This window comes from Delphinapterus leucas, chromosome 10, assembly GCF_059928025.1.
Source record: "Delphinapterus leucas isolate spDelLeu-1000000601 "Yukka" chromosome 10, BTC_Dleu_Yukka2, whole genome shotgun sequence".
In the NCBI taxonomy this organism is placed as follows: domain Eukaryota; kingdom Metazoa; phylum Chordata; class Mammalia; order Artiodactyla; family Monodontidae; genus Delphinapterus; species Delphinapterus leucas.
The window spans coordinates 15,601,131-15,673,219 of record NC_143138.1 but is presented as its reverse complement, the minus strand read 5'-3'; positions in this window follow the sequence as shown (position 1 = coordinate 15,673,219).

Sequence of the window (72,089 nt, the reverse complement as noted above, 5' to 3'; positions counted from 1 at the left end):
GTGGGAAGGAAACTTAAGGGAGATTAAAGGAGGCAATAAGACTGACCACTTTGTTCTGATGTCCCTGGATTGGGGCACTGGGATGGAGAGATATGTTTCCTAAGTGAGGGTAACATGGAAGGCAGAAGGAAATCCTTGTCCTGGCTCCTGATTTAGTGCCCTGGGAAGAGGCCCCCTCTCAGTAAGTCCTGACCCAGCCTGGATACAACTGCACCATTGCAAAGGTGGGTACAGTCAGGCCAAGGAGGCTTGAAGTTTGTTTCCTGATCTCCGAGTTTCCATGTGGGGTGGATACTAGATGGGGCTCCAGTGGGCCTGCTTTGGAAGTTTTCCCAGGAAGGGTCAAATGACTCGGCTGCAGAGGCTAGGGTGGGCCCTCAGGCCTGCAGAATGGATGGAGACCTTGGCAGAGATCTGGGGTCTGAGGCCTGTGAAATTCAGGTGAACCCAATTCAGCCAGGAAGAAGCTCTGGTTCTGGGAAAGCTGAGAAAGACCAGCAGCCACTGAAGTTGGCTTAGGATCTGGCAGGAAAAGGGGATAGTGCCACATTCTCAAAAGACCTGCAAAGACCTGGCTCTTCCCTGTACCATAACATACAGCCCTCAGATCACACACCTAGGTACCACCTGGGGAACAGAAGTGGGCCAAGGGAGTGTTAGTAAGGATTGTCCAGAGAAGAAAACCAATAAGAGATATCTCTATATCATCTACCAACCCATCCACACATCCAAGGAATTTGCTCACATGATTATGGAGGCTGAGACATCCCAAGGCCTACAGTTGGCCAACTGAAGACCCAGGAGAGACAATGGTACAGTTCTAGTGTGAAGGCAGAAATAGACTGATGCTCTGCTCAAAGACAGCAGAAAGAGAGTGAATTTTCCCTTTTTCAGCCTTCTTTTGTTCTAGTCAGGCCTTCATTAGATTGGATGAAGCCCACCCACATTGCGGATGGCAACCTGCTTTGCTCAGTCTACTGATTAAGATGTTAATCTCATCTAGAAACACCCTCACAGACACACCCACAATAACAGTTGACCAAATATCTGGGCCCCTGTGGCCCCATCACGTTGACATATAAAATTAACTATCACAGGAAGCCATCTAGAAACAGAGTTTTCCTAAAAGAGCATTAACTGAAAGGACAGTTTATATTATCAGACTGGGTTAAATTTAACTAAGATTAGAGACTTAGTGATTTTTTTTTCATCCCACTAACTGCTAAATGGGAGATTATGAAAGAGAATAGACGAGATCCAAGGGAAAATTAAAATCACATTTTTTCTGCATATTCAGCTACAGATAAAGGTATACTATGTGGAGACAGCAGAAACAGGAAGAACTACAATCCTGCAGCCTGTGAAACAAAAACCACATCCACAGAAAGAGAGCAAGATGAAAAAGCAGAGGGCTATGTACCAGATGAAGGAACAAGGTAAAACCCCAGAAAAAAAACTAAATGAAGTGGAGATAGGCAACCTTCCAGAAAAAGAATTCAGAATAATGATAGTGAAGATGATCCAGGACCTTGGAAAAAGAATGGAGGCAAAGATTGAGAAGATGCAAGAAATATTTAACAAAGACATAGAAGATTTAAAGAACAAACAGAGATGAACAATACAATAACTGAAATGAAAACTACACTAGAAGGAATCAATAGCAGAATAACTGAGTCAGAAGAACAGATAAGTGACCTGGAAGACAGAATGGTGGAATTCATGGCTGCAGAACAGAAGAAAAAAGAATGAAAAGAAATGAGACTTAAGAGGCCTCTGGGAAAACATTAAACACAACAACATTCGCATTATAGGGGTCCCAGAGGGAGAAGAGAGAGAGAAAGGGCCCAAGAAATTATTTGAAGAGATTATAGTCAAAAACTTCCCTCACATGGGAAAGGAAAGCCACCCAAGTCCAGGAAGCGCAGAGAGTCCCATACAGGATAACCCCAAGGAGAAACACGCTGAGACACATAGTAATGAAATTGGCAAAAATTAAAGACAAAGAAAAATTATTGAAAGCAGCAAGGGAAAAACGACAAATAACATACAAGGGAATTCCCATTAGGTTAACAGCTGATTTCTCAGCAGAAACTCTACAAGCCAGAAGGGAGTGGCATGATATACTTAAAGTGATGAAAGGGAAGAACCGACAACAAAGGTTACTCTACCTGGCAAGGATCGCATTCAGATTCGATGGAGAAATCAAAAGCTTTACAGACAAGCAAAAGTTAAGAGAATTCAGCACCATCAAACCAGCTCTACAACAAATGCTAAAGGAACTTCTCTAAGTGGAAAACACAAGAGAAGAAAACGACCTACAAACACAAACCCAAAACAATTAAGAAAATGGTCATAGGAACATACATATCAATAATTACCTTAAACATGAATGGATTAAATGCTCCAACCAAAAGACACAGGCTTGCTGAATGGATACAAAAACAAGACTCATCTATATTCTGTCTACAAGAGACCCACTTCAGACCTAGGGACACATACAGACTGAAAGTGAGGGGATGGAAAAAGATATTGCATGCAAATGGAAATCAAAAGAAAACAGGAGGGCTTCCCTGGTAGTGCGGTGGTTGGGAATCTGTCTGCCAATGCAGGGGACATGGGTTCGAGCCCTGGTCTGGGAAGATCCCCCATACCATGGAGCAACTAGGCACGTGAGCCACAACTACTGAGCCAGCGCATCTGGAGCTTGTGCTCCACAACAAGAGAGGCAGCGACAGTGAGAGGCCCGCGCACCACGATGAAGAGTGGTCCCCGCTCGCCGCAACTAGAGAAAGCCCACACACAGAAACGAAGACCCAACACAGCCAAAAATAAATAAATAAAATTTTAAAACATTTAAAAAAAAGCTGGAGTAGCAAAACTCATATCAGATAAAATAGACTTTAAAATAAAGAATGCTACAACAGACAAGGAAGGATACTACATAATGATCAAGGGATCAATCCAAGAAGATATAACAATTATAAATATATATGCACCCAACATAGGAGCACCTCAATACATAAGGCAACTGCTAACAGCTATAAAAGAGGAAATCGACAGTAACACAATAATAGTGGGGAACTTTAACACATCACTTATGTCAATGGACAGATCATCCAAAATGAAAATAAATAAGGAAACAGAAGCTTTAAATGACACAATAGACCAGATAGATTTAATTGATATTTATAGGACATTCCATCCAAAAACAACAGATTACACTTTCTTCTCAACTGCGCATGGAACATTCTCCAGGATAGATCACATCTTGGGTCACAAATCAAGCCACAGTAAATTTAAGAAAATTGGCTTCATATCAAGCATCTTTTCTGACCACATGTTATGAGATTAGAAATGAATTACAGGGAAGAAAACGTAAAAAACACAAACACACGGAGGCTAAACAATACATTACTAAATAACCAAGAGATCACTGAAGAAATCAAAGAGGAAATCAAAAAATATCTAGAGACAAATGACAATGAAAACACGATGATCCCAAACCTATGGGATGCAGTAAAAGCAATTCTAAGAGGGAAGTTTATAGCTATAGAAGCCTACCTCAAGAAACAAGAAAAATCTCAAACAATCTAACCTTACATCTAAAGGAACTAGAGAAAGAAGAACAAACAAAACCCAAAGTTAGCAGAAGGAAAGAAATCATAAAGATCAGAGCAGAAATAAATGAAATAGAAACAAAGAAAACAATAGCAAAGATCAATAAAACTAAAACCTGGCTCTTTGAGAAGATAAACAAAATTGATAAACCATTAGCCAGACTCATCAAGAAAAAGAGGGAGAGGACTCAAATCAGTAAAATTAGAAATGAAAAAGAAGTTGCAACAGACACCGCAGAAATACAAAGCATCCTAAGAGAATACTACAAGCAACTCTATGCCAATAAAATGGACAACCTGGAAGAAGTGGACAAATTCTTAGAAAGGTATAACCTTCCAAGACTGAACCAGGAAGAAATAGAAAATATGAACAGACCAATCACAAGTAATGAAATTGAAACTGATTAAAAATCTTCCAACAAAAGTCCAGGACCAGATGTCTTCACAGGTGAATTCTATCAAACATTTAGAGAAGAACTAACACCCATCCTTCTCAAACTCTTCCAAAAAATTGAAGAGGAAGGAATACTCCCACACTTATTTTTTGAGGCCACCATCACCCTGATACCAAAACCAGACAAAGATACTACAAAGAAAGAAAATTACAGACCAATATCACTGACGAATATAGACACAAAAATCCTCAACAAAATACTAGCAAACAGAATCCAACAACAAATTAAAAGGATCATACACCATGATCAAGTGGGATTTATCCCAGGGATGCAAGGATTCTTCAATATACGCAGTCAATGTGATACACCATATTAACAAACTGAAGAATAAAAACCATACGATCATCTCAATAGATGCAGAAAAAGCTTTTGACAAAATTCAACACCCACTTATGATAAAAACTCTCTGGAAAGTGGTCATTGAGGGAAACTACCTCAACATAATAAAGGCCATATACGACAAACCCACAGCAAACATCATTCTCAATGGTGAAAAACTGAAAGCATTTCCTCTAAGATCAGGAACAAGACAAGGTTGCCCACTCTCACCACTATTATTCAACATAGTTTTGGAAGTCCTAGCTATGACAATCAGAGAAGGAAAAGAAATAAAAGTAATATAAATTGGAAAAGAAGTAAAACTGTCACTGTTTGCAGATGACATGATACTATACATAGAGAATCCTAAAGATGCCACCAGAAAACTACTAGAACTAATGAATTTGGTAAAGTTGCAGGATACAAAATTAATGCACATAAATCTCTTGCATTCCTATATACTAACGATGAAAAATCTGAAAGAGAAATTAAGGAAACACTCCCATTTACCACTGCAACAAAAAGAATAAAATACCTAGGAATAAACCTACCTAGGGAGACAAAAGACCTGTATGCAGAAAACTACAAGACGCTGATGAAAGAAATTAAAGATGATACCAACAGATGGAGAGATATACCATGTTCTTGGATTGGAAGAATCAATATTGTGAAAATGACTATACTACCCAAAGAAATCTACAGATTCAATGCAATCCCTATCAAATTACCAATGGCAGTTTTTATGGAACTAGAACAAAAAATCTTAAAATTTGTATGGAGACACAAAAGACCCCGAATAGCCAAAGCAGTCTTGAGGGAAAACAACAGAGCTGGAGGAATCAGACTCCCTGACTTCAGACTATACTACAAAGCTACAGTAATCAAGACAATATGGTACTGGCACAAAAACAGAAACATGTATCAATGGAACAAGATAGAAAGCCCAGAGATAAACCCACATACTTATGGTCAGCTAATCTATGACAAAGGAGGCAAGGATATACAATGGAGAAAAGACAGTCTCTTCAATAAGTGGTGCTGGGAAAACTGGACAGCTACATGTAAAAGAATGAAATTAGAACACTCCCTAACACCACACACAAAGATAAACTCAATGGATTAGAGACCTAAATGTAAGACCGGACACTAGAAAACTCTTAGAGGAAAACATAGGAAGAACACTCTTTGACATAAATCACAGCAAGATCTTTTTTGATCCACCTCCTAGAGTAATGGAAATAAAAACAAAAATAAACAAATAGGACCTAATGAAACTTCAAAGCTTTTGCACAGCAAAGGAAACCACAAACAAGACAAAAAGACAACCCTCAGAATGGGAGAAAATATTTGCAAATGAATCAACGGACAAAGGATTAATCTCCAAAATATATAAACAGCTCATGCAGCTCAATATTAAAAAAACAAACAACCCAATCCAAAAATGGGTAGAAGACCTAAATAGACATTTCTCTAAAGAAGACATACAGATGGCCAAGAGGCACATGAAAAGCTGCTCAACATCACTAATTATTAGAGAAATGCAAATCAAAACTACAATAAGGTATCACCTCACACCAGTTAGAATGGGCATCATCAGAAAATCTACAAACAACAAATGCTGGAGAGGGTGTGGAGAAAAGGGAACCCTCTTGCACTGTTGGTGGGAATGTAAATTGATACAGCCACTATGGAGAACAGTATGGAGGTTCCTTAAAAAAACTAAAAATAGAATTACCATATGATCCAGCAATCGCGGTACTGGGCATATACCCAGAGAAAACCATAACTCAAAAAGACACACATGCCCCAATGTTCATTGCAGCACTATTTACAATAGCCAGGTCATGGAAGCAACCTAAATGCCCATTGATGGACTAATGGATAAAGAGGATGTGGTACATATATACAATGGAATATTACTCAGCCATAAAAAGGAACAAAATTAAGTCATTTGTTGAGATGTGGATTGATCTAGAGACTGTCATATAGAGTGAAGTCAGGAAGAGAAAAACAAATATCCTATATTAACACATGTAGGTGGAACCTAGAAAAATGGTACAGATGCATCGGTTTGCAGGGTAGAAGTTGAGACACAGATGTAGAGGACAAACGTATGGACACCAAGGGGAGAAAGCCTCTGTGTGTGGGGGCTATGGTGGTGTGTTGAATTGGACGATTGGGATTGACATGTATACACTGATGTGTATAAAATTGATGACTAATAAGAACCTGCTGTATAAAAAAAAATTTAAAAATTAAGAACAAAGATATACTATGTGGGATCACCCTATCTATTCTGTAATCTGTTTTTCCCATACAAACATACATACTAGACAGCTTTCTGGATTAATAAATATGGATCTCCCTAAAAGTCATATTTAATATTTGCTTAGTATTTCATTGTCTAAAAAGATCATGATTGAAATACTCAGACTCCTGTTGATGGACATTTAGGTTGTTTCTAATTTTTTACTCTTATAGTAAATTAGTAAATTTACTCTTATAGTAAATGCTGTGATAAACATCAAAGAGGATTTAAATGTACACAGTTCACCCTCCCAAAGCTTTCAGACTCCCAATTGTTTTGCCATATTGAGGAGAAAAATAATTTATATTTATCCTTTTTACATGGGAGTATGGGAAGAAAAAAAGGGAGAATAGGAATTCAACAAGGAGCTCGTAAATGGCTGGGGGATGCCCAGCGATGGGGCCTGCGCACACCTGGCCACTTGTCCCTGCCCGACTGTGACCACACGTGCGGGACAGGGGAGCACAAGGTGGTGCTGGTTTGTGCCTCTCAGAGACTTCTTACTGGCCTGCCACGCACACGCTTTCCATCCCGTGCTTTCCATAGCAGACTCCTATGGGCTCTAGACCCGGGACAAACAGAGGGGAAGAGGGTAAAGCTGGGCAGGAAGCACGCTTCTGCCTTCCTGCTGAGATAATAAAGTGGAGAAGGCAGGAGAAGCGGGGCCACCTGAAGGACGGCCAGCAGCCCTATCTACACAGTCCAGAGCGGGTCTGCCGTGGGCCAGCTCTGTTTATCCGGGGCCACGTGCTCCCGATGGCAGGCTACTGCATGGCTTCAATTAGACTTTTTGACTGATGGCCAGTTTAATGAGCCTATTTACAGAGGGTCATTCAACATGGCAATTACACCTATAAATCTATTTGCAGCAGGACTTGAATAACTTTCTGTACACAGCCCTATATAAAACTGCTGTCTGATTAATTAACATTAATTTCCCCGCCGCATGGAAGCAGCTGCAGTTGGGGTAAATGCTTCCAGCTCCTCTCTGCAGGCCCTGGGAGAATGGCAGGGGTTCTCTGGGGCGGGGGAACCTAAAAAAATGGTACAGATGAACCGGTCTGCACTTCACCGGCTGAGAGGGAGGGTCCCGTTGAGGTAGTTGCTATTCCAAAGTTCTTCGTGTTTCTTCTGTCCCTCTGTTCTTTCTCTGGTCCTGTTTGATTGATGTTTCAGGGCAGTGTCATATATAGGGGGCAAAATTCAATTAATTGGATATGAAATATTTATAACCCTGCTGTATCTATCAGAGAAGAGCCCTTTAATAGATCTTCTCATTAGTATGAGCTGGTGACTCATTTCTCTGCTTTCACAGTCATTTGGAATTAAAATCCAATTAATCTAATATCCCTGTGAATGTTATTAAATTATTCGAAAAACTGCATTGAGGAGATAGAGTGAGGGGAAGAAGCCGGCCTCGTGGGTACTCATTTCCTCTCTGCAAAGCACACAGCGCCGGTGGGGGGGACAAGCTCCCCCTTACTTTGGGCTCTTCTAGCTTTTGGGTTGTGTCTACACTTGGCAAATAAAGCACAGGACTGTGAATCAGGGGTTCTCAGCTGCCAGTGCCAACACTGCCTAAGCTCATACCACTACCGCCGTCACCACCAAACCCAGAAAACCAGGTGTTGAAGCCGCCAAAGCATCTGTAGGATTGTAATGAAGTGGAAAGATGTGCTTTGCACTGTGTTAAACAGCTCTCAATGGACCCCTTTAAGGCAGAAGCAGTATTAAGAGTAAAGGCTGAATCAGAAGCTCCCAGGCTCCACGCACTTCTAGAATGCTGTGGTTTTATGAATTCTTAATCTGGGCGCCCTGTAAAAAAGTCGGCAATAACGGTCTAGGATTCCATAGGAATGAGAAGAATAAAAAGGCAAAGGCTCCTCCTTGCGTTTGGAAAGACAGGGATGGTTGCCATCATTCACAAATTTTCATACCACAGGGCATTTCATTTGTCCAGCGGCCTACGGAGGCACTTGAAATTTTTGCATTCACGGCGCAGGGGAGAGGAAAAGTATGTGGCAAGAATGGTGAACAATGATGTGAAGCTTTGCCAATTGATTGAAGTTACAAAATTTTGATGCAGTATTTGGAGATCTCCAACTCCAGACTTTAGTTATAACTAAATGACATAGTGAAAGAATAGTGACATAATGATTCTAGAAATCAGTGACAAAGGCTCTCAAATTCCTCCATCCTTGCCAAATCCAACACCACAGTTAGACAAACACTGATTTCCTACTGCATGCCAGGCGTTACACTGCTAGGTATTACTTACATATATATTTATCACCTGAAATATTCCCCAAAGGATGCAATGGTGAAAAAGACTTGGCTCCTGACTTTGAGAAGCTTCTAGATATGAAGACAGATCATTTAAAATATGATAGGTTGAAAGACTTTGCTACAGGAGCAAAGTAGGGAGACCTGGAAGTCAGGGAGAACTTCCTGGAGGAGGTAAGTGATGGAGACATGTTCCTGCATTGGCTTAGGCTGTTCTCTGAGTTCTGACATCTTTCCCCCTCTTTCTTCCCTACCTTCCATCCTTTTCAAGTCCTGTCTTTTTTAGGATGCCTTCCTTCACTAATGCAGTCCTATATTGAAACTGTCCATCACTCATTGTCTTTGTCACTCATTCTGCCACTAAATTAGAGATTGCACCTATTATTAATGGGTTTCTATGTGTGCTTGTTGCCCCTACATTATAATTGTTTGAGGGACAAGACTGTTTCTTACATTGTAGATTGCATCTCATCAGTAGTAAGCACTCTGCTAAGAACATAGCCGACACTAAAAATTTGAACAAAAGGTTACCCAACATTTAGTTTCTGTAGTAAGTACTTTGCCAAATGTAATGCAGTTTATTCGATGGTTTTCCATTTTCTCTCTTTGTTCTTAGCTGTCAAAAATGGCTGCTCTGATTGTAAACTTCTGTGGAGGACAATTTAGCGACTCTTACAACTTACAGAAGCATTTATCCTTTTGACCCAGCAACTGCATTTTTGGGACTTATTTTATAGATAAGTTTGCACATAAATGAAATTGCATATATACAAAAGTATTCATTGCATGAATGTTTGTAGTGGTAAAAGATGAGAAACAAACCAGATGTCTATCATTAAGGGATTCTGGTCCATACATATAACAAAATATTTAACAGTTTTAAAAAAAAAGAATGAGAATGGTCTCTATGCACTGATATGGAAAATCTTTGAGATAAATCATCCAGTGAAAAATGCAAGGTTCAGGACAGGATGTATTTATAGGGTACCTTTGCATTAAAAGAGGAAGAAAAATAAATTTGCTGGTTGTATAAAGAAACTCTTTTGAAAGATAAACTAGTCATAGTAGTTTCCTCTGGTCAAGTATGTGGGGTTAGGCAGAGGTTAAGGATGATAAATGTATTTTTCATTCTATCTTTTTTTTGTATTTAAAATTCTTATTTAAAAATTAGACAGCAAAGTTGATTCTTTTTGGGTATAGGATTCTATGAATTTTAATATGTGTGACCATTATGTAGCCATTACGGCAATCAGGATGCAGAACAGTTTCACCATCCCCCAAAGCTCCCTTCGCAGTCATACTCTCCTGCCCTCAGTACCTGGCAACCACTCCTGTTATCCGTCCCACTTTACAACGACGTCTTATAAATGGTATACTGTATGTCATCTTTTGATTGATGACTTAGAGATTCATTTAAGTTGTTGTATCAATAGTTTGGCCCCTTTCTATTGTTGAGTAGTATTTCATGTGTGGATGGTCCATAGTTTGCTTACCCACTCATCTGTTGGAAGAACATTTGGATTGCTTTCATTTTGAGGCAGCTGTGATAGAGCTGCTATAAACATTTATGTACATGTTTCGGTATGAACATATTTTCAGTTCTGTAAACACTCAGAAGTTGGATGGCTGGGTTACGTGGCAAGTGTATGTGTGCCTTTAGTAGAAACTGACTGTCTTCCAAAGCGGCCACACCTTCTTCCATTCCCTCCAACGTCTGAGAGTTCCAGTTGCTTCACATCCTCAACAGCACTGGTATTATATTTTAAATTTTAGCCATTTTAATAGGTTGTAGAAGTTTATCATGGTTTTAATTTGAATTTCCCCAATGGCCTATGATGTGCTTATTTGCCATTCTTATATCCTCTTTGGTGAAGTGTCTGTTTATATTATGTGTGTGTGTGTGTATGTGTGTGTTATATAGATTTTGAACAATGTGAACGTATTACTTATTTGAAAATTAAATTTCAAAAAATGGCTGCCTTATCCCCAAGGCCCCAAAGCCCTATTTCCCATTTCAGGAAGGGATTCTGGGTGTGGTAAATCACATCACAATAACCTGGCTTTCCTCATTTTGAAAATGAGAGCGATAATCCTTACGCCATTGATCCAGAGATGCCCCTCACGGGAAAGCTAAGCGACAAGGAGATTACATGACCTTCCCGTGGCCTCACGGTGGCTGAGGAGCGAACAGCAGAACTGAGATCTCAGGTTCTCAAATGCTGTCAGGGCAAAAGGCCCTGTAACTCCTCACTCACTCCTGGTTGTGGTGCCAAAACCCTTAGCAGCTGAGTGGAACTTTCGTCCAGACACAGTAGCCATCCTGAATGTGCATTTCTGGACGTTAAATTCCCAGCTGGTAAAGGTTTATGTAAACAAACAAACCTACCATTTCATGCTGTCACTAGGAATTTGGAATAGCTTCTGGAGCATCCTGAGGATCCTCTCTGGAAATATTTTTCTTCTCTTTTACTGGTGGGAGCCTGGAGTCCAGTTTGTTGTAAGTCCATTTGGCAGGAAAATCTGTCACCATCTCACACCATAAGTTGTGAGAAAAATCACAACTCCTAGCGGCTCAACATCACTTAATTAAAGTCGGCAAACATTCTGAACTCTTACTCTATGCCTGGCCTGCACTAGGAAAACCAAGACAGTCTCTGGTCTCAAGAACTCAACTGCAGTCAAATGTCATTCATTATAAGGAGCCTCACAGTGATAACCTGGGAGGTGTAGAGAAGGCATGCATCCTCATTTTACAGATGAGAAAACTGAGGCCCAGAGAGGTTAGATAATAGATGGGAGGTCTGGGGTTTAGACTTAGATCTCTCTGACTCTAAAGCCCATACTCTTTCCAATATACCAGTGATTTATTTTGTCATCAAAATTTTTTATGCTTATTCATAAATATACAATTTTATTTGCCATGTTCAGGAGAAGCTTAGGCATTAAACTTTAAGCTACTAAAACACAGGATATCTAAAAAAATATATAGAAGTGTAAGTATCCCAACCCCTTAGAATGTTAGTGAATTAAGTCTTAATATCTTTAAATGAAAAAAAACACAATCTTATCACATCAAGGCATAAGACAAACCAATGCAAAGTGGCTAAGCAGCTTCCCACAGGGCTCCTCCCAATGACCAAGAAGTGACACCTTTCCTAGTGAGCTCCACTGGGTGAGAAAGGTCAGCCTGTTACTAAATCTGCTTTATAGAAAGGATTTTGATAAACTGTTTACACCAAAAATTTAATAACCCACAATGGTCCTTATAACAAGGAGGCCGTAAGTCCTAGATGCCCTGAGAACTTGGTTAAACAGGTCTTTGGCAAAGACTACAGCACAAGCAAGAAGTCTCAGGAAGCGTCTGCAGCCAGACAGCGTCAGAAGGCTCACTTTACAGCAGCGCCGAGGTCAGTTTGCACACCTCCTGCCAGAAACAGCCAGCATTCGAGAAGCAAAGACTTTGTTCATTGCAGCCATGTCCTTCAGACTCTGACATTTTTCGCTACCATCTGAGTTAAATCTATTTTGAAGTATGCTACTGGCAGGGTTTTGTTTTGTTTTGTTGTTTTAAAGGAATTCTAGTAGCTCCAATGTAACATCGAATTAACGGTCTGCAGGTTTTGTGGTTTATCTCAAACACCCCTGCCAACAGTAGAGAGAACTTCAGAGCTATACAAAGAAAATAAAGGATTAGGCAAGAGAGAGACACTGGGATGTACCACCAGCATGCTAACTGTTCAGTGTCATCCAGATTTGAAAGTAAAGAAGTCTGGTGAAAAACCTGTCTTCCTGCTACAACCATGATCACCACTAAATGACGGCAAAGCCATTTGACAGTCGTCAGCTTCCACCATTAACCTGTTTATGGAATGAGGCAAAATGTCTCCCTCTCTAAATTATTTAACAGAATCACTCCAAGATATTAGATCAGTATCTTTTCGGCATTTCTGAAAAGTAAAAACATTTGGAAGTCTATCCACACATGGAAAAAAAAGGAACACAAAGTTCTCTTGATCTCCTGTCAATTTTGAGTGACATGATAAAAGTTAAATATGTGAGTGATGGTGTATATCTTGGAGAAAGATAACAATTGTATATATATATATAGAGAGAGAGGAAAAACAAATTTTCATTTAAGTGGTTATTAAATTCATAATGAAAATAAACCATCATTGCTAAGTATCCCTTTCTCTTAGTGATTTATCTTGTGTTGACAGTAGTTGCTTAGTCACTGAAGTTTTATGTGGTTTATGTTTTACCATATTTGTGCTTTTATGGAGGGTATCGGACCAAAAGAAGCTCTTCCATGTGGCAAAAAACCTAAAAGGAACTCCTTCATTTAAAGAGGAGGACAGTAATTTGGTGGCAAATATCAATACTTCAGACTACAGGGATCAAGGGCTTTCCCAGTACCCTGGAGAAGGCAGTATGGCATGGTCTGGGAGCGATAATAGCTCTACCACGTATTAAAATAAGCATCATTGTTACATCTAAAAAGTAGGATCCTATTTAGTGGGAAAGGATTAGGCAGGAGTTTCTAAATCTAAACACACTGAATCGGGTGCCTGGTCTTTAGGGCAAATGCCTACTGAAGTCGAGGGCTGATTCAATGTTAATTTGATAAATATGGCTTTGTTCTAAGCAGAGTAACTAGAAAGAAAATTAAGATCTTCTCCAGGTGTGTGTTTCCATGATTTCTTCAATACTTGTGTAACTAATACCTTCTTTACTTTTCCTCTCTTGTGGACATCATCACCGATAACCACACTCAAACCCCCAAAGACTTTGGGTGTCCACTGGTGAGTGGGTTTTTCAATGAAGAGACCAGGATGGGGCCTCACTTTTCTGCGTCTTTGCTCGGGCAGGTCATGGGACGGCAGTGTCCCACCCACTGTGGCAGCCTCCTCCCCACTGAGAACAGTCAGTGCCACTCTCCGTGGATTGGGAGCTTGATGATAATCTGTTACCCTGATGCCCCAAGACCAACACATCTTCATTCAGAGGCATTGCTGGGAGGAGTTTCTCAAACATCTGTAGCTAATACACTTTAAGAACCTCCTGTTTCCACCCCCATCCAAAAAAAACAAAAACTGGTATGACCTTAAAACCATTTTTATAACTCTTCAATATATGACAAAAGTGTTTTGGAGAAAAGGTGTTAATATTAGAGGAAAACTAATGTCATTTAAATTAATTCACTGATAACTGTCAAACCCAACGTGGTAGAGAAGGCAAGCAGTCTGACACAGCTTCTGAGTGACATCCAAGAGGCTGGCGTGCTGGACCACCTCCAGACCCGCCCTTGAGGTGTGTCCCCACTATATTTTACACGAGGAAATGTTCTACTTGCTGGGACTTCTGGTTGGTCTTGCTGAGGCTAGCCAGTGAGAGCTGCTTTTCTCCCACCCTCGGGAATCCTTCAGCTGGTACATTTTCCTCCTTTGCCAACTTGGCCCCTTCTCACCTTCTTTGGAAAACCTGGAGCCTTTCTGGGTGTCTGTCCTGCCCCTCAACTCCCAAAAACTGCCTTGGAAATCATCTGGCCAGCCTCTGCTCTTCTGGTTAACATCCCCCCTGCTGAGAAGGTGGCTTCCCTTCTGCTCCCCATCATAGGGCCCGCCACCCACCTGCAGCTGAGGTGCTGTGAAGGGAGGCGGCAGGGCTCCTCTGTGGTGTAACCGCACTCCAAAGAGTTAGCCTGTGATTTTAAAATGCCTCTGGTGATCTGCTTTTTACACTGTTTATGAGCCTTAACTGACATTGTCATGGAGCTTTAGACTTTAAAAATTACTTTTGTGGTTCATTTGATGTAATGATTAATAAAAGAAACTAAGTCAGACAGAGAAAGACAAATATCACACGATATCACTTACATGTGGAATCTAAAAAAACGATACAAATGAACTTATTTACAGAACAGACTCATAGACATAGAAAACAAATTTATGGTTACCAACGGGAGAAAGGAGGTGGGGGAGGGATAAACTGGGAGTTTGGGATTAGCAAATACAACCTACTATATATAAAATAAACAAGGTCCTACTGTATTGCACAGGGAACTATATTCAATATCTTAAACTATAATGAAAAAGAATCTGGAAAAGAATATATACGTAGAACTGAATCACTTTGCTGTACACCAGAAACTAACATTATAAATCAACTATACTTCAATAAAAAATTTAAAAAAGAAACACCACTATAAAAACATACCAGTCTGTAGTGTATAAAAAGTAGCATCATATTACACATATTTTCTTTATAACTTGCTCTTTCACATAGTAATGTATATATTTTTTCCACGTTATCAGATACAATAGCCATCAGTTGCCGTGTAATAAATTAGCCCCAAATTTAGCTGTTTCAAACAACAAGCATTTGCTATCTCTCAGTTTCTGAGGGACAGAAAACACACACGTTTGCTGGGGGTTCTGGCTCATGGTTTTTCGTAAGGTTGCAGTCAAGACATCAACCAGGGCTACAATCATTTGATTGATTGGGACCAAAGCATTTGCTTCCAAGCTCACTCACAAGGCCTCAGATTGTTTGCACGTGGGTATCTTCACAGGGCTGCTTTAAGGCATGGCAGCTGGCTTCCCCCAGGGGGAGTGATGTGAGAAAGCAAAGCCGCAATGTCTTTTATAACCTCATCTCAGAAGTGACAAACCATTACTTCTGGCATATTCCATTGATCACACAGACCCATTCTGGCACAATGTGAGAAGGGATTAACCCAAAGTATGAATCCTGGGGGGTGGGAACCAATGGCGGCCATCCTGAAATCTGGCTACCACTGAGTGTGTGTATTTCATCTTTAATAACTTTGATTCACAGATCTCCCCGCACCCCCAGGCTTCCTTAGTCCACACAGCACAGAGGGCTGCACCAGCTCCTGCCATCACAGCCTCTTCTCTTCCTCCCCCTTCACCATCCAACTTTCAGTTATGAGTTTGCAGAATGGCTTGTACTCTCACCCTTAGGCTTCTGTGCATCCTGCATCTACACCTCCCTCTTTCCCTGTCTAGTTTTCATCCAGGTATCAGCTCCACTTAAAAGCCTCTCCTGAACCCGTCTGAATTAGGCACCCTTCTTAGGTGTTCTCCCAGCCCCCCTTTCTTCCTCTGCCAAGTACTTTCACATACAGTCTAATAATTGTGTGTTGCTCTTCCTGTCTCTGCTTTCAGACTGGCAGATTGTTCAATATGCGGCCTGATGTCTTACGATGGACTTAGGGTAGTGTCAGGTCATACTACGTGTCCTCATCTTTTGCTGAATGAATAAATGAACACGCTGCGAATGTGCACCAGGGAACTGTGATCCATGAGAGCTTGACTAAGACTTTCTTCTCCACCATCACCACTGTAGCTTTGTTGCTGCTGCTCCCAAGCCGGCTTCAGCGAACCGTCTAGAGCTCTGCCGTGTGAGCTCTTCCAGATCCAGAGTGCGCCAACCAGCACGGCAATCAAGTGGTGTTTCTTTTTTGTTTGTTTTTTTTTTGTGGTACGTGGGTCTCTCACTGTTGTGGCCTCTCCCGTTGCGGAGCACAGGCTCCGGACGCGCAGGCTCAGCGGCCATGGCTCACGGGCCCAGCCGCTCCGCGGCATGTGAGATCTTCCCGGACCGGGGCACGAACCCGTGTCCCCTCATCGGCAGGTGGACTTTCAACCACTGCGCCACCAGGGAAGCCCTCAAGTTGTGTTTTCATGATGCCGGCCGGCTTCCTGGGAAGTTTCAAGTTAATTTTAATCTTCTCCTCACTTTTAAGGCCTCTAAACAGGGCCGTGTTCCCACGTTCCTTGGTGAACCGGGGCCTATCCTATTCCCTAGAACCGTGCTCGTCATGGCGGGGGGCTGTGTGCCCCCATGTCCCTGGGCCTCCCCATGCCCGGCCGGGGGGCTTCCAGGCTGTGGGCACCTCTTCACCTGGGCCCTGGGAAAGCCAGCCCCGTTCACAGCAGCCAGGCCTACGCCCACCTGGATCTGATGGAGCTTGAGCTTTTAAAATGCACCCCACAACATGCACTATTCGTTTTATTGTTTGCTTTCGCCCCCTGTTAAAAGTAGATAAGATGAAGACAATTATTTGTCTGAGCTTTATATATATATATTTTTTTTAAGTCAGCCTGGCATGTTTGATCTGAAGTTGACTATGGTACTGAGCAATATGTACACCGGTATTTTTTTTCTCCTTTCTTGATGCATATTTCCATTTCTTGCCTAAAATCACTGTTATTCACAGGCCCACTCAGGAAAATAAATATGGAAAATGGAAGCTACTCAAATAATCTCTTCCCTTTATTTAGCATCTACTGTGCTCCAGGCTTGGTGTTAAGGGTTTTCATATTCTTGGCCTCACTGGAACCTCATTACAACCCTCTGCGGCAGGTACTAATATCCCCGTTTTGCAGAGGTTCAGGGGGTTTACACAGTTTGCTCAAGGTCACGGAGCTAGCATGGGGCAGCGCTGAGATCTGGTCTTCTGTCTTCCGACTCTAGAGCTCACTCTCCTCTCCTCCCCAGGCTCTCCCTTCCTCCGCTGTTTCCGACTATCCATCTGCAGGGATGTCGTGGTTGCCTGAAGACTCATGTTTTTCACCGAGGCTGAAGAGTTTAGTGATTTGAGAAGTTTGGGCAAGTGACCGCGATGGGGTACAGTGCCCATTTGCTGCTGGACTTTTAAAGGGAGAAGTGAGCAAAGCAGGCTGGTCGTGTTTGGCTCAGAACGAAGCCTTGGAAGCCAGGCCCTGGGATGTGGAGGCAGCAGCCAGAGACACGGCCTGAGGAGGAGACGCCCCCTGCTGCCGCCCCAGCTTCTTCCCCTGCGGGAGCCACTCCTCTTCCACCCACTGGGACACTCCCTCCGTATTTTTTCCCCCAACAATATTTCTAGCACCCAGAGACTAGTAGGTGGTAGACAGGGATGGATCTCACACTGGCTGATGCTGCGGGGTGTCTCAGTTTCCCCAATCAGCAGCCTTTTTGAAGAATCGGGAGAGATTCGGTGATCTCCCCAGCTAACCATTGTCAGATTCCTGCTGTCAGATGCTCACATAAGAGTCCTAGATTAATCTCAGGCTCGGGCCTCCCATGTAGCAGTTGAGCCATCAGGCTGCAAATGAAAATACCTTTTCAACCCTAGTATTATTACCCCTATGGATGGCACCTTTGATGCACGCTATTCATTGTTATAATGGCTGCACCTGTGTAGCACGCGGGTATTGGAACCACCGCAGCTGTGGACCGTAATTGCTAAACATTATTTTCTGTTTCTCCCTGAAAGCTTTTGTGCGTGCATGTGTCTATGTCCGCGTGTGTGTTTGTTTCATCTGTAACGACTCTGGTCCAAAGATTCCAGCCCCCTCGTTTTTTAAAACATAAAGCTAAGTGTAAATACATTTCTTTCTAAATGTATGTTTCACAGAAAGTCAGATACAACCACCCTACCCCCGACACACACCCACACACACTCAGTAGTGAGACTTCAGAGAGCGACTTCGGCGCACGTGTGGTCTGGGGTGAGGTCCCCAAGCTCACTGCTGCTGGGAGCATGGTCTTTATGTGCCATCTCTTACAGGCCCTGCCATGATTAATGCATTTGTTCCTTGATACTCAGCCCCCAGGTGTCTGCAGGATAGTGAATCAATTTAGCACTTGCAGGCCCAGATTATCACCAGCACCAAAGACATTTCTGCACCAGGAACTTCCCAATTCAAAACAAGAAAATTTCTAACACTTTTCCCCCCTTATTTCCCCCTTTCATTCTCTTTGTGCTTTTCTGTGCAGTCACTCAAGACCCCCGTGAGATGCTGCAGCCACTGGAAGGCTGCAAGTCAGCCTTTGAGGTAGTGCTTTTAAAGTCAGCAGCACAGCTAGTAATTTGAGATCTTCACGGAGGCAGGCGGCGGCTGCGTCCCTCTCTCTGTGCACATCCTACCATCACAGGGGACCTGTCATGATACACAATCTGACCACTGGCCTCTCAGGTGATATTTGCTGTAGTTATCTCAGCCAGGGTCTGGTGGGCGACAAAAAGAACCATCTGTCTGTGAGCGGAAGAAATTCTCCTTTTCTCCTTCCCTTGCACTTACCTCGTTCACAAGGAGGAACTTGCTGCTGCCTCCAGCCAGAGGATGAGCGTAGAAGAAACAGGCGACATCGTAGCACGGGATTGCCGCTTTTGGATGAGGTGACAGGGCTCCTGCCCCGAGCGTTAGGGAAGAAAAGACCAGAGGACGCTCCACCAGCAGCGTTTGAAACACGCTCAGGCAGTGAGAATGGGCCTCTCCATGGCTGTTTCCCCTGGTATAAATAGGGGCATCGTTTACGCAGGTGGGCAGGGTTGTCAATCACCTTCAATCACGTCCTCACAGAAATGAGTAGAGTTTCTCAGAGAAATGGCATCCCGTTTCCCTAACCCCTCTGGCAGGTTTGGCACGAAGCGGGATATGGGGCTTACTGTAGAAGCCTGCAGTTACAGGGCTGAGACAAGCAAGAACGTGGGTCCTCTCTGTTGTGGGCACTCAGCTGAGAAATAAGATTTCTAGGCTTGCAGACTTCTTCACACGTTAGAGACTGCAACTGTAGAAAGACGACTTCCTGCTTTCCGAGTGGTGGCATGTCCTGGTCAGCGTGCCGGTTCCTTCTCTGAGTTTTCTTTTTCTTCAGAGGGACAAACACAGAGGTGTTCAAATAAACAAACATGTCTATTCAATTGCCTTGTTTATTGACAACACGTTGCTGGTGAGCCATGACTAATGGGCGGGGTGCACTATAAGGGGAAGGGACGTAAACATCTTATAACCCATCAGGATATCAGTAGCGGCATTTCATTTTTTTATGCTGAAAACATATGACTTTAAAATACTAAAATCTATTGAAAAAATCAAATTCAAGATTATTTAGCTAGGCAAACTAACCAATTTTTTTCCATCTTTTTTTTAAATCGAAGTATAGTTGATTTACAACGTCATATTAGTTTCAGGTGTATGGCAAAGTGATTCAGTTATATATATTCTTTTTTAACATCCTCTTCCCTTATAGGTTATTACAAGATATTGAGTATAGTTCCCTGTGCTCTACAGCAGGTCCTTGTTGTTTATCTGTTTTATATATGGTAGTGTGTATACGTTAGTCCCAAACTCCTAATTTGAACACGTTTTTGAAAGACAGTAAGTATTAATAAAAGAACTAAATAGAAAACCTAAATAAGTAAAATAATAAGAATAAAATAAATAATAAAAGCTAACTAAAAAACACTGAGAATCTATCCGCCTCTCTTCAAGTCCTATAAGAGTTAAGGTGTCTGTGAATGACATTGAAAAACTCTGGTAAACTTTGTCAGTGTGATTGATTATTCCTTCTTTGAAGAATCTGCTTAATTGGTAAAATGGGCTTTTTCTGTTCTATTATACATATGATTAGTGCTTTTACAGTGACATTTTTTAGTACATCTATGTTGTGCAGGCCTAGTGACAGAAAAGAAAGGAAGCCCCGAAGTGAAACCCTTCTTTACTAACCCACATAGATGAGTTTGTAAATAGGTGACTGCCTATTGTACTTTTCTCCAGAAGGGGGCAACATTTCCTTAAGAATTTGTAAGAAAACTGTAGCTTCAGAAAATGACGATTTATCTCTGGACATTGTGTTTTGTTCTCTTTTCAAAGGCACAGCACAAAATGCATGGTCCCTCACACCCATCCTCCCTGTTTATTCTCACCAGATTAAAGGGAAGAATCTTGGTTTTTTCTCTCTCCCTCTCTCTCTCTCTGGAGAACAAATTTACATTGTCAAGGTTTTCAGGCTGACCTGAGTTTCTGCTGAAATGGATTTACGTAGCTGACAATTTCAGATGGTTAGCCCTCCAATTCCACCTCATGTCCCCGAGAGGGGGTGTTTTTCTGGAGGGGGGGAGGTCTGTGTGAAGATCCACCTTCGTTTGTGGCAGTTAAATCAGATGCCCGCTCACAACCATGAGCATCCCTTACGTTCTGAGAACCCCAGTGAAGCCACGATGAGTCTCTGCAATGATCACTCCTTGTTGCATTTGGCTGCTTGCTTGTCTCCTAATACTTGTTCACGCTGAGATTCAGAAGCAAGAGGAACGAGAGTGGAGACACCTGCACGGGCTGAGGCAGTAAAATCAAACAGTGGAGTCGGTTGTCCAGACCCGAACATTGGGGCTCCTGCGTGCAGCCCAGTGTCTCACTGGCAAGTCGGGGACTGTTGTTCCAGGAATTGGAAATGTTGCTGTGTTCTCTTCACTCCACCCCACTCCATCGTCCCCCATTTTCGAACGTATTTTCATTGGGGGAGGGTATGGTGGTTGTAACGCACACGTCCATACACACAAATGGGTCTGGTTTAAAGTAACTTTGAGAACTGTTATTACTTCTGTTTCTAACCAGCAATATCTTTGTGTGATATACTTCGTTTCCTGATTAGAAAAGAAACTTGGAGTTAAATACTACTTAGCTATGGGAATTGTTCCAAATTATAATAAAAGATGAACATTTTAAAATGTATTTGGAGCGATGCTTTGTATTGTGTAAACTTGAGACCTTGCCTTTCACCTTGGGAGGAGGGACGGTATGTCCTTTCCCAGGAAATACCTTACTAGCCAGTCTTACGGTTCTCAGTCTCTCTCACACACACACTCACACACACACACACACACACACACACACACAGTTTCCAGTAGTATGTGCACTACAGCTCCTTATCTCCGGCACAAACACTCCATAATTCCCCTTGGCCAGAGAATAGGAAGTGGCTTCTCGACTATTCAGGTAGCTCCATCTGCTTCTCATGACACACACAGGTGCCTTCGCTCTTTCTTCTTGAAGCCACCTGCATGGCTGCCTCCCTCTCGGACCCTGGGAGAAAAGTCCTCTCTCTCCCTGCGGACGCTCCCTCTCTTCATCCCCTCGCCCACTGGCCCCTGAGCCCCTTCTTTTCTCCCTGCCCCTGCCTTACCTGATGGCCAGTGATTCCGTTCCTGTTTCTTCCTGGGTGGACGGGGAGAGCTCTTCTGACCTGCCCCAGAGGGGGTGCGTGTCTGGATGAGCTAGACATGGCAGGAAGAAGGAGACAAAATGTGCTGCCACGTGTGCTCATCAACTTGAAACATTTTTAAAGGTAAAAATGTGTAGATTACACACTAACATATAATACGGTGTAAAACCAATAGCACAATACAGCATAACATTGTTGAAGAATGAAAATGCTCTTGAAATCCGTGACGTCAACTCTTCCCAAAGCTCAGAAACTTCCATTTATACATGTAGCTGATTTTGACTTTTCTTGAAGCTACTGGACCCAAGTCACGAATTGTGTAGCTCATGCTGCACTCCCCTGCCCAAGGGGAAAATGACTCTTTATTGCCCTTATCTTGTCGCAGCCCCTGTCTGCTGGGTGGTGCGGGCAGGGAGGGCAGGGGACTCCTCCTTGCAGGAGAATTCCATGAACTGTTTGATGTTTACATTGGTCTCTGCCTCTTCGGGTGTCTCAGGTTTCCCGGCCCTGACTCTTCTCCTCCTCCAGATGGCATGTGACCCCTGGAGGTGAGGTCATCTGTAGCCCTACTGTCTTCCAAGGTGGAGTGGCTGGCCTTTCCTGCTTCTGGCTTGATGACCACTGAGGCATGGCTGGTTGCATCCAGCATGTGGGGGGCTGATGTGCTAGTACCTACCACTGGTTTGGGCCATTTGCTCCTTTTCTTAAGGCCCCCACCTGAGAGCCTGTGCTGGTCCCCCTCTGCATCCTCACACAAGGCACAGAGTTCGTCTAGAATCCCCACGTACACCACCGGGAAGGGGGATGTCAGAAGCCCTATCCTGCCCTTTCCACTGAGGATGCTGTCCCATCCCCCTGGGCTGGGGGATCGCTTGCAGCCACTCCCTGCTACACCCTGGAAACAGGCCACTAGCTCAGAGTTTGTCTCCCACACTTTTCTGGGTATTTCAAAAGATTTACCCTATCCCAAGGATAAGGGGTGGGCCATGAGAATCTTGCTGTTGGAACTTGCTTTCCTGGGGTCTCTCAACAATTCCCGTGATTCCCACCTGGAAAATCCAACCTCCAAATTTTTCTTAAAAGTTCAGAATCTCCCATCCGTATGCGTTCCTCTATGGCATACCTCTTTTCTACTTTAGAGTAACAAGTATAGTGGCCTAATGGTCATAAGCAGAAGGGGAATCTTATCTACACTCTGAGAAGAAATTTGAGATCTGAGCCCTTGGGCTCGGTTCCTGATATACTAAAACAATTTGGAAAATTTGCTTTCTCTCTCTCCCTTCTCTACAAAGTCTGTTTTTCACTCTATTGTGTTTCTCAATTTTGAATGCTGAAAGCTAAATACACTTTCTCTTTGAGTTTCTGTTTGAATAATCTTAATGTTTTCTACTCTACCCCTACCCTTCAATAGATACTTCCAAATGAAAGTATGTATACAGAAGTGCAGAAGAAAAAAGCACATTGATATTTACAATCTCCTTCATACTAATCTCATTCACGCCTACAAAAGAGACCATTTCCTCCTCAGCCCCTGCCCAAGCTCTATGCAGAGGAAATGCTACTTCTTGCTGGCAGTCCTGTCTGTGCAAAAGCACCTTAGCTGATTTGTTTGGGTCGATGGTGATGAAGAGTGACTTGTAGCAAAACGTGAGTTTGGGTTTGGGTTTTACTGATTTTTAAAGTTGTTGCCTGACTTACTCTAATTCCCTTACAAAGAGTGTTCTATAAATCATTTCCGTCTGGTAAATTACGAAATAGTTTATGTGTGTGTGTAGGGGGGCGGGTGTTGGGTGTGGCAAAGTGTTGCAAGGAGTCTCATTTGTATTTCCATTCAGCCTTTGACTTACTACTGAACATTAGTAAGGCATTTGGATTGGAACTAAACTCAGCTCAGCACTTCAGTTCTTACCGTTTTAGCTGACACCCAGAAAAATAATTTTTTTGCTCATTCTAGGGACAAGAGGGTTTCCTAAGGAAAAAGCTACTACTCCTCTTTACTTCTAGGGAAACTCAAGTGGGTGGCATTAGGAGTGCCACAGGCCCATGGAACCTTCCGGGAGCTCTTGGCCTCCCAATCTCCTCCTGGTACTTTGTGAGGCTGAATCGGGGAGAGGACTTTCCCCACTAGAAATCCTAAATGTCACTGAATGATGACAAGATATCAGACGTCTCAAGCAAAATGCTCAGACTGTCTGTAGAATGTAGAAAAATGACTACAAGATGTGTTGACTTAGGATCACATCTACACTTCCACCATCAATGCAAATAGTTGTTCGTTTGGACTGAGGTCCCAGTTTAGTTCATTACTGTTGGTTAGTGGGAGATTATAAACTTGAATTTCAATGGCATGCACGAGGCTCAGCCTTACTCAGTATTTACACATAATGATAGTTCTCATCAAGGCATAAGGACTTGATAGTTATGAAATGATTATACATCATAACCCAGCTATAAACAGGATTTTAATTATCGTCGGCAGCAGCGACAACGAACATTTATTGAAGAGCCACCCTGTGCCGTAATTGAATTAATGAATTTGTTCATCATAGCCTCCTGTTCCCATAAATATTTGCTTAAGTTCGATCTCGGCAAATCACACAGGCACCAGATCAAGATACCTTATCATTTAAGAAGATTAACTGTTTTCCTACAGTATTAGGAGTTTTTTTACTTGTGTTTGAAAGTGTGACCGCAGTTTTCTTGGCAACGCCAGACTGACAGGGCACAGTCAGAGAGGTCTCTGTCTACGGTGGCCAAGGCAGTAGATGTGGACTTTGCCAGAATCTCCAGCAGTGGGGTCCCTGGGTATGGAGGCCCCAGTTCCCTGGCAGAGCCTCCGAGTGTTGGGGGTGGTTGCCTCGCCTGTCCTCTTGTGCCACTGCCCTGCGGTTGCCCCTTGCCATTTGCCCTCTGTGTGTCAACTGCAGGGCTTGTAGGTAGCCCCGGGAAACGTGATTTCTTCTGTCCTGCCTGGTTCTCAGGGCCCCTTCAAGCTGGCACTGGGCAGTGACACAGTTCTGAGCCCAACTTCTCTCCTCCTCAGTGCCCCTGCTGGCATGGATCTGGTCATTCCTTTGGCCACTGATGGGGTGACCACTTTCCAAATAACCAGTTGGATTTTAGGCTCAGAGGTAGGACGGTCTTGTGTTTGCAGATTCCTGCCACACTTTTGGTATTAGGACCCTTTCATTTCATCGTCCCTATTCCGTTTAATCCACTCCCACTCCCAGCTCATGAAAACCTCTGCCCAGAATCACTTGAGGGATGGGTGGGAAGGCACACAGGGGCACTGCCCTGAAACACCCGTGATTATTTCTCAGTTCTCACACTTAGCCAGTGTCCCTGGAGCTGCTGCATCTAATTGTGGCTCCTACTACTTTTCTATCAGGAACATTTGGTCCTACCCAGTTCCCAGGCCAAGGAGTTAAGGGTGATTCTGTATCTGCTGCTTGTTTATGAGACCAACAGGACAGGATGGTTTTCTGAGGTTTCAGTTTTACTCCCTTTTCCAAGTCACTTCCACCCTTCCCATTCCGAACAGAAACCTGAAGTTTGTCCTTCCCTTGCCTCAGGAGTAGAAGCTCTTCCTGATTTCTGTAAAAGCCTAATCTCAGGTGAAATCAGGTATCCCCAGAGAAGGAGGGGTGATCTGGGAGTGCTTCTGAGAGCGCTGGCAGGGGAGGCGGGAGATGGTTCACCCTGGACTGGGTGGAGGTTGGATGTTGGTGACTTTCAATGGTAACGGGGAGCATGGGCCCCAGTAGCAGGTGCCCAAGGGAGGGACACGATCAGAATGCTGTCCACTGATGCACACAGCAGGAGGAGGGGGCTCCCAGCTCATCAAAGGCTTCATGAGCCCCACAAGTGGAGCAGAGGCAAGTGAGCTGCCATATCCCAAAAGGCTAGGACCGTGGAGTCCCCAGTGGTATTCTGTGACCCCAATGTCTCATAACCAGTAGGGCCTTTCTGAGGTTTACTCCTACTTAAGATCCACAGACCTCTGTGTGGCTCGAGGGTGGGGAGCTCCCATAATGACTGAATTGGACGTTTCTATTCATCAGAGGGCTGGAACTTAGAATTTGACTTAGGTTGATTTAAAGAAAAAGGAGAAAGTGCACTATTTCTTGCACTCTCTGTCCTGGTGGTTGGTTATTGGCTACATTCTGTCCAATCTTTGCACCTCTCAGGAAGGCCTGTCAGAAATAAAACCACTGCTCTTCCACCTTGACAGGTGTGATTTCATGCTGTGAGCATGCCCAGTAGACAATCCTGTGGGACCCTCATGATATAAGAATTACCAAATATTCAGGATCTGTGCTCTAGATTCTTAATACAGAAGAATTTTTCATTGTGATGCCAAGACTAGGTTAGAATAAAGAAGCGGTTGAACTTGTTATGTGTGATAGGTTTGCTTGGTAGTTTAGCAGCTTGTGAACAGGAAAGTAGCGCAGACAGAGAGCAAGAAGCAGAACAAGTGGGTGGACAATGGTTTGGATTTTGTGAAATCAAGTTAGACTTTCCATTTGATGGCCTGGTTTGTGAGTAAAACTTTATTCATTATTCGTTAGTACCTACTGACTTTATGCTGCATTCTAAAGGCTGCCCACATCACCCTGAACAAAATAGAGACTGCCACAATGAGAACTCTGGGAACTTAAACACGATGGTGGCAGGTCTCTATTTTCTACCTGGAGGTTTTCTGTACATAACAGATGACTGTCACTGAAAGTATAGGAGGCCTGGAGACCCTGCCTTTGGGAGTCTTTAATACCATAGGCATGAATGAGGAAATCCTAGTGGCACAGCGGGATCGTAATTCCCATCCATTTCTTTCTTTACCAAGAAAACTCAGGTGATAAGATATGATGTAGAATAGCATACATGTTCTATAGTACATGCATTTGGGCAATATGCCTTCCTCTGTATTATTTATCCTGTTAGACGTGTACGGACTTTCACTGACCACCCTTCCCCCTCCCACCCCAGTAATGGTAATTATCACACTTATATAACAATAAATAATATATAAATAATATATCAAATTAATAATAAATAATCTTACTCTCTGGTGATCAACTAAGTACATTTGCATGGTTGATATCCCCCCCCTTTTACTAATTAGCCTTTAAATGAAAGACACAAATTTGCTGCTTCTACACTGTGCTTTGACCATGTGAATTAATGAGCCACAGTCTAGTAAATGAAACAAACAAACAACACTAACAAAACAGTATTCTAAATGCAGAGAAAACAAGTGATTCCATTTGAGGGCAGGGAAACAACACAGTCATGAATTAAGTGGTCTGCCTGTACCAGGCATTTCATACATGCTATTTCATTTAATTTTCACAACAATTTTGCAAGACAAGCATTAGTGTAACCATTTTACAGATAAAGAAACTGAGTCTTAAAGGGGTTAACATATTGCTTAGAGACTCATACAGGCAATTCCATGGAATTGGAATTCAAATGTCAGTCTATTTGAACCTAAAGTCCATACTCATATATTCTACAACACTGCTTCCTGGACTTGTAAATTACAACAGAGATCAGAGTTGCACAGAAAGAAAGGGGTTGAGAAACCTGGAGCTACAGGCTTTAACAGAATTGGGAAAGAAATGGAAACTACAAAGCAACTGGCCAATTATCTGATCATGTTTTGAGACAGAGATCTGGCAGCTCATCCCCAGCCTGGTCTAAATTGTTGGGTTTAGACTAAAGTGTTTGAGAAATTCACAAGAGGGTTAAAGTATAATCACTTTCATTGCTTTATTTAAGTCATAAAAAAGATTAACATGTACTAAGCTGAACTGAAATTACAGGGGCAAAGCTAACAAGAAGTAATTTTGCTTTTGACCGATTCCCTTCCTTATTCCTCCACTTGCTCCAGATGGAGGATAATGTAAACTTTATATCATAGGAATAAATGCCTATTGATTGATTACACATTGATGATGGCACTCTGTCTCCATCTGTATAGGAAAGTGGCTGTTTTCAAAATTAACCCTTTTATGGGTCTGACACATGTTATCAAGATGCATCCTGAATTTTGGAAGCCAGACTGCCCACAGCTGTGCAATTATGTGAACTAGGCTAGTTTCCAGACATCATTTGCATGCAATGGTAAAAAGCTACTTTTGTAGTTTAGTTTAGATACAACACACATTGGAATACTGTTATTGACTTCCTTTCTTCCCCTGTGCAGGATGCTTCATAATTATTTGGGACTTTCCATGTACTTCACAATAAACAGATTTTCCCCCAGTGCAAGTTCACCATCAAAGAGTTCCCCATGGCATTGAAATAAACATCTTTCACTTCAGATGTGTATTTCTTATCTCCATAGTCTTTTGGGCTTGATGAGAAATATATGGATCTTCCTCCTTGCTGTCAGAACAGAAACTAACTGAAGAGTTTGTATCTCTTTTCTTTTCTTTGTTAATTCCAACAGCAGCTTTTCTCTCATGCACAGTCCTTTATTTGGTTTGTGATTTTAGAGCATGAGAATTGTTCCTAGTTTCCACCTGCAATTCATCCCACCCAGGGCTCTGTCCTAGGATTTAGCTAATGGGTAGGCCTGGTTCTGCCGGACATGAATCTTAGGCTAGTGATGTAATCCAAAGTTTTTTTTTCTTTCCATTTAGCAACATCTTATGAGCAGCTACCATGAGCAAGGCATTGTGCTGCACTGTGGAGGACACATGACATACGACACAATCACTGCCGCAGAATTTAGTAGGGAAAATAAAATGGGCATACATAGACCTAAATGTAAGGCGGTCAATTATAATTGCTATGAGAAAAGATAAATTAAAGTGGGGGAGGGATGTTCAGCCAACAGAGATTTTTAATATAAAGCCATAAGTTATGAATACATTGTACATGAATTTAATTGAAATCCTTGAACATTTTCCTTTCCACTCCTCTTCTAAACCAGGACTTCCTTTTGTTGGCATGTGGCACATTGGACAACAGGTCATAAGTTATTTTGTCCTCAAAGACAAAGTTTCAAGTTGGATGCCCCTTACTCTTGTAATGAAATTATTTAACAGAACCTAAAACGTAGCTAGGTGTTGACCAACTATAGAGTCCTAACAGGTCAGCATATAGGACTTCACCATCCATGAGTTGAAAAAGTAGATTAGTATGCAAACAGGCACCTCTAATTTAGCAGGAAGTATGATTTCATAGGTTGGAGGAATTATTGGTACTATCTCCAATTCTGCCCCTTTTTCACTGTGTAGTCACTTAACTGCTCTATATTTTAGTTTTCCTAGCAATAAAATGCAGATAATAAGATTTCAGCAGCCATTATAGGAAATTAATGGTAGAAAGGGTCTTTAAAATCCTAGTATTTAAAAAAATCACCATTTGGTCAATGTTTGGGTATAATATACAGGGAGAGAACTTCAAGTTCCTTTAAAGTAACATTATGAACATTTTACAAATGTATAAAAATATTTTAAAAAGTATATAACTGGTGTTTAGTCATTGCTCTGCTATTTAATTCATGCTATCTTCTTCCTTTTTAAAGCATTTTTCTGTGAAAGAAAGTTCATATTATTTAAAAATTTTAAAGACCGCTCTCTGGACATCCCACCTTCGGTTGGCCCTGTCTCTGTTGGCCACTGATGTCATCTGAACTCAGACTTGCCTTTAAGGCAGGAGAGAAGACCCACCCACAATAAAGCCCAGTAGTGTTTGTGATGAACAGATCGTTCTGAAGGTGACCTGCTTTCAACACTGCTGATGACTCCTGAGCCAAAATCAGGTTTAATAGCCCTCTGGCTTTGAAGTAGGATGGGTGATGCACCTTTTTTTCCCCTTCTAGTTTATGCTTTTGTCACAAAGCAAACTTTATGGGCTGGTGGAGGTTGACAGGGAGGAGGAACACAGTCTACCAAGTGAATGCCTGTAAGTTGTAGCACCTTAGGGATTCCCGTCAATATTTGATTGCCTGGTGCATGGTTCTGCTTCAAGAAACAAATTCTCATGGCAAACTGCTTAGATATTATGTTTCCCAAGAGTTAAAAGAACCAAACAATCAAGGTGGCATTGATTCCTTTAGGTGGATCTCCACCCAACCTGTCTCAGCAAATAACCTTAGCTTTTTCGTGTTTCATCAAGAAAACGGAGGCTATTGGACTGTTCTACCCATAGACCTGGGCAAGAGGGGCCCTGCTCTGCACCTGTGCTTTAAAGAGCACCATTCTGGCCTCTGCCCCCTGGGCTCCTCCCTACAGGGCAAGGGGTATGTGGAGCTAAGGGGACACGTCCATCCAGAGCCTACACCTTACTTTCCTGTGTACTCATCCCACATGCTATAAGTCTGCAGGACCCCAGAATTCCTCGTACAGATTGCCATGAATCTGCTTGCATGGCTTGCATGGGCCTCTTCCCCAAATCCTTTCTCCCAAAGATGGATGAACCCACTATGTGTGCATCTCTAGGCCGAAGGGGTGGCCAAGGAAGGAATGGTTATTTGCAGAGAGATGTAGGCAGAGCCTGGGCACGCAGGCTTGGGTGTCCACATGTGTACTTGTCAGGTCCTTTGTTGGGTACGGTGGCGCCAGTGGTAGGAAGAGAGGAGAATCAGGTCTGGTTTAACCAGATTGTGCGGGTTCTTATGCTTCTTCTATGACTATTTCTCCTCTTGCCCGCCCTTAAAAAGTGAGGAGTGCTAGGATTCTATTCTATGTTCAGTAGTCTTCAGAATCTACAAAATATCAACCATGTATATTGTTTGTTTCCCATGTTATAAGAACACACATACATATTTTTCAAGCTTTAATGTCTACTTTCAGCCTTGAACTCACATATTCAAATGACCGCGGGCCATCTCCAATTTGAAAAGCCACTAGACACCTCAAATTCAACGTTGGTCTAGACTCATCATTTTCTCTGTGCATTGTTCTCATTCTTTGGTCATTTTCCCAAGTCCAGGAGTCTCCCAAGTTTCTCCCCTTCTTACATCAAATCTATTGCTAAATCCTGATAACTCAACCTCATAAATGTTTCTCAGATCTGAAGCATCTTTTCCATTCCCACTGCCATTACCATAGATCTGTCATTATTTCCCTTAAATTGGGTTAGTACTTGCTACTGGCTCCCCTGCCTTCAATATTGTCTCAATACTGTCTTTGTTTATATTTCTACCACAACAGTTTATTTAAAATATAAATCTGATAAAGTCATTATCCTCTTTAAAAATCATTGGCAGGGCTTCCCTCGTGGCGCAGTGGTTGAGAGTCCACCTGCCGATGCAGGGGATACGGGTTCGTGCCCCGGTCTGGGAAGATCCCACATGCTGCGGAGCGGCTGGGCCCGTGAGCCATGGCCGCTGAGCCTGCGCATCCGGAGCCTGTGCTCTGCAACAGGAGAGGCCGCAACAGTGAGAGGCCCGCATACAGCAAAAAAAAAAAAAAAAAAAAAAAAAAATCATTGATAGTTACAGAATAAATGCTAAGTTCCTTAATATAGTGTACATAGCCCTCTGATCTGCCCTCTCATCCCTGGCCACAATCCGCATTAAAGTTCTATTCCAGAAATGTTGTCTTGTCATGTACCTGCCGCCTCAAAACACACACATACCCGACGCCTCACACCAGTGAGCCTCTTTCCCAGTGTTCTCTCTGCTGAAACACCTTACCTAACCCCTCCGCCTCCTTCTCAGTTCAGGCCCCCAATCACCTCCTCCAGGAAGTTTCTCCTGTTGCACTGCCACCAAAAGTTGAGCTAGTTCCCCACTTCTGTGATCTCACTGCATCCTTTGAATGCCTCTATCACTGGACGCACTACGTTGTACCGAAAAGATCTATTTATGGGTAATTCCTCTCACTATACTTAGCATCTCAAGAACTTGGAATGTGTCTCACTTACTTTGGTACCCTCAGTGGCTCAGAAGAGAAAGTATTTAATATGTGCTTATCAGCATCGTTCCAATCTCCATGGTGTTGTAACCTTTACACCTGTTGATATACAGAGACGTTCAGGGCCCTATCGACAAAGGACAGCTATTCCTCCATTCTCCGTTGTCTAAGGACTCTAACTGGCACAAATGGACCCAGTTCTCTAACCCGGAAGACAGTGAAACGCTGGGGAGTCGTGTTGGAGCTGGTGGCTCAGAGGTACGGGCACAGCCAAGCTTCCTGACCTCAAAGGGGTATTTATACACAGACAGACTGAAGGGTTGCTGGATTTCAGTTTTCAGGAGTATAACGTGTTTAGAGGTGGTGGGTAGAAAAGAAAACAAGCTGTGGTTGTTTCTCCGGGTGAAGGTGGTGTGGCACTACCTGGGACGGTACCTGGTGAGGTATGTTGGCATTACTCCTGTCTTAGAAACCTGGTGTGATTACGTGGGTCACTCAGATAGGATCTGGGGGAAGCTTATATTGAAGGATGACAGTGTACTAATTTCTCAGATTCATTAAATATCTGAATTAATGCATCTTATGTGCATGCAGATTTGACCTGTGGACTTAAAATGAAATCCCTTGAGTGTTTACTTTTCTTAGTCTTCTGCTAAAGTTGAGGTAAGAGCAAGGGTCCAAAAAAGAAGCAAGCGTTTCTTATTATATACGCAGAGTGCAATCCAGACGTTTTCACAGGGCCAGTAAAGTGCTGTAAATGCTCTTTCCATCACCTTGTTCCAGGACCCTTCCCTTCCTTGCTCCTCCCTCTCTAGTTATTCATAATCCCATCACACTGGCTTTTTCCTCACTCTTCGTTATCCCTCCCACTAAATTGGGGCTGGGCTTGTGACTGAGTAGGTCAACAGAAGCAGGTGGAAGTAACACTGTACCATTTCTGAGTTTTGCCTTTGAAAGGGCTGCTGCCTCCCGTGTCTTCCCTCTGGGGCTTCAGCCGCCATGCTGAAGGAAGCCTGAGCAGCCGTGTGGAGCTGTGTGAAGGAGAATCAAGGCCCTGGCTGAGCTCCCAGCTGACAGCCAGCACCAGCTTTCCCGCCACATGAGTAAGCTGCCTTGGAAGGGACTCTCTAGCTCCAGTTGTGTTTCCACAGGTGGCAGCACACGGAGCAGTAATGAAACGTCCCTAGGAGTCCTCTCCAGATTGCACAACCATGAGCCAAAGAATGAGTCGTGTTGTCTCAAGCCACAGTTTGGGGGCAGGTTGTCATTCAGCAATAGATACCTGAAAGGTCCTTACACCTCCCAAGCTCTTTTCTGCCTCTGGTCCTTTCTCTGCATGGAATGATTCATCCCTTCCTGTCTGCTCTGACACAGCTGCCTGTTTCATCTTTGTCACCTCCTCATAGAGGCTGACCCTAAAAATAACGTATCAAACCTGGTTTTCTGTTTTAATCTCTGACTTGTCACTTATTGTTTGACTGCGGGCAGATTACTCAACCTCTCTGAGCTTCAGTTATCCTTTTCTTTAAAATGGGGGTATTGATACTCAAATGGCTTAAAGACTTAAATATAAGACATGACACCATAAAACTTCTAGAAGAGAATGTAGGCAAAACATTCTCTGACATAAATTGTACCAATGTTTTCTTAGGTCAGTCTCCCAAGGCAATAGAAAAGCAAAAATAAACAAATGGGAAAAATTATAAGCCTTTGCACAGCAAAGGAAACCGTAAACAAAACAAAAAGACAACCTATGGACTGGGAGAAAATGTTTGCAAATGACATGACCAACAGGGGCTTAATTTCCAACATATACAAACAGCTCATACAACTCAATAACAACCCAATCAAAAAATAAGCAGAAGACCTAAATAGACTTTTCTCCAAAGGAGAAATACAGATGGCCAATAGGCACGTAAAAAGATGCTCAACGTTGCTAATTATTAGAGAAATGCAAATCAAAACTACAATGAGGTATCCCTTCACATTGGTCAGAATGGCCATCAGTTAGAAGTCTACAAATAACAAATGCTGGAGAGGGTGTGGTAGTGTGTGCACTGTTGGTAGGAATGTAAACTGGTACAGCCACTATGGAGAACAGTATGGAGGGGCCTCAAAAAACTAAAAATAGAGCTACCATACAAGCCAGCAATCCCACTACTGGGCATATATCCTGAAAAAACTCTAATTAGAAAAGCTACATGCACCCCAACGTTCACAGCAGCACTATTTACAACAGTCATGTCATGGAAGCAACCTAAATGTCCATTGACAGATAAATGGATAAAGAAGATGTGGTGTATATATATACAATGGAATACTACTTAGCCATAAAGAGAATGAAATAATGCCATTTGCAGCAACATGGAGGCAACTAGAGATTATTATACCAAGTGAAGTCAGAAAGAGAAAGACAAATATCACTTATATGTGGAATCTAAAATATGACACAAATGAACTTATTTACGAAATAGACACAGACTCACAGACATAGCAAACAAACATGGTTGCCAAAGAGGAAAGGGGGCACGGGAGGGATAAATTCGGAGTTTGGGATTAGCAGATAGAAACTACTATATATAAAATAAATAAACAACAAGGTCCTACTGTAGAGCACAGGGAACTATTTTCAACATCCTGTAATAAACCATAATGAAAAAGAATACATATATATACATATATATATATATGAATCATTTTGCTGTACACCAGAAACTAACACAACATTGTAAATCAACTATACTTCAATTTTAAAAGTGGGGGGTATTGATAATACCTACCTCCTAGGCCTGTGGATGAGATTAATAAACTAATGCATGTAAAGTACTTAGCCCGATACCTAGAACATAGTAGACACTTAATAAAGAATGTGGTCGGTCTCAGCCTGAGAATCTTCTCTGGAATCATCTTTAGCTTCCAGGCTTTAGGGAAATACTGATGCACTTATGCATATTTGGAGGAAAGAGATGTGGGTGGCTCTTAAAATATTAATTACCCTACAATGAGGACAGCTAAGCATCATTTACACTGACAGTCTTCAGGCCTTCAGGTGGATTGGGGTCTGGAATGAAAATGGCTCATCTTAAGAGGCCCTGGTCTGGTGTGGGGTTATAATTCTACCATTACAGCCCTGGTCATCTCCTTCTATTTGCACGATTCTTGTCCTACACTGAACAGGAGAGCCAGGGAAGATAATGATCCTCGTTTGTATCAGTTAGGGTCTCAACCTGCTCTGAAATGTTCTTCATTAGGCTTGTAAGCTGTATTTATTTTCATTACTCTTGTACTTGCAGAACTGTTTGCCGTTGCCTTTTTCTGGACATTTCTCCCTGCAGAGCTCATTCTCTATGTGAGAAATGCATCTTATTTCTTCCTGTGCCATTCATTCTGTTTTCATAAAACACATGGCTCTTCATGTCACTTACACACATACTCCCTGCATCCATGTCCATCCTTAAAGAGGTTGGGCCAGAACTTCTCTAAGGTCCCTTTGACCCTTGAGATTACCTCTACCCAGCGCTTTCCCACCTGTGCTAGTGCACTGACCTAGCCGTCATCTTCCCTGAATTGTGCACAGATCCTTGAAGGTTTGAATGTTTAAACGGCTCTCTGCTACAGGAATGAGCACCCAGCCTCCTACAGTAGAGTTAAAGACAAAACATCTGAATGGAAAAACACAGGCTTTCCCTTCTTAGAGCAATCAGACAACCAATAAACCATAAGGAAGGTCTTCCAATTTCTAGGTTTGTGTGGAATCTCTAAGATCTCTAAGAGACATCAGCACCAAAGGCATGAAAGCCAAGGAAGGGCATGGCTGCCGAGGAGCTTTGACTTCACTTGGAGAAAAGTTTGAGCCCCAGACTGTGCTGTGCCCAGGCGGGGAAAGTTGAGACATTCCCAAGGCCCTGCTTGGGAGCGGTGACATTAGCACCTCCCATCTCTCCAGAAGGTCTCTGTGTTCCTGAGAATAGCCAAAGGCGCTTCTGAGAGCAGCAGGGTCACAGAAAACTGCCGATGAGGAAACAAAACTCTTTTTCAAGGTGCCACTGCGAAAGTAGAAACATTACTTGGTATTTACTACAGTCCTCGCTCCCACGTGGTCTTCTCACAGTAACAAATGTAATTCTGCTAGTAACTGTTTTGGTAAATGAGTCATATTGTAGCAATCTTCATGAATCAAAGCTAATTATATTTTTACTCAGCTAGCACTGGTTAAGAAAACTCCCTCATTCTTCAATTAGCTGTCTTTTCACTCTGGTATTTATCTAGAGGGTCTTCTGCATAATTTTAACCTAGTTCTTTGCTCCCTTTTCCCTATCAGTTAATGCCTTTTTGATTTTCATGCCTCCCCATGTTTTCTTGTATATTCTTCATCATTGTTCTTTTTACATTTGTAGGAAAACACCGCGGTGAATTAAACTAGGCTTGCCTGGAGGAGACAGAGATGACAGTCTTCTATAGCCAGGGGAGTTATTTATAACCACAACATTAGCTTTTTACTCTGTAAAGAGAAGATTATTGTTCACATTTCATCTGTCTTTGACTAACTTATAATCGTCCTTAAAATGACCATGGAGTTGAAATTGAATTACCACTAATTACAGCTACTGTTTTTGCACAGGGGTAACCCAAAACTGTCAACAGCTTTATTTATTTAGCTCCTGATAGGTCACAATGGCTCCATGAATGAGTTGTTATTTTCTCCATTTTACAGATGATCAAACTGAGGCTTAGAGGTTAAACAATTCGCCCAAGGCCATAGAGCTGCAGCTAAGCTAGTTTTTTTTGTTTTGTTTTGTTTTGTTTTTTGCTGTACGCGGGCCTCTCAGTGCTGTGGCCTCTCCCGTTGCGGAGCACAGGCTCCAGACGCGCAGGCTCAGCGGCCGTGGCTCACGGGCCCAGCCGCTCCGCGGCATGTGGGATCTTCCCGGACTGGGGCACAAACCCGCGTCCCCTGCATCGGCAGGTGGACTCTCAACCACCGCGCCACCAGGGAAGCCCTGAGCTACTTTTGATTCCAGCGGCTATTCCATCCTGCCTACCTCCTTCCCCTCCATAACTTACCCAGTTGTGCTGCGCTGAGACTTCAGTCATCTCACTGCTCTTGCCCTTGTTCGAAGTGAACACAGAATCACCAGCCTTTCTGTCTAGATCATTGGAGTCAGCTGTGATTGGCTCCAGGTCATAAGGTTGAGCTCAGCTGGACCACCTCTTTGGGATCCACTTCCTCACCCACATTTCCTTTTCCTGAAGATGGCTGAGCCTTTGCAGGACTGGAATACAGAGGAACATGTCTTCCAGGCCTTTGAGCTTACATTTTGTGCCCTGCTGTCCTCTCCATGGTCCTCACCTCTCCAAAAAAAAGCACTCACAGCAGGCCTTGCCCTTTGGAGGTGGTTCCAATGTGTGGCCCAAGCACGCTTCTCAAACCTTTACATGCAAGGGAATCATCCAGATTCTGATGCCGTTGGACTGGGTGGGGCCCGAGAGTCGGCATTTCTAACAAGCTCACAGGGACCGTGAGGCCTGAGAGATTCGGATTCAAGTTGTCAGAGGCGTGGCCCAGTCACCAGCATTTTCAAAAACGCCCCAAGTTGGGACCCTCCCGTGCCGGCTGCTGGCTCTGTCTCTCCACATCAGAACTTGTTCTCAGGTGTGTTATGTTTCTGGGTCAAAACCTGGTACAACCCGAGTCGGGAGGGTTTTTCTGGGTGTCTCGTTGTCTTTAGACAACCCTCTTACCTCACTAACACTGCTTTCTAAGATTACCCTTCTGCCAGACCTTGCCCACAGCATGGACCCAAAAGGCTCAGCTATTTCCCTGCTGGGTGACCTTGGCCAAATCTGTCTACCACTCTGGGCCTCAGTTTCTTTGCTGCTAGTGAGAGAGAACTGCGCCAAACACTCGTGAAAATCTGTGATTCCCCCAGACCCTCTTTGCTAATACTAGAACAGGGCTGTCATCCTTCTCGGGGAAGGTTTGTGATTGAGGGGCCTTGGGAGGAGGGTGTGTGGGCTGCTGGGACTCCTGCGGGGCTGGGAAGGCAGGTTGGAGGAGGAGGTGTTGGCTGCGAGCTGGGCCTGCTTCCTGAAGGGGATCCTTCACCCCATCACACAGCCAGCCTGGGATGGGTCACGGAAGGCCTGGCCCTCAAAACCACTCCCAGGCCAATCATTTGGGCCTCAAGGAATGTCTGCCATGAAATATGACCACCCAAAAAGACCTGTCGGCCCCTCAGCTATTTTCCACGGTGATAGTAACACGGGTGCGTCTGCAAAGACGCCGCTTCATTGCTTCTGCAACTGAGGGCAGCCCCGGCCGCAGCAACTCCTCCCCGTGAAGCCGGCGCGCCCGCGGAGGGACGTGACTGCATGCTTTTCCAGGGAATTCGTTCAGTATCTTCCATGTCAGTGGCACCTGCGAGAAACAGGAAACTGTTTTCCCATCTCATTCACATAATAGATGAGAAATTAGCTGCTGGAGGAGCAACCTGGGGGCTGTTCATTTTATCACAATAAAGACGACTCTGCTGCTGCTGCCGCGCCGCCTCTGAGCGTGCCTCCAGGAGCATGTGCACGTGTCACGCTTCCTCCTTTGGGAGCCCACCCATCGCAGCTTCACCCCCGCTGACGTTTCCTTTGTGTTTTCCCCTCCGACCCTCCTGAAGGTTTTCCCAGCCCAGAGACATGGGGATCTGCGGAGTTTTGTGGCCACTTAGAGCGCTGCCTCCGGGCCACCATGGGGACCCCCCTCTGCGGAGACCCCTTCCCACGCCTCCACCTCGTGAGGGTCCAGACCCTGCACCTCGGGCATGGTGCTCGCGCCAGCAGCATGGGCATCACCCGGCTGCTCCCTAGAAAAGCAGCCCCTGCGGCCCCACCGCACGCTTCCAGAGCCAGAGCCGGCATTTCACCACGATTCCCAGGCGTTTCACTCCTATGCACGTTCAAGTTCGAAGATCACCAATCTAAAAAAGAGAACATGGATTTTGTAAATCCAGGCGGTGAGGAGCTGGAGATACAGCCTCCCGCCTGACGTTCAGGGCTTCCGAGCAGCATCCCCCTCCCAGTGACTCTCTGGGATGGACGCTAGGTCGCTGCTCTGCGTTTTCACCAACCAGAGACAACAGAGCGGAAGAGGCGGCGCGTGTGTGCGCACGTGGCAAGGGCCCTGGTCTAAGCACCCTTGCCCCAAATGCCCTGGAGTCCCAGGAGGGAAGGGGCTCTGATCCTCTCACACGCACGAGGAGGGGGTAGGCAGGTGTCTACGGGTTTTTCTCTCCCTTGGCTGCCTTCTTTACAGTTGTGCCCAAAGCTTTGAGGAAAGCGCTGGGGGTGTGGGTGGTAGGGATGTGAAGACAGTGGTCAGAATTGGACTAGTGAGCCGTTCAGGTTAGAGGTGAGGGTTCCTTGCTGCCTGGGTGTATTGGAGGTGGCTGCTGTGTTGGTTTGCTAGGGCTGTCCTAACAAAGTACCACGAACTGGGTGGCTTAAACAACAGAAACTTACTCTCTCACAGTTCTGGAGGCCGGAAGTCTGAGATCAAGGTGTGGGCGGGGTTGGTTCTTTCTGGAAACGGAGGGAAAAATCTGCTCCCCGCCTCCCTCCTAGCTGCTGCCGTTTGCTGGCCATCTTTGGCGTTTCCTGGCTTGTAGATGCAGCACACCAGTCTCTGCCACCATCTTCACGTGGCGTTCTCCCTGTGGGCCTGTGTCTGTGTCTAAAGTTCCCCTTTCATAAGGGTATCAGTCAGATTGGATTAGGGTGCACCCTAATGACCTCATTTTACCTTGATTACCTCTGCAAAGATGCTCTTTTTAAATAAGGTTACATTCTGAGGTTCTGACGGTAAGGACTCCAACATCTTATATGGAAGGGGTGGCACAGTTCACTCCCTGATGGACGGGAATGTAGGGATTCCATGTAAATCGCACCTCATGTCGCTGGGAGAGGGGAACGTTTCTTGCTCAGTCCTACCCTCTTTTTGGAAGCTTCTGGGATGAAGAAGGTAGACTCGGTCAAGAGGATGGCATTGGCAGTGTAGCTGGAAGAAAGCAAGTGTAGCCAAGTCAGGCTTTTTGCTGTTGTTGTTGTTGTTGAATGTTTAGAAAACTAAAGAAAGGGAAATCAATTATGGGGCCTACCTGAATTTTATTTCCTCACCAAAAACCAAATTACTCAGCAAACTTATCGCTTGCTATTGCAGGCTTTGGTATTAAAGAAAACAATCAGGCGGCAGGATTAATCTCTGACAGCCGCCTTATCTTTAACTTGCACCTTTGTTATTTTCTGATGAGCTTCTCCGTTTTTGCTGCCACGTTGTACCATACCTCACTGGTTCCTTTCATTTTATCATCAGGCAAGAGCGGAGGACCTTTCAGTTTATTAAAAAACCTTTATTTGTGAAGAACAAAGAGGGGGGGAAAAGGCAAACAATGAGGTCAGACAATCTCCTTCCTGCCAGGAGTCACTCACCTGTTATTTAGAGTGTTATCAGTTAGGGGAGACTTGCATCGTGGAAAATGAGGCTGTGACAGGCTGTTCAGTTACACACACACACACACACACACACACACACACACCCAAATCTGACTGACGTACATCAACCTCCACAAAAGGTCCTTGACTGGCGAAGCAGTGATATTTTCTTTTGTTTCTAAGCTTCTAAGAAAAAAAGCCTAACAAGCCCATCCCTGCCTCCACTGCCCGCCCTCCCCACTTTCTCCTGCAATGCAGCCAAGGCTTCCTGGAAAGGATAAAGCCATGGGCATTTTAGTGACCATTTAACACGTCCAGTGTGAGCTGGGAGCAACTTGGTCCGCTGTCATGGGAACTCAAGTATCTCTTATGCATCTTATTAGCTGTTTATTAATTTGGGGATCAATTTTTGGCACACACCGCTGATTTCTGTTTGTTTTTGTTTTTGTTTTTGTTTTGCGGTACGCGGGCCTCTCACTGCTGTGGCTTCTCCCGTTGCGGAGCACAGGCTCCGGACGCGCAGGCTCAGCGGCCATGGCTCAGGGGCCCAGCCACTCCGTGGCATGTGGAATCTTCCCAGACCGGGGCACAAACCCGTGTCCCCTGCATCGGCAGGCAGACTCTCAACCACTGCGCCACCAGGGAAGCCCTGATTTCTGTTTGGAAGGGCAGTTGCATGAATGCCATTATTTGTTAGGTGGCTGGACCTGTGCTTTGTCATGGCTTCATGAATTGGAAAGAATGTTGCAAATCCCCTAATCTCTCCGTACCTCAGTTTCCTCCTGTCTAAAATGCAGGGGCTTTAACAAGATGGTGTTGAAGACTCTTGCAGTTTCTAATACTCTGCATTCTTGACCCATTTTACAGCAGAACTACTTCCAGGTAAGGGCACCTTGAAGTCTGACCACTGTATTTGCCACTAATTAGCAGCGTGGCCTTAAGCAAGGCACTTAAGCCTCTCTGAAGGCTGGAGATAATGCTCGCTATGGTCTCACATGGATCTGTGCATCTATGAAGTGACTAGTGATCTCTTGTCCTACATGATGGGGAGCAAATCAAAGACATTCAAGGTTCAGCTTATACCTACCGCTTATGTCCTCCATCCAGCAGGCAAGGTGCATTCACTTTTTATTGCTGCATAACAGATTTCCACAAATTCTGACCATGGTTTCTCTGGATTAGAAGTCCGGGCATGGGTTAGCTGGGTCCTCTGCTCAGGGTCTCGCAGGCTGAAAGCAGGGTGTCGGCCAGGGCTGTGATCTCATCTGAGGCTTGGGTCATCTTCCAAGCACATCCAAGTTGTTGGCAGCATTCACTCCCTTGCGGTTTAAGACCGAGGTTCCTGTTTTCTTGCTGGCTTTCAGCGCCCAGAGGCTGCCTGTAGTGCCAGGTCATGTGGCCCCCCTGAGGCAGGTCACAGCATGGTGCTCATCTTCTTCCAGGCCACTGTAAGATGATCTCTCTGATGCTTCATCTTCTTTTAAAGGCTCCTCTGATTAGGGGCGGCCTCCCAGGATAACCCCTCTTTTGCACTAGGGTGATATCCCATCATGTTCCCTGGTCCCACCCCTGCTCAAGGGGAGAGGACTATACATGCACGTCACCTTGGGGGCCATCTTAGAATCCCACATACCACCCAATTCTCCCAATTCTCTACTGACTTTTCTCTAGGATCCATCACCCTCCATAACTAGTTTTAACATTTTTCTCCTGTGTGTTTGGTGGTGGCGCAGACCCATTTTGGGAAGGGGCAGGACTCTTAACTTTTCTGTTTGCTCTGCTCACTCCACTGAAGAAATGGGAAATACATGTTACAGTGTGCCTAACAGCTCCTCGGAAAGACCTCGAGGGTATTATCGCCCTCCAGTGACAGTAGGTGAGCCTGCGGGAATGGCTGTCAGTTGGGCGGAAGAAGATATGCCACCGGGCACAGCCAGGGATGTTGGGTGACCTCAAAGCCCTGTTGGAAATCTGCTTCTCTGCACTTAACAGGTCTTAGTCAGTGACCTTGAACCCTACTGCCCCCTCAGTTTCTTCTGTCTCTAATTTCCTGTGTAACTGATCCCAATTTAGAAGCTCAAATTGGACCTTCTGGTTTTTTGACCTTGTTTCCTGTTATTTTTGCCTCTACTTTAATCCAGATCCTAATCTCTGAGGTTCTGACCTCCCCAGTAGCCTTACTGGATTCTTGATTTCTCCCCTGCTGGCATGCGATTCTATCTTTGAGTTTGAGCTGGACCCTGACTGTCCTATACTTAGCTTTGGCAACTCAGTGAGAGACCCCAATCCCTTGTCCTAATAAAGACCCTTGTGGGCCTGTGTGTCCCCTGCTTGGCCATACTGGGCTCTGATGTACGACCCTGATCCTCTGTCTCCTCTCCCCCGCACCCCACTCCCTCTCTCTCCAAGAGGGAGAATCTTTAGGAAGTGAGTTTGAAAAGATATGGAAAGATGCCAGCTTCTCAGCCTAACATGCTTCTATAAACTCCGTGAACTTGCTCACAGCCTCTGGGCTGAGATCAAGGGTTATGTCCTTTCTCTGGGGACTGTTGTCCTGGCCTTACCGAGAGCACAGGGCTCTTGATCTAATGACAGAGGTCTTTTGTAGCCCCAAGAGAGGAAGCTACTCTCTTTCTATCTTTAGCAAGAAACACACACACACATGCATACATATACACACACAGAGGCAACCAAAACCTCGTAATGAGATACCACTTCACATCCATTAGGATGATAATTATTAAAAACATAAACAAACAAAAATACAAAGCAAAATGGAGTATGACAAGTGTTGGTGAAGATGTGGAGAGAGTAGAACCCTTGAACCTTGGTGGGAATGTAAAATGGTGCAGCTGCTATGGAAGGAAGTGTGGAGGTTCCTCAGGAAGTTAAACATGGAATTACCATATGCCCAGCAGTTCCACTTCCGGGTGTACATGCAAATAAATTGAAAGCACAGACTCAAACAGAGACTCGTACTTCAATATTCATAGCAGCACTATTCACAATAGCCAAAAAGTGGAAGCAACCCAAGTGTCCATCCACAGATGAAGAGATAAAATGGGATCCATACATACAATGGAATATTATTCAAGGTTTAAAAAGGAAGGAAATTCTGACACATGCAACAACATGTGAACCTTAAGGTTGAACCTTAAGGACATTATGCTAAGTCAAATGAGCCATACATGAGGGACAAATATTGTATGAGGTCCCTAGAGTAGTTAGACTGATAGAGACAGAAGGTAGACTGGTGGTAGCCAGGGAAGAGGGGAGGAGGGAATGGGGAGTTACTGTTTAATGGGCACAGAGTTTCTGTTCGGGAAAATAAAAAGGTTCTGGAGATAGATGGCGGTGATGGTTGTACAACACTGTCAATGTATTTAAATAACTTTGAATTATATATTTTAAAATGGTATATTTTATGTATATTTTACCACAATAAAAATAAACACCAGGGCTTCCCTGGTGGCGCAGTGGTTGAGAATCTGTCTGCTAATGCAGGGGACACGGGTTCGAGCCCTGGTCCGGGAGGATCCCACATGGCGCGGAGCAACTAGGCCCGTGAGCCACAATTACTGAGCCTGCGCGTCTGGAGCCTGTGCTCCGCAACAAGAGAGGCCGCCATAGTGAGAGGCCCGCGCACCGCGATGAAGAGTGGCCCCCACTTGCCGCAACTAGAGAAAGCCCTCGCACAGAAACGAAGACGCAACACAGCAAAAATAAATAAATTAATAAACTCCTACCCCCAACATCTTCTAAAAAAATAAATAAATTAATAAACTCCTACCCCCAACATCTTCTAAAAAAATAAATAAATAAACACCACATAGCCATATTTATGTGTGTGCTCTGAAAGCTCACAATATGCGGATTATGTACTATATTACAGAGACAGAATTATTCTGGAAAAATGCCATATTTTAGTTCAGGACACCCTGCCAAAAGGATAAAGTCAATGGGAGAACATCAAACTGTGGACGTTCTTTCCAGCAAGGTGGCGCCATACGCAGTCGTACTTACTTCATATTTAATGATCAAATACACCGGTAGCACCCTAAGTAAAGCATAGCGCCCTGTGTTCTTAGGATCAATTTTTCAAACACGGGAAAAGTTTATTTTGAATGCCAAGAATTGCCTAACCTGCTCTTCTCTTACAGAAGACGTTTAAGAGGATATAAACATGATACTGAAAGGAAAGATAAAATAAGTTGGCCCCATTAGCTCAGAGAAGAAAAGGCCGAGGTTAGCCATGCAGATGAAAGAGCCCTGGCTGGGGGCACATTTGGGCTTTGGTCAAACACTGATCAGTTTTATGACTTTGTAACAACTCATTTAACTCTTGGAGGCCTCAGTTTCCTCTTATATAAAATAAGAAGGGTTGTACTAGAGTCATTTACTCATTCCACATGGATTAACTGAGCATCGACTTTGGGCAAGGAAATCTGCTTGGGTCTCAGAGCCACTGGGGAGTGGCTGGAGGAGCCGGGGCTCGTCACGCTGGGCTCACAGTCTAAGTTCGTCCTCTCTGGTCTCTGGGACGCCTCCCCAGTCTCTGGTTTACTCATCTTTGTATTTTGTCATACTCGCAGGTATCTTCCCTCCTCACGGCACTCACCGCATTTCCCTCGCAAACCAGCTCCTGGTACGCGTGATTCATCGCCCCCACTAGATCATGTGAGGCACACAGTGGTGAGAAGTCATCCCTTGTACCATCTTTGTACCCTTTCTACTGTCTGACAGTATACATTACACAAAACATACGCTCAATGCGTGTTTTCATGGCTGGCTTTTCTAATTGTGAAAGTAATCCAATGCGCAGTTGAGAAAGAGTTGATACGGAAAAAGGCCGGTAGGAGGTTATTGCCATAGTCCTAGAGGAATGTTTGGGTTTCAACAAAGGGAGTGGCTGTGGGAGGACAGGAAGCCGGCGGAGCGACATTCAGCAGATGGAATTGGCCCGACTTGGAACTCCAAGTCCTTTGAGTTGCAGGATCAGGACTCCGGTGGCCAAACTGCTGGCCGCACCCATCAGTGCCAGGTCGCAGGGAGCGCGCAGGCTTGTGGGCGGGGCCTGCCGTGCTGGATTCCAGAGGCACGTGGCACGTGGAAGCACAGGCAGGTGGTGGGCGTTGCGAAGGGGCAGGGCTGGGGTGGGTGGGGTGAAACACAGGAAGCGAGGGGAGGGCAGGAGTCAGCCCCCTGGGGGGCTGGCAGCAGACCGGAGGGCCACCTGGGTGGGCCTGGCAGGAGTGAGGCGAGGACCAGGCTTGAGAGAATAGGATATGAGGTGGATCTTTAGGGCAGAGACCCAGACGTGGAGGTGTCACATAATGAACTGGGTACAGGGTGGGGACTTGATTACGGAGGAAAAGCAGAGGCAAGAATAAAACACAGTTTGATGTTTATGCAGTCATTCCCTCATTCCATAAATTTGAGCTGTGTACCTGGTATGTGCCAGGTACACTGCTAGGCCAGCGGGGCGATGGTGGGGAGAGGTGAGAAGACAAGCAAATCCCCAACTTCACAGGCTCCCCACATTCTAACAGGAGGTGGCATATGACAAATCAGTGACTAAGAAAATGTCAGCTGTATCAAGACATCACATCGTACACCTAAAATACATACAATTTCTACTTGTTAATTATACCTCAACAAAGCTGAAAAAAGAAGAAAAGAAAAACATCAGATAGTGGTGAGCACTGTTAAAAAGTTAACTGAATGGGGCTTCCCTGGTGGCGCAGTGGTTGAGAGTCCACCTGCCCATGCAGGGGACACGGGTTCGTGCCCCGGTCCGGGAAGATCCCACATGCCGTGGAGCGGCTGGGCCCGTGAGCCATGGCCGCTGAGCCTACGCGTCCGGAGCCTGTGCTCCGCAATGGGAGAGGCCACAACAGTGAGAGGCCCACGTACCGCAAAAAGAAAAAAAAAAAACAACAATTAACTGGATGATGAACTTGGCCATCAGGGGTGGCTAAGGAAGGCCTAGCAGAAGTACCCTTGGCGTTGCCCCTGGAAGGATGGGACGTGGCCATCTGTATGGAGTTCTGAGGTCCAGGCAGAGGAAACTACAAGGGCCAAGACCCAGAGGCCAGTGAGGAATAGAAGGGAGACAAGTGGGGTATATGTGCTAGGACAGGAAGATGAGGGAGGAAATGAGACAGGTCTCACAGAGCCTGTGCGAAGTGACAAGGGATTTGAATTTTAGTCTAAGAAAATTGGAACGCCATTGAACATTTTAGAAAGGGAGGTGCCAAGGGTGATTCTAGAGGAATAGAAATTTATTTCTCACAGTTCTGAAGGCTGCAAGTCTGAGATCAGGATGCAAACATGGCTGGCTTCTGGTGATGACCCTCTGCGTGGTGTGTAGACGGCCGCTTTCTTACTGGGTCCTCACATTGTGGAGAGAGAGCTCTGGTCTCTTTTGCTCTTCTTATAAGGACACTGATCCCATCATGGGAACCCTACCCTCAGGAGTCCATCTAAATCTAATTACTTCCCAAGAGCCCCACCTCCAAATATCATCACATTGGGGGACATATGAATTTGGGGGGACACAGACTTTCGGTCCATAATGGAGTGACGACATTTGGAGCTGTCCAGTTGGCTGCTGTGTGTGGAGTGTGTGTGTGTGTGTTTGTGTGTGTGTGTATGTTTGAGCTAGGTAGGATGACAAGAGACGCTAAATGTCTGAGATACAGAGTCACTTAGTTTTTGCAGTAAATTCCTTTTGCTAATGGCAGGAAAATCTTCCATAGTATGAGTTTTGGCAAATGAGAGCTGGAAACAAGTGAGATCAGTTGTGGATACAGTATTCAGACAAGTCATTACAGTGAGTGACTGCAAGACTGTGTGTGTGTGTGTGTGTGTGTGTGTGTGTGTGTGTACGTGCTTCTGTAGGGGTAGGGTCAGAAAGGAAGGAGAAACGAGAGAAAGAGGGAGAGAGAAAAGCACAAACTGACTTCCAGACCCTGGTATTTTAATTACAGCCATCACAGGAGAGGAATAGGGCAATTTCAAGTCTCAGCACAGTTTGCCCAGAGCCCGAATAAAACATAACGTACAGACAGAAAAGTGCGTACATCTTATGAGTGCAGTTCAATGCGTTTTCACAAGGTAAACACACCTGGGTAACCAGTACTCAGATCAATACGCAGAACCTTCCCAGTCCCCTTCATGCTCCCTTTTAGTCACAGCCCCTCCCCCGAAAGGTCACCACTGCCCTCACTTCCGACAGCCTAGATTGGTTTTGCCTGTTTGTGTACTTAAAATAAATGGACTCGCTGGATGCTATTTTAAAGTTGTTTCCAAAGCTATTTTGAAGCTTTTCCCCGAATGACACACTAACTTGGAAAGAGGGAAACCAGGGGTAAATGAAGACATGTTGTTGAAATCCACAATAGTTAATCTATACAAAGGGCTCCTGGTTCCAAAGTGTCATTAAATGGAAAGAGTAGTCCAAAATGGATCTCTAACTCCTAAAGCATGTTTTGGCTTTAGAAATCTCCTTCTGTCTCCTGCTCTATTGAAAATCTGCCCACTCAGCTGTAAGGAGAAGTAGCATGTGTTTGGGGGTCTCTAAACACTGACCAGCTGAACTGGTCCCCCTGAGTATATTGTACTGTGGAATTTAACCCTTGGTCTTTGCAAAGCCAAATATAAGAAGATAATAAAAGGAACGGGAACCAATCAGTTTTTATGTCATAGGAATCTTATTTAATATTTACAGCAATATTTTGAAGTAGACATTATTGTTACAATTTTATGTTTGAGGAAACTGAAGCTCAGGGAGATTAAATAATTGGCTCAGATCACGTAGCTGGAAAATGCCTGAGTCATTTTCCTGCTTTCTAATCTATATGCCTTTAGCTAAACCAGGATATCTCAGTGTCACTTTCTCCCTTTCCCTTTATCAATTATGATTTTTTAAATGTAGAGAATAATTATATATATATTCATTTATTCAACAAACGAGGTACCTCATGTTACTGAGGTTCTCCTAAGTTCTGGGCAGCAGGTGTTAGGGAAACAACAGTGAATAAATACAGACATGGTTTCCATCTTTGTTGGTCTTAGAGTTTAGTGGCAGAGATATGAAAATAGAACAACTATAAAACAAACGTAAAGTAGAAACTGAAAAGTGTAAAGAAGATGAGAGATACAGGTACTAGGAGAAACTATATTCTTTCCCTACCCTTTCCATCCACAAACCTTGCTGAAGTGTGCACGCGCACGCACACGCACGCACGCACACACACACACACAGACACACATACATTTTCTTTCACACCAGGGATTTCAGAGAAATCTTCCTGGAGAACAAATGCTTTGGGGTTGAGTTCTTAAGGATGAGTGGGAGTTAGCAGGGTGAAATGGGAGAAGGAAAGGCATTCCAGATAAAGTGAAGAGCATGTACAAAAGCCCTGAGGTAGGAGGGACACACTGTATACGTGAGGGGATGAGAAGAACAGTGTGGCTAGAGTGAAGGCAGCAGGGCAGGGCACACTGGGAAATGGCAAGGTAAAGACTGATAGGAACCAGACCACCCAGGGCTTTGTGAGTCCAGAAAAGAGCCTGAAGCACAGCTCACGGTAAGTTTTTACAGAGGGACAAGGGAAAAGGAACAGTTTTCAGCTTCCTTTACTGTCTCATATTTTAGAGAACTCTTTGCTACTAAGTGTGAAGTCCCTTGGAATTAACATTATTTGTTTCCTTCTGGGAAATATGTTCATCCCACAGTGCTCTATGGAACCAAATTAAAAATCAACATCTAAACCAAATTAGGCTGCCTAGAAACACTGATGATATGAGCCAAATTGAAATCAAATTGAGATTCTGAGTTCGTGTCGGGTTAACATCACTGTGAATCTACTGATAATTTATCATATTTAATTAAAGAAATGCTCGCCATGTCCATTCATCAAGAAGGCTTGCATTACTCCCATGACACAGTGAGGAAGCAGCATTACCATCCCCAGTGGACCCAGCGTCCTGTCGTTAAAGGCTCGGTCTCTTGAGTGTGGATGCTTTTGCGATCATGTAAATTTATTATATCGTTTTGTTCTATTTAATCTTAATCAACAGAGAGTAAAAGTATAACTATGCTGCTGGACCACCTGCAGGTGGTCCTTGCAGATCGTTGACATTTAGAAGGGGGCCTCAGGCTCAGAAATTATGTGAAGCCTTGCCTGTTTAAGGAATTGGTATATCCATATTTGACAAATATTTAGTGAGCATCTAGATTACTTATCCTCACAAGAGCTCTGGGATGCTGGTCTGAGAGACCAGCAAACTGATTTTGGGTATAGCCATGATGGGTAGTGGTAGATGCAAAAGAATCATTGGTAGAGATCTGTTAAGGGAAATGCTTATGCAACTCAATCATTGCTAAGATTTATCTATGGAAGCTGTATGATGAAAGTGCCTACATCCATGATTAATCTCCCATCTTTGTTTGCAAATGCATATCCACATGTGTGCAGAGTTGGCTGTGAGGCTGAAATTGGGCAACCTCACAAGCGTGACCAGAGGTAGGTTGATATCAAATTCTAGATTCACTTTTTGCCAAACACCTCCAGTAACCCAGGTGGGAAGCTTAAGATCTGCGCTGTCTTCCTCCTCCTTGGGTGGGGATGGTGAGTAGCCTGTGGTACCAGTGGGTCCCCAACCTCAATGGAAAAGTAGTTTTTATTACCATCCCTCTAACCATGTATATTTTACATTAAACCATTGTCTTTTGTAAGAAAGACTTATTTATTTATTTTTTACTTTCCTTGTTTGGTAAAGCAGAAGCCAGGTATTGTATTCCTATTTTCAAGAGACAAATGAAGATCCTAGGGTCATGAGGACACCACTGTCTGCTCAGGCAGTCCCCTTAGCATGGTCACCCCAGGGGTAATTTAATAGAGGTTGGGGAGAGGCAAGGAAGGTAGCTAATATTTGAATGTCCTCTGCATACCTGGCTTTTTTTGCGCTGGGTCTCATGCAATTCTTGTATCTCAACAAGGCTGGTGTTATCTTCCCATTTTACAGTTGGAAAGACTGAGGCTCAGAGAAGCTATATAACTTGCTCGAGGTCTTACAGCAAAGAGGAAGAGCAAGGATCTGAAGCCAGGTCTGCCCAGCTCTGGTCTGGACTCTTTCCTGAACACCTTGCTACCTCCAGTCACTCTCAATCAGTGGGAAGTCTGGAAATTTCTGTCTCTAAAGCCCCAGTGTGAATGTTGTAGCCTAGGCACAAGAACGTGTTGGGACATCCTCGTCTCAAATGACCCTCCCCACCAAGCTTGCCTGCCCCATTGGCCAGATTGTGGCAGTAAAACTCTGGCTGGGTCACTAGCAACAAAATTAATTTCAATTCCCATTAATTTTAATGTGTGTGTACATATGTCACCCAGTCTCTTTTCCCCTTGGGTGATTTTCAAAACTCTGTTATAAAAACAAACAAAAACAAGGAAGGACAAGCCCAAACAGTTTGAGAATCACTGGGGTACTGACGAAATTAGGTTTTCTCGTTGGCAATCTTAATGCCTCCTGCTTCAGCGTAAATTTATTTCTCTTTTTTATTTTCTATTTTTTCTGTGGTCAGTGGAAATGAAGACTTATCTCCTTGTGTACCTGAAGACTATTATTATGCCATTTCCCCACCATTTCTTCCCTGGATACAACAATCCACTTAATCTTTCCTCCGAGGTCCAGTTTTCACCACTCTAATCAACATCAGGAAAGCTCTGCTGATTCATGTAAATCTTCTGGCAGACGACAGTCTTAAGATATTTGGCTGCCATGTGTGAGCTGGCCCTTTCCCATCTGTATTTTTTTCTAGGTCCTTTTCCTTACTGCCTGCTAATTTCCTCCCTAATAAACTTACAAGTTTGGAAATGGTCAGAAATATCCCCAGCAGGGATCTTGCTCATTTCTGGGCTTGAACATGATACTAACAGGGCCTCACTGGGTCATGAAGGTAAATACACTGAAACCATGCTGGTTTCAGGGCAGCAAGAATGCTGTTGGGGCCATCAGCATCTAACCTTCTAAGGATATTCACAGAACATGCAACAGGCCCCGAAACGGTGACCCTTACCCGAGGTGAAGATCTGATATTCTCATCAAGGCAAGTATCACATTATAGTAAGGACTTTCCATGTGAGGATGTGAGGATTGTGATCTCACTCGGGGTTTGGCTTTTTTTTGGCTGCGTTGGGTCTTCGTTGCTAAGCACGGGCTTTCTCTAGTTGCGGCGAGCGGGGGGCTACTCTTTATTGCAGTGCGTGGGCTTCTTATTGCGGTGGCTTCTCTTGTTGTGGAGCACGGGCTTCAGTAGTTGCATCATGTGGGCTCAGTAGTTGTGGCTCTTGGGCTCAGTTGCTCTGAGGCATGTGGGATCTTCCCGGACCAGGGCTTGAACCCATGTCCCCTGCATTGGCAGGCGGATTCTTAACCACTGCGCCACCAGGGAAGTCCTGGCATTTTGAATAAAGATCATCACATGTGTCACTAGTTACTGACTAGCTGTGTGACTAGTTATAGTTAACTGCTTTGAACTTGTTTAACTATAAAATGGAGATGAAAACACCTACTTAAAGACTGACCTCCTAGTGGAGTGACTGGTTCTCTAAGCACCCTGCGAGGCTGGATCTGCAAACTTAGCCCAGCCCCTGGCTTCACGAAACGTGCAGTCCGGAGAGGATATGACCTAGCACGTACCTGGTCTAAGGCAGATGTTTCACATGTGCTTCTAAAATTAGAATTACTGTTTTAAAGTTAAACCAACAATAAACTCTGTAAAATGACAACAGATAAGATTTCCTCAAAGTATCTACATTGTCAAAAAGTTGTAAATCTGAACTTGGTGTATATATTCAGTGTTATTATCCTTTCTGGGCTGACTGAAAGTTTATAGAATGTTCTTATATCCTGTTTTTAGTATTTTAATGAGTGATTTCATTCTGGAGATTTGTGGAAAATACTTAGTTTTAGTAAAGTTAAACCATTAAACACACACACACACACACACACACACCCCAACTGCACGCTTCTTACTAACAGGAGAAATAAAAATCACCGTGATAATGACAAAATGTGCCTACCTGTAGTCGGCGATAGCTTATCCAGTGCCTGCCTGCTTCTATTTCAGAGTTCGAACACCTCACCAAGTTGTATGTGTCGGCAAAACATATGCCCAGTGCACTTCCTGTTCTAACTGGATGGAGAGGGCCGAGGCCTCATGAAGGCGCTCCAGCTTGAAAGAGCCCGGGCACTGCCCATCCTGTTGCTGGCTGGGCCTTTTGGGGGTATATAGAGTTGTCTCTCTTGCTGGACCCAGGAACCAGACAGCTGGAAAGCAGGTATTTTATTTCATCTGTGATTTATTCCATACTTCCTGCAAGGCTTGGCTGGGGTTGCTATGCTTCCCGCCAGTCCTGTTTCACCTATGACTCTCAGAGGGCGGCTTAGGGAGTGTTTTATTCTCATTAACTTTACGTGCCGGGCAGAGTTACATCCTATAAATTCAGCATCAGACCCTGCTATCAAACAGTTTATGCTTTCTGTTTTCCAAATCTTATGTTTGTTGTTATTGTCTAAAAACCCTCCATTTTAATGATTTTAGCCTCAATTCATTTTAGATATTTCCATTTTCTTACTCTGCTTCAAATTGCAGCCTTCAGAAATCAGATCTTGATTTGGGGAAATAGTTTACTTTTGGATACTGAAAACAGAATTTTAGGCAAAACTCTTTTTCATGAGTGGTAGAAAGCTGTGTACATTCTTGTGATTTTCTTATAAAGATATAAGATGTCTCAACTAATAATCTATGAAAGTCCATACCATGTTTATGTTTTGCATCCTCTATGGCATGTAGATTTATGAGGATTATGGCAAAGGAAAAGTAGTTTTTTTCATTTTAAAACTTTAATAAAGTAAATAAGTGAATGAATAATGAATAAGTATGCCATTTGTCTCTGTTTAAAAATGAATAAATTGTTTATTGACCATTTCTAAATGTATATATCTGATAAATGAATTTATAAATATTGCATCGATATACCATGAGCTGGATTTCCATAAATATAAGGGCATGGTAGTTATCAAAAAGCTTGCACTAACTTTGAAAAAAAACCAGAATAACAGGAAAAGAGTGTGATTTATTCATTCTACGTCTACTTGGTATTTATAGGAGCGCTCCTATCTGATAAACTCAAAGCTTGGCAGGTGCGTCCCTTTTCTTCGTTACAGTGCTCCTGTGTGACTGTTAGGCCACAGACACAAAGCAGGTCAGGTAAATCCAGGTCAGCAGGCAGGGGTTCTGGGCCTTGCAGACCATTGCTGCTAACACCTTGCACCAAAAAGGCGCAAAAGAAGATCAATACAGCTATCCTTTTCTTTAGGCAACTCCTTTGATCCCACCCCCCAGACTGACTGCTCCTTCTTGGGGTCCCTAATACTAACTAGGGGGTAGCACCTGCAACAACACTTCATTCTACCAACTTCTTTTTTTTTTTGGCCGCGCGGCATGTGGGATCTTAGTTCCCCAACCAGGGATTGAACCCGTGCCCCCTGCAGTGGAAGTGCGGACTTTTAACCACTGGACCGCCAGGGAAGTCCCTCTACCAGCTCCTTACCTGTTCCCTCACTTGACTCATGGGCTCCCTGATGGCAGGGGTTCTCTCTTAGTCGTCTTTCTGTGCCAGCACTAGCACAGTACCTGGCACACAAATCATAGTTTGTTGAATAAATACATTCAGTTGCATGATGTGTTAGTCAGGTTTCCCCAGAGAAACAGTCAACAGGAGAGAGAGAGAGAAATTTGGAATTGGCTCATGTGATTGTGAGGGTTGGCAAGTCCAAAATCTGATCGGAGAGGCTGGCAGGCCAGAGACTCAGGAAAGAGCTGCAGTTCATGTCCAAAGGCTCGGCTGGCAGAATTCTCTCTTGCTTGGGGGAGGCTAGTCTTTGTCTTATTCAGGCCTTCAACTGATTGGATGTCCACCCTCATTACAGAGGGCAATCTGCTTTACTCAAAGTAAATCTCATTCAAAACACCCTTATAGAAACATCCAGAATGTATGACCAACTGTCTGAGCACTGTGGCCCAGACAAATGGACACATAAAATTAATCATTGATTTAACTATAGCTTAATAGGCAGTGACTGACTACTTTCTAGGCAATTTTGAAAATATTGTTTCCATTGAGGAAATATTTATCTAGCTGTAATGTATTTTACCTATGGAAATATTCTAGCAAAAATAACATGACTGGAAAATTTTGATATGAGGGAAATAATAGATTCCTCTCTGTTTCAACTCTAATTCTAAAAGAGACATGTTACATAAAATCAGAATTTATGCAAGAAGTAGGGAATTATTTTATTTTGGGTGTTCCACATGACAAGAGGAAAAATTCAGTGTGGTTACTTAGTTTGACATTTTTACTTAATTTTTTGAACACATAGCACATTTATATAGTTTGATAATTAAATATTATAAAGAGTTTAGTGGAAACTCTCACACCTACTTCTCTCCCCACGTCTTCTTAGTTTTCCATCCTACCCACTATAGTTGGCTTTCCAAATTCGTTTTTTAGGTATATTTGTCGAGTTGCTTCATGCAATGATAAGCAAATACAAATATAAATCTATGATTTTATTTTTCACCCTTTAAAATTTAACTTTTTAACTTAAAGAAGAGAATCACTCATACATTAAGATCAGACTATGTAAACTTTAGTCACTAAGTACAATACATTAAAATTAAAATTTTGTTTTAAATTTTAGTTTTCCTAAAAAGTTCAAGATTGAGGGGCAGAAGAAAAAGGAAGAAAATGGGCTGGAGAAAGAGAATGTCTCAGGAAAACTAAAGAGAGACACGAAAAGGGAAAGCCTGAGACACAGAGGAAACATTAGAAGCTGCATCTGTATCCATCAGAGAGCAAAACAAACCAGAGAAGCCACATTCTGAGACACATAAAGCTTTTGTGGATCTGTGTGGACCTTCATGGACCTTTGTGGACTTTTGGTGATCTTTGTGGACTAATGGCCTCATTTTCTGTTGTTCTAAGATATTACCACAAAATAACTTTAAACAAGTCTGTTGAATTTTTTTCAACATTAGGTGTAAATACTGCTATTCTTTTTGGTACTAGTCATGCAGGCTCTTATGTGGGAAAAAGATTATGCATATTTTTTAGCCCTAGGTAGGGGGTACAAGAAGGTAAATACTAACTCACTAAACTGTGGCAAATAATAAGGTAGTAAATTCTCTGTCACTGGAAGAATTCAAGCCCACTTGAAGAGGAGATCACCTCTTAGAAGTTCTATAGAAGGGATTTCATGATCAGAAGGGAGAATGCAGCGTGGGTTCCGTCAAAAAAGCATTCATTCATTCATCTTGGCTTCTGGTATGAAATGTAACACTTAAAACTCAAACATGAAATGCAAACAACAATGTCATGTTCTAAACACCTGTGAGTGAGAATAAACTAGTAAGTGTATTGGTTTGGTTATTGCTTATTATTACCATACCAGTCATTATTTTGTTAATTTTAAGATTCACTAGCATCTATATTTAGCCTTAATAAAAATTAAAATATAATAGATCTGGAAGGGAAAAAGGAATGTTTATGACAACCTCATAGAGAAGGCCTGGAAATCATTGGGGCTATCTTGGAGGTGTAAGGGTCATGCCCATGGACAGACAGGGCATGTCCCCTCTGACCAGCATCAGATATAAAGCATGGGGCCATCACGCAGTGGAGTGGGAAATTTTTTTTTAAGTCTAAGGGAGTCCATATTGAATACAGTACAGACAACAGAAATCCAAGGTTTCAGTTTTGACTGCTTTCATTCCAGAGCTTACGATTGTTGGAATTTGTTCAGAACAATTGAACTTTTGGACATGAAAATATGGGTATAAATTCCAGTTCGTTAAAGTTCTCAGTGTAAAACCATTTAATGTGTTTCCATTGGGAACTTTCAAATATTTGTTTATGCATTTTTGTGTAAGATTCTAGATAAGCAGAAGGAAAAAGGACAAACATTTAGTGATAAAAAGATGTAAAAGCTGTTCTACTTGTGTTTATGAGATTTTAAAAAATGAATGCATCATGATTGCACACATTTATAGAATTAACTCTTCAATACTCATTTGAGAAGGATAACTTCTTGAAAGACTCAGTAGAGTGATGTTTTACAAAATTGTCTTAACCAGATATGTATTAAAGAAATCCACATGAGGGATTAATGTCTCATCCAGGTACGAATTAATCCTCCAGATTTGCTACTTGCGAAATAAAATGTTTTCTGGAAAACATGTCAGTGAAAAGACAGTAGAGTGCGTTTGCGTAAGCAGCCACCAGGAAAATCAATAAATATTACTTAGTCATACAGCACAATCAATATCAAATACATTTCTCTGGTACTGCGTGGAGAGGTAGCTTTTGACCGTATAGGGGAGACATGCCTAGCTCTGGGACCAAAGCTTCAGCTCTGTGGGAGGAAAGGAAGGAAGAAGCAGCTGTGGAATTTCATAACGCATGAGTTGTGTGACCTGGGGACAGGGAGGTATTGAGCAGTCCTGGAATCAACCAAGGTTTCTTGCTTGGAAGGCAGATGAGGGTGCAGAGTTGCTCCCTTGGGTGAGGAAGCTGGTTGACAAGAGAGGCTCACCTCTTTGACAAGTTCTTTTTAGATGGTAATCAAAGCATTCTATAGCTTTGTAAGTTGGGGGAGTGTAGAGTCATGGCTCAGAGCAGTCTTTGGAATCAGGCTGACCCAGGTTTGAAATTTTTTCCTGCCACTTATTAACTGCGTGTCCCTGACACTGTACCTGTGCCTTGGGTTTCTTAGCTGAAAGATGGAGATAACAATAGTGCTTCATAGGGATGTTGTAAGAATAAATGAGATAATATATGTAAAGCATTTAAACAGTGCCTGACCCAAGGCACATGGTAGGTCCTCAGCAAATAGTAAGAGCAACTCATGACACATGTAACACACATACAGGAAAAACTGTACAAACAGCAATCCACCTGCAGCCTGTGGGGACAAGTAGAAAAGCAGGGTATCCAGAAACAGAGCTTCCAGGTCAGATGGAAATACAGAAAATGGTTGATTCCAAGTAAAAACTGTGGAAGAGGCAGGGGGACAAAGAAGTCGCCCTTGAGCCCTACTGCCTGAGTTCAAGTCCTGTTCTATTACTTAACAGATGTGTGACTGATACAAGTCACTTTGCTGCTCTATACTACAATTTCTACCTACCTCCCTGAGTTGTGAAAATGAAAGACACCCGTCTCCTGGGTTTTGTGTATTTAGAATAGTACCTGGCAGTAAGTGCTATAGACGTGTTAGTTGTTATTGTTGTTGTTATTTTTATTGGAGTATGTGACATTTCTGCCTCTTCTATAATTACAGAGCATAAATCTAGTCTGCGGAGATGAATTAAACATCCTAAGTCCACTCAGAGTTACTGCCATTAGGTGAATTATGGTGATAATATGGTGATTCTATAAAACATCTCAGGTCAAGATTTTAGGCCTCATCATGGGTGGACAGCTAGGAATGACGGATACAGGTAACTGGCACATTAGCACTGGAAGTGATGCTCGTGATCATTTAGTCCATTGGCTTTCAGTCTATTTTTAGGGCATAGATCAAAGAACCCTAACTGGACAGATAAATAACCCTTCTAAGGCTTACTCCTAAGTCAAGTAGAGGTGGAGCCAGGAACCCCACCTGCACAATATCCCGGGACCACCCTGCCAAACAGAAGGGTAGTGCTGGGGGGGAGTATCTCTAGACATATAATAATAGAAATGGTAATAACTAACATTTGTTGTGTGCTTCCTACTTGCCAGGCACTATGCAAATTATATGTACTCGTTCATCTAACTCACAAATCCTTGCGAAATAGTTACTAATTTTCATCTTAAATGTAAGTGTGAGGAAATTGAGAGAGTAAATAAAAGTTCCAAACTAATTCAAGGAGTGGCTAAGCTTGGACTTGCAGCCAGCCTGGGGTGATTCCAGAGCCTGTGCTTTTAATCACAGTGCTCTAGTACACATTTATTTGCAGCCAGCTTGGGGCGATTCCAGAGCCTGTGCTTTTAATCACAATGCTCTAGTAGCACATTTATTTGAAAACAACCAGGTGACACCACCTTGTTTTGTAAGCGAAGAAACGGAGCCCGGATTGAGTAGCTTGTCAAAGGTGGTTTTTTGTTTGTTTGTTTGTTTGTTTGTTTTGCGGTACGCAGGCCTCTCACTGTTGTGGCCTCTCCCGCTGCGGAGCACAGGCCCTGGACGCGCAGGCTCAGCGGCCATGGCTCAGGGGCCCAGCTGCTCCGCGACACGTGTGGGATCTTTCCGGACCGGGGCACGAACCCGTGTCCCCTGCATCGGCAGGCGGACTCTCAACCACTGCGCCACCAGGGAAGCCCTCAAAGGTGTTTTTTGAGCTAATTACTGGTGGAACCCAAACCACATCACTTTGCAAGACTCCCCACCAAGGAACCGGCCTGACTTCTACCCCTACTCTGCTTCCTTCATCTGTCTGAATCCCCACAGCACTCTACTTGCTGTGTGGTCTGGACTATGTCCCCAGGCATTTGTGTGTTCTACAATTTTTCCAATAAGTATAAAGACTAAAGATTATATCTGGACCTAAGATGCAACAGTTTTCAAAATGGATAACTTTCAGCCCAGAAATTTTCATGATGAACTCTGTTCCTGGGACTCTAGATTTTATCCCCTACTTTATAAAGATGGTATCTCTTTCCAGCTAGAAATTAAGGCACTGATATGCAGGTCAACTTGACAGAAGCCGAAGGCCACAAGAAATGCCACAAGAAATGCCACATAGGAATGCCAATTACATGTTATGTATATGCAAGAAAATTATGAAGGAAAAGTTGAGGAAACTAGACTTAGTGTATATTTAAAAAATTCAAATCACTCACAGTTATCAAAACACTGTGATACTGGCATGAGAAAAGACAGATCAGTGGAACGGAATAGAGACAAAGGCTAATTAAGTATGTAACAGTGGCGATATTTCAATTTAGCAACTAAAGGATAGTGCTGGCAAGACTGTTATCCATTAAGAAGAAAAGGAAGTTGTACCCCTCCCTCACGCAATTTAGGAAAAAAACACATTAAAAAATATGTGAGCAAATACTTAAATACAAAAGAATTTTAAAATTTAGAAAAAATATAAAATAATATTAGATAACTTCAGGTAGGGAAGAGAACTTTTAAGTCAGACAACAAACTTAAAAGCTATGAAAGAAATATAAGATTATGTTTACTTGTAAGACAAAAGGAAGGCAAATGATAAATTACATGATGTGTAAAAAATAACATAGGGTTAACATCCAAAATATATAAGAGCTCATACTCACTTGCAAAAAAAATTTACCATCTCAGTAGAAAAATGGACAAAGGGCATGAGTGGACAATTTATAGGAGAAAAAAATCCAAATGTCCAATAAGTCTGTGAAAAAATGAGCAATCTTCCTAGTAATCAGGAAAATGCAAATTGATGTGCCAGTGTAATAAAATGTTTTTCACTCAACTATTTGCCAAAAGTTAAGAAATAGCACTAAAACTCAGTGCTGGCTAGAAAGTGGGGAAAGGGGCATTCTCATTTATTGCTGGTGGGAATGGGAAACACCGTAGTCTTTCTGGAAAACAATCTAACAACATCTATTTCAATTACAATTACATGCGTTTAAAATTACATGTATTTAAAATATATCTACTATAATTACTTGCACTTTAAAATACATGTAATTAGCCTAGGAATGCCACTCTTAAGAAGCTATCCTATAGAAACACAAACTCAACATTTAAGGACATAGGAACAAGGACTTTTCAGCAACACTGTTCATAGCAGCAGTATTTGTAGTGCAAGCAACGTCAATGACCATTGGTAGAGAAATGACTGAATGAGTTGAGGTACACATAACTGTGGAATACAATGCACCGCTTGAAAAGAATGAGTCAGAACTATATCCATTCACCAGGGGTAATGTTTTTCATGCACTCCAAAGTGAGAAATCAAATAGCAAGGAAAAGTACCTAGTATAAAAAAAAATACAAAAAGAAAATTTCTTATGTATGCTTATAAATATTTGTATGTGTTCACATGACTATGAATAAAGATGTGTCTTTAACACTGCAAACTGGGAGGAGGTGATGCTAGAGAGAAGAGAGGGGGTGAGAGGGAATATAAATCAATAAGAAGAGGGAATTCACCCAAATTTCAAACAAGCAAATAAATAGCAAGTAGACTCTAGGCAATCCTCAACTATACACACTGGAGAGATTTGGTGGCAGAAACAGTTTACCCACAGGCTGTAGGCAGAAGACCCCCTTCAGAAAGATGCCTGCTGGTGGTACCTGGTGATTGGATTCTTTGGTCTACACAAGACTTCCGGATGTTGCTATCTGGAAATCCTGCCATGACTCAAGATTCCCATTCTCTTTACCCCGTTCCTCTCAGGAATCAGCACAGTGCTGTGCACAGGTGGATCTCAGTAAACGGGGCACTATTGTGGCAGAGGACAAGGACACAAAGCAAGAGAGCTAAATGCAGATGAGGGGGGGTCACGACGTGGCCCAGTCCTCCCCTGCCTGGGGCTCAGCTTACAAAACAGAGCCTGCTGGGCTTTCTGCCTGGAGGCAGCAGAAAAGGCCGGAGGAAAGGCCATTCCTGGACATCCACTCAATAGGTGTATTGAGTCTCTGGACAAAAAGTGAGTCTGGAGCTGGCGAGTGCCGCGTCCAGCGGCCTGAACAGAATGAGAAGGGGTGGCCAGGCAGCAATTTTTCGGTCTGTGCTTTGGCCACAGGATGCAACAGCTTTGGATTTGTTTCCAGGATGGGGAATCCTCGAGTCCTGGTATGCCTTTTATGTGCCCTGGGGGATTCAGCCCCAGGCCGGAGATGGAGGGCTGACAAAAATTGGGTGAAGCAAAAACCATCTTTGTGAGGACAGCAGGACTGTATGGACAGCAGGACTCCAACAAAGTTGGAATTAAACCCTCCTTTTTCTACAGAATGGTCCCTACACATACCCCCTCCTCTCATCATCTCCCTCCTGCACTCCCCCCCCCCCTTTGTGTACTGGTCTGAGCTCATTTGCTTGGATTCTTTTCACTGCAGATTTCAATTCAGCCATCAAACCGAATATGGCTTGAAGAGGAGGGAAGGAAGAATGCTTCAATTTCCTACAGTCTAACTGGGAAAATAAGACCTGTATACAGAAGCACTGTCCTCCCTGGGGATCACGTATAATTCTTGACACTCAATACAGGTTAGGAACCTGAGGGTTCAGGGTGGGAAGATTTCTAAGGACTGTCCAAGATGAAAGTTTGTTTTTGCTCTTATTTGTGAAACAACCGGAGAAGGACTACATCACATCATACGTGCTCTAGAGACGTCTAGGCCATGTAGACTTTGTGCTGAGGAAAAGCAGAGCAGTGGAGAGGGTGGGGAGGTGTGGTGGTCTCTAGGTAACCTGGATGGTGGCAAAGGCATTCTGCCTGGGGAGATCGCCACTCTGTAGAAGTGTGATCTTAGGCGACTCATTTCTCCTCATTGGGCTTCAGTTTCCTTATCTGTAAAATGAGGAGGTTGGGTCTTACAGTTTCCAAGGTCCTTCTCAATTCTCACTTCTTTGAATTTATAATTCTGTGAGATAGCAGGACATGGTTAGTGCAGGGAAAGAGGAGAGGCAGAGATGGAGTAAAATATGTAAAGCAAAGAGGAGCTTAAAAAGAGTTAGTTATTGCTTTTCTTGCCCCGTTATCATTCCTTCCTCCAGAAAGGATCTCCAAAGAAAAAGCAGATTTGTGCTTATTTGGACAACTTGTAGCAGTAGATGGTGGAGCAAAAAAAACTTAAACTGAAACTAGTCTTGCCATTAACACAAGAGTTGTGATACCCAGGAGCTCATGTGCTTGTGGCATCTTCAAGGAGACACAGCGTGCTTGGGAAATTGCCTGATAAATATGCCACATCTCTCTGCACAGGTTCAAAGGCATCCCTAGTCATGTCAGCATTTTGATGCTTCCTGGGGCCCTTCTCTTGCTCATTAATTAGCATTTTCAGAAAGTTACAGGACTCAAATCTATTAGTCAGATACACCCCCCCCCCAAGTTGTGAGGGGCTGCAGAGAGAGAAGACAGGGCAATGAACTTGAAGGAGACTCACACTCCCGCCCCACATTCTTCTGGGAGCTGGAAAAGTCTGTGTCTTTCATGGTGAGAGAATGGGTTATGACCCCTTCCGACACTGTCTCTGGAGAGGAAAAGTTCACGGGCTGCAGAGTAGGGGCACTCATTCTGAAGGACCCTGGCTGCTGACTCCATCTCTGTCCTTGAAGAGACTTTTTTTTGCTTCTCTAGACACTTGCAGGCACCCTGGTGAGTTGACCCCAGGGACTCATATCTCATTTTGAGACCAGTCCTCTGGCTGTTACACTCATTTCAACGTAACCCCCTCCTTTCATGCGAACGACCTAGAAATGACCCTCTGAAGGAGACAGTGTGTCTCCGGTGTTTGGCAGAACAGACAACTATGGTTTGTTCTCAAGAGTAGCGAGGAGAGACGATGGGGAAACACAGGCACATGGGTGCCTCTGTCTAGCTATTCAGGAGATGTTGAACTAAAACACTGACTTAAGAAAAGAGCAGCTCAGAACAGAACAAGACTCCCACGCTGCTTGAGGGAAAATGATCAGGAAGCAAAAGGTTTTAACTCAGGAGCAAATTTGGCTTGATAGGAAATGGTAGCTTATTTGGACCAATCAATAAGTGGATTTGGAAATAAAGACAGAAATTTTTTTGAAATCTGCTTAAAATAACCCTGGGAGGAGAATAGCTTGGGCTTCAGTCCTTAATAGAGGTACCCAGAGGAAATTAAGTAATTACCATTTCCTGATATGGATAAGGCTAGAAAAGGTATTGATTCTCTCCATAGGCAAAGGCAGGTTCACCAGCATGAACTCATTTATATTGTCTGCAAGCAAGTCGTCTCCTTTCACATGTAGAATGATTCGGAACAGGTTTTAGGATGAGAAATCTGGTGCTGTCTAGCAGGATGGGTTTGGGAGGGAAGGGGTGAAAGAGGAGGTCATTAGAAGGCTCTTGCGATTTTTTTTTGGCCATTCCACACGGCTTGCAAGACCTTAGTTCCCTGATCAGGGATTGAACCCGTGCCCTCGGCAGTGAAAGCACCAAGTCCTAACCACTGGACCACCAGGGAATTCCCTGCGATTTAATATTAAGATCATGAGAACCTGGACCTGCAATGGTAGCACTGGGACTGAAGAAGAATCTGTTACAGATCGAAAAATATAGAACTACTGGCCTTGCAAAAAAGCTCCTCAATGAAAAAGAAAAAATGGGCAAAATGTGGGAAAAAATACTTGCCACAAATATGACGGAAAAAAGTGAATATTCTAAATGTCTAAAAAGTGTATATGGGCAAAAAAGACACTGAGACCCAACTATAAGACCCATAAGGGCATAGGAAGTAGTTGGAAAATTCTCATAGACAGAGCACAAATGGGTTAATAAACCTGCAAAAATGTTTAGCTTACTAGTAAACAAACTAAAAATTTAAAGTTATTTTTTTTCTAGCAATCACATTATTCATTTAAAAAGATAATATTCACACACCAATGGTGCGTGCCTTAATTGACATGATCTTTCTGGAAAGGAATTTGCTGATATATATCAAAAGATTTTAAAATGTTTTGACCTTTTGATTCACTTTCTACTTTTCAGCGACTCTCCTAAAGAAATAATAATTGAGTTGTTAACATAGATTTACTTGTTTATCAAGATGGTTTTTAGAATAGTAAAAGCAAGGAAGAAGGGGAAACAACCAAATGTCCAATGTTGGACACATGTTGAATAAATTATGACATGCTCTACCATGTGATGAACCATTAAGAACTCATTAACATTGTATTTTCTTAAGAGTGAAATTTTTTGCCACACAGCTTGGGGGATCTTAGTTCCCTGACCAGCAATTGAACCCAGGCCCTGGGCAGTGAAAGCGCAGAGTCCTAACCACTGGACCACCAGGGAACTCCCTGAAAGTATTTTTATACAATGCTAATACGTATTTTATGTAATGTTTTATACAGTTATTTCACAATGTAATCTCAATTGTTTATATATATGTATGTATACTATACTATATACATAAGAAAGATATGATCAAAACAAAGCTGAATTCTGTTCATCTGTTATAGAAAATAAAGCACTGGCGCCATTACCAACAACGGTAAATGGGATAGAATGATGAGTCTTGCCGTGTTATGGGTTGCAGCGTGCCACTGAAATTTTTAACTCTGATATCTCTTATCTCCACAGCCAAACTGCCAGCCAGGAGGTTACTGTTCTAAGGGGCTGCTACAGTGAGCAATTTGGGGCAAATCCTTTCACATCTCTAAGCACCAGTTTCCTAATCTTTAAATTGGAATCTATGATAAAGAATTCCCACTTCTGGAGCTGTACTGCCTTGACCTCAACAATGACAGGCTATAAAATGCCAAAAAACATTGCTTCTAATTGTTGACAACTGGTTAATTAGAAAACATCTCGTGTGGTTTCAGTTTGCACTTCCTTCATTCCAAGAAAGGTTGACGCAATTTCGCACATGTTTATTGCTAAATGGTAATTCTGTGACTTCAATCTTTTTTTATGATTTTAAGGAGCTCTTCATATATTCTGAATAGGAAGTTTTGTTATAGGTGTTGGAACTATGCTATCAGTTTCTTCACTGTCCTTCAACTTTATCACACAGGAGTTTTCATTGTATAAAGGTTTAAACTTTTTATGCGTTAAACCTAATTGTCTTTTTCTTTAAACATACTATGGAACCTGTGACCCCCCAATTATAAAAATGTTGTCCTACATTTTTCTAATGCTTTATATAGTTACATCTCTATAGATTTAGAAATATATATATATATATGGAATCTTGCTACTTAAAGTGTGTTCCATAAATCAGCAGCATAACGTTACCTTAGAGCTTTTCATAAATGCAGAATCTCAGGACCCATCCCAGACCCCCTCACGTCTGCAACTGGATGGCTGTTAGCATAACTGATGCCATCTTGGGCCAGTACAGTCCCTCCTGTCCCTCCACTGACCCTACCCAGGACTGTACTGTGTAGCAAATCACTTCTCTGTCGTGAAGGGCTTTGTAGTTAATAGATAATGTTTAATAATCATTAGGACCAGGTGGCCTCTGTGTTCTGTTAGTTCCCAAGCAACGATGAAGACCTTCGCTGAGGTATTCCCGGCACCCACGAGACTAGTTACCCATTCATAAATCTTGACTTAGGAATGCACGTACTATTTCCGAGCACGTACCCTATATCCTAGGTTACCTATAAAATTGTCCCAGTGGCCCCTTGTTGGTGCAGAGTGCAGCTGTGGATGCTTCCAGATCTTTGTCCTCCCAATCCCACCCTGTGAGTACGTTGCTCTGTAATAAATGGATCCATTGTTTATATGGAACTGCCTCCCTCATTTTTTGGTCTCAAGACACCTTCTCAGTTTGGTGAGCATTTTCATCCCCCCTGTCCTCCAACAGCAATTTACAACACCTTCCTATGCACATTAAAGTTTAAGAGGCGCTGGTCTAGGAAATAATTTTGTTTGTGAGATAAAGATATATTATGTTTTGTTTTTTCTGTATCCAATTGACCCAACACCATTTAGCTCTGCATTTCTTTGGATTGATTGCCACTTTTGTTCAACAACCCCAGAGCCAGTGTGGAGGAGGTGAAAGTGGGTCTGAGAGAGTTGAAATCTCTGCTTTGAGTACCCAGGAGATCAAATAGGAAACTCTAAAAACTGAGTCTACCATGTGCATTAATTCTAAGGGAGCAATCAGAGGAGAGAGGAAGGATAATTTGCTTGGGATGCATGTAATTTGGTTTCGGGAAAACTTTTAAATGTTATTGACCCTTGAGCAAATTGGAGGTTAGATGCACTGATGCCCCCTGCCCCCTACATTTGAAAATCTGGTTATAATTTTACAGTCAGTCCTCTGGATCTGTGGTTCCTCCCTATCCAAGGTTCCACGTGCATAGATTAAACCAACCACAGATCATGTAGTCCTATAGCATGTACTTAGTGAAAAAAAAATCCATGTATATGTGGTCCCACTGCAGTTCAAATCCATATTGTGCAAGGGTCAACTGTACACTCTTATAAGTGGGACCAAAGTTTTTCAGACAGAAGTGACAACTGATACATTTTCCAAGTCATATATCATGTTGCCTTTTGGATACAATTAGAGTTGTATACATGTAGAGTTTTGTGGGTGACCTCTTGTTCTCATACTGTCTTTTTGATACTGACAAAGGCTGAAGATCATAATGATTCACTAAGTCAACTTTAAAGTGTAGAAATCAATTACACTGACTCCAAACTTACAAATACCTTAAAGGCAACGTGACAAAGAATATACTGCCGACTATTCCACAACTGCTCCAAACTGCCAGATGATGAACTAGGTTTCACAAGGTTAGATGCTATGTAAAAACTCCTAGAAATATAGAATCAAACACTGAATGAACTGCAAAATAATTTTTCTATGATTAATACAAAATAATTTAGAAATATTTTTTATTCCTACATAATGCAAATATTTTGCTCTCCTGGATATTAGAGCAAAAAAGACAGCATGGCTTGTTTTTGTTGGTTTTAGCCTGCAATAGGGTTTTATTTGTTGAAACTACACACTTATGTGAAAAAATACCTTGTATATACAGAGTAAATTCAGTTTGGATCAAATTACTCAAAATACAAAGTGAAAATTATCTCAGTAATTTTGTTCATGCTTTGGTTTTTTTTTTTTTTTTTTTGGCCACCTTGGCATGTGGGGACAGGACTTGTCTGACCTCAGTGACCTGTGACCAAGGGAGGGAGGGTTGTATTCGCTTATTAGGGCTGCTCTAAGAAAGTACCATAGATTGGATAGTTTAATAGAATTTATCTCACAGTGCTGCAGGCTAGAAGTCTAAGATTGAGGTGTTGGTTTCCTCTGAGACCTCTCTGCTTGACTTGTTGATGGCTTTCTCCTGTGCATGGCCCTCCCTCTGTGTGTTTATGTGTCCTAATCTCCTCTTCTTATAAGAACATTCGTCATTGGATTAGGGTCCATCCTAATAACCTCATTTTACTCTAATTACCTCTTTAAAGACCCTATATTCAATCAAATACAGTTACATTCTGGGGTACTAGTGGTTAGGACTTCAACTTATGGATTTTGGGAGAACAGAATTCAGCCCATATAACAGATGACATTCTGGGAAGGGCTGTGAACAGGGAGGTAGATCACTGAATTAATCCCAGTCTTGCCACTAGCCGTGTCCCTTGCTTTTAGCCTTAGATCTCTTGGCTTCTGTTCCTGCACGATGTCTTTTGCTTCACGCTAAGACTCAAAGACTAATATCAGCCTTATGAGTGAGCTATTTTATATTATGCTTATGAATCGCAGACATCCCCAATTTCTGCAAAATTCCGTGGTCATCCTTTAATATCCAGATAATATGGTTTGAGTCTCCATCTCACTCGTTGCTAGAAGGATCCTCTGATACTGCTTGCCTTTTCTGATGATCTTCACTCTCCAGGGCTCCCAGGGCTGCAGCTGTCATTGCTCTTGGCTCTGAGACTGTTCTCTTCCTGGATCGGCTTTCTCATGCAGGACCCAACCCCAGTCCCTTCTCTCTAAAGTGTCCCAGCAAGGACTGTTGAGGAGAGCAGATTCTGACCGAAGCTTTTAGGGGAAAGGGAAGGGATGGGGGGTGATGACATTAGAGTACACTACAAGAAAAATCTTTAAACTGCAACGTAGACTTCCCTGGCTTAAGGTTCCATGGCCTTTTCTTAATTCAGGGCATTTTTTACTGAGCCACCATCTCCCACTTTGGCTTCTGCTTATGGACTCTACTGAGACCCCTTTCTTTTCCTCAAGACCTTCCTTCTATTTCTCCTCCTTCCTCCTTCCTGGTTCCCACCTCTACCTCACCCCAGTTTCTCTCAAGCCGTCAATGAACAACTCCTAATTCTGTTATTTTCTTAGCAAGGAATGTAGCTCTTTTCCAGTCGCATCTTTCCTCCTAGCTGGCCCCTGGGAGTAGCAGGTGGGGGTGGGGCTCACTTTCCTCAACCAAAGACCCATCAAGAAATAGTTCCAACACAATCATCTCTGCTGTGAATTATGCCTCTAGCATGTGAGAGCTGTTCAGTCTCTTTAAGGTCAGATCCTCGTCTTTTTCTCCCATCTCCCCTCTTATAAGCTCTCTACAACAGATTTAGGGATCATTCTTTCATGTGCAATGTAGATGAATTGATATTACAATCGCTTAGAGTACATTTTGGTGTTTTTGTGTAACATGAATATCAATGGTAAGAGAAAAAAAGACATACTTTGTTGTCCTGGTTATGTAGTACTGATGACTATTTCAGATAGAAAAGCATTATAGGGTCATCTATTTGGTTCCCTTTCAATCGAGAATTAAGTGGGTCAAGAAAGAAATAGTCCATTTCATATGTATTATTGCTGCAAGCGCCAACTCTTTTTTCTATGTATCTGCTTTAAAAAAAAAAACAGCCCCAAATCGCCTGAAAACTCTCAGCAGCTGTGCTAATGTTTTAGCATCTTCACCTTGCCCAGTCCTTCTGTAGTCAGTGCTTTTTATCTTAATGGATTGAGGGGCCGCAGGGCACAGACTCAGGTGGCACAAGGTTTGAGTTTCCGCACTTAGTCTGTGACTCGTAGTTTCTGTGACCGTGGGGAAGTTGCTGAAGTTCTCCAAATCCAGTTCCCTGGTCTATAACATAGGGCGGAATCCTACTCACATACTCACAGGATCAAATGAGATTGCATTACTTAGAAACATGCCTTTGGCTAGAAGGACTGCAAGTCAAGTAACCGAGCTGGGTAGCGGCTGTGACTTCTGACGTGTTTGGGCAAGTCTGGAAGGTTAATTGGCACGTTGGCCAGGTTTGGGCTTACCTGACAACTCAGGGGAGCCACAGTGACTGGTTTGATTAAATCTGACAATTGGAGCCCAAGAGTAACGCGAGGCACTGCCTCCAATGGGGAGCTAGAACACAGGTGCTCATGCTGCGTCCAGGAATGCTGGTTGGAAGGGAGGGAGCGATCACTGGGAGCACAGATGAGAAAATGCCTCTGCACTGCCTTCCCGTCCAGCCTCAGGGGACCTGCCCCATGTTCCCTGAGAGAGGGAGCTGGTATGAGAGTGGGCCAAGGGAAAGAGGCCTCTCCCTGGAGATGCCCTCGAGTACCGAGATTGAGGGCAGGTCCCCCGTGAGACACAGTAACCTGGGTGGCGCTGAAGGTGTGCCTGTAGAATAGTGCTAGGTGCTGTGTCAGGGGTGGACTTAGTGGGGCCTGAAGGCTATAAGATGTTGGGGGCTCTTTAAGAAAAGAATACACAGTTACAAATATAAAACTTGGCAGAAAAGGGACTCTTTTTTTTAGAATAATTAGGTAAATCCCAATAACTTACTTTTAAAAAGCCTATTTCCAAAACAGAAATAGAGTCACAGATGTAGAAAACAAACTTACAGTTACCAAGGGGGAAAGGGGAGGGGATGATAAACTGGGAGATTGGGATTGACATATACACACTACTATATATAAAATAGATAACTAATAAGAACCTACTGTATAGCACAGGGAACTCTACTCAATACTCTGTAGTGACCTATATGGGAATAGCATCTAAAAAGAGTGGATACATGTGTATGTATAAATGATTCACTTTGCTGTACAGCAGAAACTAACTCAACATTGTAAATCAACTATACTCCAATAAAAATTAATTTAAAAAAAGCTGATAAACAGTGCAAAGCCCAGAAACATAACAACATATTTTTACTAGTTATCTGACCCATCTCTTTAAGACTTTTTTCCTTACTTTCTTGGGCGCCATACTTTTTGATCATTTCTTCATACGACAATGATTTTGTAATATCACTTTCTACAGAGAGAATGAAAATATAATTTGGTCTTTCTTCTGGAATTGTTAATCAGAATTAATTCTCAATTATTGATTTTTAGGATGAATAAAAGAATGAAGACAATGCAAATGATGCACTCTTTGTAATATTCCTACAGCTTGTGCTCAACAAACACAAGATTTCTGAAAGATTCTATTTTGAGTGATTTCTATAATAAAAGGGAAAAAATGTATGGCACATTTATAATTGTATACACTCACAAAAGACAATCTCTGTTTTGACTAGGTGTTGATGAGAACCAAATTGTCTGCTTACACATTTACATACCTAACGATTAGAAGGAATTCCCACAGAGAAGCTTCTGACTGGGTGCATTTCAAACCTTGTACTCTACTACCCATCCCTCTGGTGCCAGGAGCCACAGAATCTGTACAATGTTGAGTTAGGGCCTCTGGTCCTGCTCCTTCATGTTTGAACATCAGGTGAGTTGGCCCAGAGGGCAGTAGGAGAATTCCTGGAAAGGCATTTCTATACTGGTACAGCTAGCAATAACTTAAATATACCTGGAAGTGACTTTGAACCAGATAAATGATCCCATTAAATGCAAAATAAACTCCCCTTAACCAGATTCCAAAAATGCCCCCTGGCCACTCCAATGCCATTGGAGAAAAAGTGAAGTATAATGGAGGGGAAATCAAAGAGGAAAGAGAACGTGGTCTTCACCACTTGTAGCTAAAATATTTTACTTATGCAAATCTTAGCAAAAAACATGATCACATGAACTCATTGCCAGGGACCTTTCCTGGTTCTTTGAAGGGGACCATGAAAGTGAGGGGTTCTCAGACTTAAGCTTCATTACCTTTTCAGGAAATATATCCCTGGCTGAAACAATAAACTCCCAATTTCAGTGGCTTCAAGTAATAGTCCACATTTTGTTGACACCCACCAGTTGGTGGGTGGTGGTAGTGAATTTGACTGGAGTGGTGTGTCGTGGCCAGAGGGTAGGGAAAACCTTGCTGCACGCAGTCATTCAGGGATCCAGGCCAACAGAGGCTCTGGCATCTTCAACATTTGCCTTGGGCATGAACAACTAGCTGTCAGACAGGGCAAGAGAGAGAGCAGGAGATCATGAGGGAGGTTTTACTGGCCAGCCCAGGAAGTGGAACTTCACTTCTTCCCGTAGTCTACTGGCTGGAACTCAATCATGGGGCCATGTACCTGCAAAGGAGGCTGGGAAGTGTAGTATAGCTGTGCCCAGGGGAAAGAGGAAATACATTTTGGTAAACCACAGTACTCTCTGACACAGGAGGAGACAGGATTTTCCTTTAGTTGGGACTGGAGTGACACAAGTATGGCAAGACAACACTGCTGGAACCACAGAAGGCACTGAAAGGCCATCAGGGGCTCCTGGGGAAGCCCCAGTATCCTCTTGAACCAGAGAAGATGTTTGGGGGTGTGGCACAAGAGATGTATTGTGGGTGTGTTTTGTTACTAGTATTTTACTCTTTATACCTCCCACACCACCACGGTTTAAGGAAAACTGCCTGGAAGCCCGTCTAAGGGATGATGATGATAATGTTGACTGTGAGTAAAAGGATTTTTAGGGAGAAGTTTGCAAAATCAGATCACTAAACTCTCCCTGCTGCCATTCACTGAAGGGATTCCCAGTGCCTGTTTTTATCAGACTGTCTGATCCAGGAGTGAACGTGTCTCATTTACTTTTGGGTCCCCGTGCC